The sequence below is a fragment of the Lissotriton helveticus genome, chromosome 4_1, assembly GCF_964261635.1.
Source record: "Lissotriton helveticus chromosome 4_1, aLisHel1.1, whole genome shotgun sequence".
Taxonomy (NCBI): Eukaryota; Metazoa; Chordata; class Amphibia; order Caudata; family Salamandridae; genus Lissotriton; species Lissotriton helveticus.
Window position 1 is genome coordinate 264,806,598 of NC_136063.1, and position 72,089 is coordinate 264,878,686.

The window sequence follows — 72,089 nt, forward strand, 5'->3', positions numbered from 1 at the left end:
CAAATGACATCACTGATGACATCACTGTTGACATCTCAAATGACATCACTGATGACATTACTGAGCACATCACTGATGACATTATTCATGTGATAATATGATGAACCTCTTCAGACTCTAATATAACCTTAGATACACTCAGTGTAAACAGACACTCACAGACTGTCACTCATCCATGGAGTTATACTCACACACCTATTCAGTTATGCAAAGAATCAATCACACCTCCATTTTCTCAACTATACAGTTATACACACCTTACTTATTCAAACATATACTAACACATATTTACTCTCTTATACAATCCCTGATACAAGTTCACAATGATCCATACAGCCACTCACACATTCACTAGCTCTTATGCACAGTTATTTATATATGTCAACTCTCACATGTACTGTGTTTTACATATGTATTTACTTTGACATGTAGCACTGAGATATCCATTCACTCACCAATACACTCATGCACACAGTCAACTGCCAATACAGCTGTTTCCACATGCACTTTTGAACCCATACATCTAGTGAATCAACTGCTCACACATCTATGCACAGAGTCATACACCTCCCAGCCACCCACACACACACTCAGTCTCCCATACAAATACTTGGGCAACTAATCAATAACCCATATAGTTACTCATATAGCTACTGATCAACACATGCAGCATTTTATAGAACAGACATAATGATGCACAAATTAAGACACTTTAGTCACAAACCCATTGTTAGACCTGTCTGCTTCTGGGAAGACTCTAACCATCGTGATTTATTTTTGTCCCCCTTAGCCTCCCAGAGTTTCTATTTTTATTTTTACATATGTCCATCAGGAATTTTTTAATGCTGTCAGGGGGCTAGGTGTTCCTTGGCGATGACGCCATTTTTCCCTCATAACCTGTGAGGCCTAGTCAGCCCCCTTGAAAATCTAGGGATCTCCAGAAACCTAAGATGGTGTCCTCCAACTGCCATAACGGACACTACTGGAGGACAGGTCCATAGGATAACATTAGGGAACTTTCTAGAATTGACTAGAGACTTCTGCAGGTCTCAGGCCACCCTATATAAGGCCAGTGACCAGCAGCCATTTTGTGCTGACCCCAGAGTAGAGGAGTGAGGCAGTGGTGAGAGGAGGTGGACACACTGAGAGCAGCTAGTTTGTCACTGAGGCTGACAGTTACTTCAGAGGATTGTTCCCCCTTCAGCCTTTGACCGATCCCTCTCTCAAAACATCAACTATTGGAAAAGAAATCGAGCTACTTGAGGAAGCAGCCACTCACATATTGGAATCCCATTAAATCCATTCAGGATACCCCTAACTGAAGATATTCCTGGCTACCCCTAATCAGCGCTGAGCTTACCAGGGGACGTGGAGTAGCTGAAGTGAGTGCGGGGGTCTGGGGCACCCTGGCGACCTGTGGAGCGAGGGCGCCGTGTGTGGACATCCTTCCTGTGAAGCCCCAGTGAGAGACGACTGGAGGGAAGCAGCGACGTTGCTCTGATCGGCATCGGGACCCCGGGGGCACCGGCCGCGTCTGAAACGAAGAGATCAGCGCTTCCGCGCATGACCGGCAACTAGACGCTTTTCGTGAGGCAGGAGGGGCCTATGTTCGGGCAGGCCCGGGAGAGCAGCGTCACCAGAAGACCAGCGTCCTCCCTGTGAAGTGAGTGCAGAGGCGGGAGAAGAGCGAGCGCTTCCGCGCATGCCCAACGGAGTAGCGCGACTGAGGAGAAGCCGAGCGCGACGGAGCACCGGTAGCTGTTTCCCCAGCCTGAGGAGGCAGAAGCGCCACTACAATTGACCCAGTAAAGAGCCGGTGGGCCAAGAGAAGCTCCCTCGATCCCTCCCGACCGCCGACTGCTGCCAGGCTTCAACGCGAGTGAGAAGAGCCCTCGCAGCACTTCCAGGAAGCTTACAAGTAAGCCGGGTAGAGTGGGGACGGGAGGCAGCAGCACCAGGGAAAAGGATTGAGACAGTGGGACTGCAATTGAGAGACACACTGAACTGCACACAGAGGCATAAATGAAGAGAACGGGCTAGTGCTCAGCCCAAACCCTACTAAAATAACCCCAACAAGTAACTGAACAGTGGAAAGCCTAATTGAAGGGAAAACAAGCTAGTGAACTGGCCAATAAAGAGTAAAACCGATCCAATAACGGTGCAAGTGGGAGAGAGGTGAAAGTGGTAAAGGGAGCCACAGGGTTCCTGGGCTAAAGCCCTTACAGAGCTTTTGTAGCGGAGGGAGTAGATCCTCTACCAGTTAGGTGTACCTTGCTAATATTATGGTGTCTTTCCTTCTAGTCACATTATTGGTGGGAAATGCTGTGAGGTTCTACAACCAGGTCATTCTGTTGGGCTGAACAGTGCTTAAGAGCTGTGGGGTAATGTATCTGCAAGTGTATCGTTAAAAACATATTACTCTGCCAGACTGTATATTGCCTTCCTGTAAAATTATTAGTGAAGTGTCTTGTGTCCTAAATAACTACAGAACCTAAATGTACCTTTGATTCTCAAATTCTGAGCAGGAGAAATATTGAAGAGTGATTTAAATTTCATGTAGATGTGTAATTAGATTGTCTTTTATCCCTGACTAAAAAGCATAACAAGAAGAGCATATTATTTTTATAAAAGGTATCGGTATTTTTCCAAACAGAGGTGTTGTGTCTTTATTTTAGTGGTTCATCACTGAGTTACTGTGGGTAAGATTTGTAAGTACTTAGCCAACGCTTGGAGTTAGCTGTAGACCACTACTGTGCCAGGCTACTATATGTAGGCTTGGGTAATCTAGGTCCAACATAATTGGTGTTTCAGCGGTGGGATAACGGATTTGTACTTACACTCACTTATTAGTAACGCAGTGCTAACCACAAGACCTCACCTGGAGTTTTCTCCCTGCGGCCCTCCTAATTTATATTTTTGATTTTTCTAAATTTACTTCTGGTGGTGGGTGGAGGTTAACCTCAAGTCACTTCGTGGTTTTCTCCTGTGAGTAATTTTATACCATGGCAAAGCTGGAGGTGAATCTTAAAGAGTTGGAAGCCAATACTGTGGCCCAACTCAGGGATTGGTGTCAGCAAAACGGGGTATTTTTCAATAAAGGTGCCAAGAAAGGAGAGTTGCTGACAAGCATAAGGGCATGGTTAGAAGCTCGCCTAAGGGAGGAACCAGAAACGGAAATGGGTGATGGGGACACTGTTACTGAGGCTGCATTGCTGAACCAAATGGGGAGAGGGAATCTTCTGACAGGTCCCAGGCTACCTTCAAGGGCAAGCAGCAGTGTTTCAGACAGGGGCTTAACCGAAGCCGAGCTGGAAGATCGGAGGGAGGAGAGGAGGTTGAAAATAGAACTAGCCAGGATGGACATGGAAAGGGAGGATAGGAGGTTGGCACATGAGCGAACCATCAAAGAGATGGATTTACAAGCCCTAAACCGAGGATCCCCCAAATCAGAGAATGGTGGCAGCGATACCCAGACCAACATCAAAGAACCTAGACCGTACCTACCAAAAGATATTATGGCTTGTTATGTACCCAGTGACGACATTGCTAAGTGGCTAGCCGCCTACGAGGTCTCGCTAAGGGCCCATGGGATTCTGGAAGTCCACTGGGGAGGTGGGTTATACAAATACATGCCCCCCACTGGCAGGGATACTTTGTTGGCTCTTGACCAGAGTGAACAGACCTACTATCCGGCTATGAAATCAGCGCTGCTCAAGAAGTTTGGGTTGACCCCTGAGAAATATAGGCAAAAGTTCCGGGGTAGCTACAAGCTGGGCACGCAAAACTGGGTAGATTTCTTGGACTACGCCAGGAAGGCCCTGGAGGGTTGGGTAAGAGGCAGCGAAGTAGGAGACTATGAGGGACTATATGACCTCATACTCAAGGAACACCTACTCGAGAAGTGTCTTCCCGAACTAAGACAGCATCTGGTGGACAGCAAGCTGACCAGCCCCAGGAAGCTTGCTGAGGAGGCGGACATCTGGGTTAGTACCCGGGTGTCGACTAAGGGGACTGGAGGGAATTCCCAGAAGCAAGGACAGGGCGCCCCCCAGAGGAAAGAGGGAGGGGAAACTAAGAGGGAGTTCTCAAAAGGGCCACAAAATACTTCGCAAGGAAGGGGCAGAGGATTCATCCCCAAGAGTAACCCCCCTCGCAACCCTACCCCTGGCCAAAGCCAGCAGCCAAGGGTTGTTCATTGTTTTGAGTGTGGTGGTGTGGGACACTATAAAGGAGATGTGAGGTGCCCAAAAAGACCACCCCCTCCCACTGGAGGAAAAGCCCCGGGAATCACTAGTGTAGTGCTCGGGGAGGAGATACCTTTGGTTAATGGAGGGGAGCGGGCGGGTGTCACCTTAGTGTCCCTGGGAGATAAAGAGATGGTTCCCAAGACCCAGCTGCCCTCTAATACTACTAAGTATGAGCAGTGGGTCACCATCAATGGCCGAAGAGGGGAGGCTCTGAGAGACACAGGAGCCAGCATGACTATGGTAAGGAGTCAGCTGGTGTCTCCAGAGCAGGTCATCCCAGATGTACTCCATCCCGCCGTAATGGCTGACGGCAGATTGGGCCACTATCCTGTGGCTGAGGTTCCCTTTGAGTGGGGAGGGGTTGCAGGTCCACTTCGAGTTGCCGTAAGCCCTGCCGTGCCTGTTGACTGCCTGTTAGGGAATGATATGGAGCACAATGCTTGGAGGAGGGTGGAGTACCAGACTCACTCTGAGATGCTGGGACCCCCTGACTGGACTTGTGTCAGCACAAGGTCCGCGACTGCCCGAAGGGGGAGTTCATTGACGCTGGAGCCTGGAACAATGGCCCAGCCGGCTGCCAGAGAGGAGAAGGACAGGAGGCCGGAGGACCCTGCCTCGACATCTCCACCTCGTGAGACAACTGGACCACCTGCGGAGGTGGATCTGGAGTCCACCGGGGAGAATGTTGCTTCCCTGGAAAACCTACCCATCCCAACTGAATGGCATGTGGAGGGAGGTCCTTCCCGGGAAGAGTTCTGCAAAGCTCAGAAAGAGTGTCCTACTCTCGAGGGGCTGCGGCAACAGGCCAACGCCCAGGCAGCGGGAAACATTGAAGGGAGCTACCAGATTTACTGGGAGGATGGACTCCTCTACAGTGAGCCCAAGACACCTGGCCACGGTTCAGCCAGAGCCTTGGTGGTCCCTCAATGCTTTAGAGCCTTTCTACTGGAACTGGCTCATGAGATACCATTGGCAGGACACCTAGGACAGGACAAGACCTTTGCCCGGCTTGTCCCCCATTTCTACTGGCCTCGAATGAAAGTGGCGTCGGATACATATTGTCGGACGTGTGTGTCTTGCCAAGCCAGTGGGAAAACGGGGGTGAAGCTAAAAGCTCCCCTGGAACCACTACCCGTCGTTAGCACCCCCTTTGAGAGGGTGGGCATCGACATTGTAGGGCCATTGGATCCACCAACTTCAGCTGGACATCGGTTCATACTGGTTTTGGTGGATCATGCCACCCGGTACCCAGAGGCAATACCTCTGAGGACCATCACTGCACCTGCAGTGGCAAGGGCCCTGATGGGGATTTTCACCAGAGTGGGTTTCCCCAAGGAGGTCATTTCCGACAGGGGGACTAACTTCCTTTCAGCATACATGCGGGCCATGTGGAAGGAGTGCGGCGTTACCTATCGGTTTACTACTCCCTATCACCCACAAACCAATGGTCTTGTGGAAAGGTTTAACAAAACCTTGAAAGGTATGATACGGAGTCTTCCTGAGAGCCTACGGAAGAAATGGGACATCCTCCTACCCTGTCTCTTGTTTTCCTACAGGGAAGTGCCACAGAAGGGAGTGGGCTTCAGCCCCTTCGAACTTTTGTATGGGCACCCTGTAAGGGGACCTCTCAGCCTGGTGAAAGACGGATGGGAACAGACTCCCAGGAAGCTTCCCCAGGACGTGGTGAGCTACATGCTGGCCTTCCGGAGCCAAATGGCTAAGTTGTGGAAGCAGGCTTCAGACAACTTGGAGGCCAGCCAAGCAGTTATGAAAGAGTGGTATGACCACAACGCTCACCCAGTGGAACTGGAGCCTGGACAGAAAGTGTGGGTAATGGAACCTGGAGAGCTAAATGCCCTCCAGGACCGTTGGACAGGCCCCTTTGAGGTTTTGGAGAAAAAGGGGAAGTCTACCTATTTGGTGGATCTTAAGACCCCGAGGCAGCCCCTCAGGGTGCTGCATGCCAATCGTCTCAAGCCACATCATGAGAGGCCCGAGGTTGTCTTAATGCTGGTGACCGATGGAGCAGAGGAAGAAGAAAGTGAACCTCTCCCTGATCTTCTCTCGTACAAAGAAAAAGATGGATCAGTGGAGGGAGTGATTCTCTCGCCATCCCTGACTTCTGAACAGCAAAGTGATTGCCGCCAGATCCTGGAGCAATTTTCTCCCCAGTTCTCCCTTGTCCCAGGCAGGACCCACCTGTGTACCCATGACGTGGACACAGGAGACAGCCCACCTGTGAAATCTAAAATCTACCGGCTGTCAGACAAGGTGAAGGCCAACATCAAAAGTGAAGTCGCCAAGATGCTGGAGCTAGGGGTGATTGAACCTTCTGGTAGCCCTTGGTCTAGCCCGGTGGTTTTGGTACCAAAAGCTGCCCCACCAGGCACCACACCTGAATTGAGATTCTGTGTGGACTACCGAGGCTTGAACTCAGTGACTAAAACTGATGCACATCCTATCCCACGGGCGGATGAGCTTATTGACCGGCTGGGAGCTGCCCAATACTTAAGTACCTTTGACCTAACTTCAGGGTACTGGCAGATTTCCCTTACCGAGGAGGCGAAGGAAAGGTCAGCCTTCTCTACACCTGAGGGACACTACCAATTTCGTGTGATGCCCTTTGGGCTCAAGAATGCCCCTGCCACTTTTCAGCGGCTGGTGAACAGGGTCCTTTCGGGAATGGAAGCTTTTTCTGCTGCATACCTGGACGACATTGCTGTCTTCAGCAGCAGCTGGGAGGACCATTTGCAGCACCTGCAAGCTGTTCTTCATGCCCTACAACAGGCTGGCTTGACCATCAAGGCCAGCAAGTGTCAGATCGGACAAGGGTCGGTGGTGTACCTAGGTCACTTGGTGGGCAGGGGGACGGTGCAGCCCCTCCAGGCAAAGATTGAGACCATCATCGCCTGGGAGCCCCCCAAGACTCAAACCGAGGTCCGAGCCTTCCTGGGCCTCACTGGATACTACCGTCGCTTCGTGAAGGGGTATGGCACTATCGTGGCCCCCCTCACTGAACTTACTTCCAAGAAGCAACCCCGACGGGTAGTCTGGACAGAGGCTTGCCAGCGAGCCTTCATGACCTTGAAACAAGCATTGTGTTCCGCTCCCATTCTCAAGGCCCCTAATTTTGCTAGAGAATTCATTGTCCAAACAGATGCGTCAGAACATGGCATTGGGGCAGTGTTATCGCAGCTAAATGATGAGGGCTTGGATCAACCCGTGGTCTTCCTGTCCAGAAGGCTACTCCCCAGGGAAAGGAGATGGAGTACAATTGAGAGAGAAGCCTTTGCGGTGGTTTGGGCTCTGAAGAAGCTGCGACCATACCTGTTTGGTTCGCACTTCCTAGTTCAGACTGACCATCGCCCCCTTCGTTGGCTGATGCAAATGAAGGGGGAGAATCCCAAGTTGTTAAGGTGGTCCATCTCCCTACAGGGAATGGACTTTAGGGTGGAACACCGACCTGGGGCAGACCATGCCAACGCAGACGGTCTATCCAGATATTTCCGCCTTAGTGATGAGGACTCCCAAGGGGTTGGGTAGTTCTCCCCACTTTCAGCTGGGGGGGACGCGTGTTAGACCTGTCTGCTTCTGGGAAGACTCTAACCATCGTGATTTATTTTTGTCCCCCTTAGCCTCCCAGAGTTTCTATTTTTATTTTTACATATGTCCATCAGGAATTTTTTAATGCTGTCAGGGGGCTAGGTGTTCCTTGGCGATGACGCCATTTTTCCCTCATAACCTGTGAGGCCTAGTCAGCCCCCTTGAAAATCTAGGGATCTCCAGAAACCTAAGATGGTGTCCTCCAACTGCCATAACGGACACTACTGGAGGACAGGTCCATAGGATAACATTAGGGAACTTTCTAGAATTGACTAGAGACTTCTGCAGGTCTCAGGCCACCCTATATAAGGCCAGTGACCAGCAGCCATTTTGTGCTGACCCCAGAGTAGAGGAGTGAGGCAGTGGTGAGAGGAGGTGGACACACTGAGAGCAGCTAGTTTGTCACTGAGGCTGACAGTTACTTCAGAGGATTGTTCCCCCTTCAGCCTTTGACCGATCCCTCTCTCAAAACATCAACTATTGGAAAAGAAATCGAGCTACTTGAGGAAGCAGCCACTCACATATTGGAATCCCATTAAATCCATTCAGGATACCCCTAACTGAAGATATTCCTGGCTACCCCTAATCAGCGCTGAGCTTACCAGGGGACGTGGAGTAGCTGAAGTGAGTGCGGGGGTCTGGGGCACCCTGGCGACCTGTGGAGCGAGGGCGCCGTGTGTGGACATCCTTCCTGTGAAGCCCCAGTGAGAGACGACTGGAGGGAAGCAGCGACGTTGCTCTGATCGGCATCGGGACCCCGGGGGCACCGGCCGCGTCTGAAACGAAGAGATCAGCGCTTCCGCGCATGACCGGCAACTAGACGCTTTTCGTGAGGCAGGAGGGGCCTATGTTCGGGCAGGCCCGGGAGAGCAGCGTCACCAGAAGACCAGCGTCCTCCCTGTGAAGTGAGTGCAGAGGCGGGAGAAGAGCGAGCGCTTCCGCGCATGCCCAACGGAGTAGCGCGACTGAGGAGAAGCCGAGCGCGACGGAGCACCGGTAGCTGTTTCCCCAGCCTGAGGAGGCAGAAGCGCCACTACAATTGACCCAGTAAAGAGCCGGTGGGCCAAGAGAAGCTCCCTCGATCCCTCCCGACCGCCGACTGCTGCCAGGCTTCAACGCGAGTGAGAAGAGCCCTCGCAGCACTTCCAGGAAGCTTACAAGTAAGCCGGGTAGAGTGGGGACGGGAGGCAGCAGCACCAGGGAAAAGGATTGAGACAGTGGGACTGCAATTGAGAGACACACTGAACTGCACACAGAGGCATAAATGAAGAGAACGGGCTAGTGCTCAGCCCAAACCCTACTAAAATAACCCCAACAAGTAACTGAACAGTGGAAAGCCTAATTGAAGGGAAAACAAGCTAGTGAACTGGCCAATAAAGAGTAAAACCGATCCAATAACGGTGCAAGTGGGAGAGAGGTGAAAGTGGTAAAGGGAGCCACAGGGTTCCTGGGCTAAAGCCCTTACAGAGCTTTTGTAGCGGAGGGAGTAGATCCTCTACCAGTTAGGTGTACCTTGCTAATATTATGGTGTCTTTCCTTCTAGTCACATTATTGGTGGGAAATGCTGTGAGGTTCTACAACCAGGTCATTCTGTTGGGCTGAACAGTGCTTAAGAGCTGTGGGGTAATGTATCTGCAAGTGTATCGTTAAAAACATATTACTCTGCCAGACTGTATATTGCCTTCCTGTAAAATTATTAGTGAAGTGTCTTGTGTCCTAAATAACTACAGAACCTAAATGTACCTTTGATTCTCAAATTCTGAGCAGGAGAAATATTGAAGAGTGATTTAAATTTCATGTAGATGTGTAATTAGATTGTCTTTTATCCCTGACTAAAAAGCATAACAAGAAGAGCATATTATTTTTATAAAAGGTATCGGTATTTTTCCAAACAGAGGTGTTGTGTCTTTATTTTAGTGGTTCATCACTGAGTTACTGTGGGTAAGATTTGTAAGTACTTAGCCAACGCTTGGAGTTAGCTGTAGACCACTACTGTGCCAGGCTACTATATGTAGGCTTGGGTAATCTAGGTCCAACACCCATGCACTCAGTGAGACACATTTAATCACTCACTCATACAGTCAGTCATGCACCTACTAAATCCTTCATCCAGACACTTATACATCCACTCATTCTTCAATATGTAAGACATATTTTAACTTTACAGAAATACACAGTCACTGGATGTTGTCATCAGTGATGTCATTTGAGATGTCATCAGTGATGTCATCAGTGATGTCATTTGAGATGTCATCAGTGATGTCACTGACCATGTCATGAATGATGTAATATGTGACATGATAAGCAGTGGATTGCGGGTGCGCGATATATAGTTAGTGCAACTAACTATATATGCAAATTTCAATGGTTTTGTGTGAGTAAAATAAGGTTTTGTAAATGCTAATTCCTAACTATATATGGTCTATAACCTATGGTTTTTTCAGTGAATTTTCAAGGTTTTGTAAATGCTAATTCCTAACTATATATGGTCCATAACCTATGGTTTTTTCAGTGAATATATATATATATATATATATATATATATATATATATATATATATATATATATATATATATATATATATATATATATATATATATATATATATATATATATATATGTATTACCTACTGGCGATAGCCAGTAGGTATATTACCTACTGGCTATAGTTAGGATTGTTTTCCATAGGGAAATCGCAACATTCTATTGGGAATAACTTTGGCGCCGGTTGAGGAATCTTCCTGAAATTTTCCTTAACTTTGCCTCGCGGTGCTCGGCTCCTTCCCTGAAAGTTTGGGGGGGATTCGTCAAGTGGGGGCAGAGATAAAAGGGGGTCCCAAAACGTGTTTTCCCCATGTTAATTTCCATAGGGCGGTTGGACTCACTTTTAGCCCGAACGGCTGAATGGTTTTCCACCAAACTTGGCAAAATTGTAGGGACTGGTAGCCCGATGTGCCTTTGCTATGTCTCAAGATATGTGCTCCAGTGGTTTTTACGAAACTTAACTTTGAAAAAATATATATTGGGCTACATTGGGCAATATATATGTTAGAGCCCAAATGTAGCCCAATGTAGCCCAACGTAGCCCAATGTAGCCCAAAGATGGCCACCAGAGACAAAAAAAAACAAATGTAGCCCAAATATCAGCCAGATGTATCCCAACTATAGCCCAATGACAGAATGTCCCAGAGTGTTCTAAAGAACAACTAGAGCGCTAACAGTCTTACTTATGACAAAAGTATGGCACACCTGAAGTCATCTTGATTGTAATAAAGTGTTAACACTTAAAATATTTAATTTGCAAAGCAACAAAATGAGGGAGTTCATTTTGCCATAGAAATTATGATTAGTGCTGAAGAAAGAAAAATTAGGGCACATTTTGAGTGACTTCTCAAATCCTCTTATATTTCATAAAAAAAATTCTGATATGCAGTCTCCCAAGATGGCCTCCAGAGACAAAAGAGCCCAAATGTAGCCCAAATATCAGCCAGATGTAGCCCAACTATAGCCCAATGACAGAATGTCCCAGAGTGTTCTAAAGAACAACTAGAACGCTAACAGTCTTACTTATGACAAAAGTATGGCACACCTGAAGTCATCTGGATTGGAATAAAGTGGTAACACTTAATACATTTAATTTGAAAAGAAACAAAATGAGGGGTTTCATTTTGCCATAGAAATTTTATATATATGTATATTCACTGAAAAAACCATAGGTTACACACCAGTTATAGTTAGGAATTAGCATTTAAAAAACCTTTGAAATTCACTGAAAAAACCATAGGTTTCACACCAGTTATAGTTAGCTGGAAATTTTACTCGCATAAAACCATTGAAATTCCCACGTTATAGTTAGTTGGACTCACTATAACTTGCACGTCTGCAATGCACTGCTGATGACGTCACATATTACATCACTCATGCATATATTTAAATATTTAAACATTACTCGCTAATATATGTATTCACTAAGATACACTTAATAAGCCAGTTAACCAATCAATTTTTTTTTTTAAAAACACTGAAAAAACCATAGGTTTCAGGCCTTATATAGTTAGGAATTAGCATTTAAAAACCTTTGAAATTCACTGAAAAAACCATAGGTTTCAGGCCTTATATAGTTAGGAATTAGCATTTAAAAAACCTTTGAAATTGACTGAAAAAAACATAGGTTTCAGGCCTTATATAGTTAGGAATCAGCATTTAAAAAACCTTTGAAATTCACTGAAAAAACCATAGGTTTCAGGCCTTATATAGTTAGGAATTAGCATTTAAAAAAACCTTTGAAATTCACTGAAAAAACCATAGGTTTCAGGAGTTATATAGTTAGGAATTAGTTTTTAAAAAACGTTTGAAATTCACTCAAAAAACTATAAGTTTTAGTGGTGTTATAGTTAGCTGGACATTTTACTCATAAAAAACCAATGAAATTGCTCCTATATAGTTAGTTGTACTAAATATATTTCGCGCACCCGCAATCCACTGCTGATGATGGCACATATTAGATCATTCATGACATGGTCAGTGACATCACTGATGACATCTCAAATTACATCACTGATGACATCACTGATGACATCATCCACGTGACAATCACATACACCTTTTCATACACTATTACAATTTTTCATCACTGTTTGTAAAATACAGAGTATCATATTTAAATCCAATGTCACAGCAATACAAGTATCTAAAAATCCACTCAGTGATTCATAGATGTATACACACATCTAATAACTTACCTATGGATTCACTCGTACATGCTGTCAATGAACAATAGAACACTATCAAAAATACTTATACATCTATATCGACATTAAACAACAGCACTCATCCTATTCACATATGAAGGCATCCTACTCACTTATGCAAACAATGGATCATACTTACATATTTACTTAGCAAAACACTTATACAAACACCACTTCTTCTATTCATTTAGATAGTAAGTCACACTTAGTGAATTATAAAATCATTATTACAAGTATACAGTTATCCATACAGTCACTCACACAATCATTGTGTCTTATGTATACTTATTTATATACAAAAACTGACACATACACTGCCTTTTATTTTTCTAGTTTGTTGGACCTGTACCTTTGAGAAATATATTTGCTCATCACCACACCCATTAAGAGATTCCCTCACCCAAACTGTTAGAACATGTAGTTTTAACTTCATATATCTACTGAATCAACTATTCACACATCTTTGGACAGTCACACACCCCCCACCGAACCACACACACTTTCACACTCCCATACAAATACTCAGTTAACTAATCAATAACTAATATAGACTTTCACATAGCTAGTAACCAACTGTAGAATCAGTTTACACAACAACTGACAAAGTGATACAGATATTCACACAGTTTAGTCACTATCCACTATAGCCCTGTCCCTTGCGGTGGTTCCTCGTGTGAAGAGAGCCCGCATCGGTGGCCGCTCTTTCAGACTATTAGCGCCTCAGCTTTGGAATAAACTGCCTTTGCCCCTGCGCAGCATTCCCGATCTGTTGGCCTTTAGGAAAGGACTCAAAACCTGGCTTTTTATCTCTTAGTTCTGGCCCCTAGTTAGGTTTTTTTCTTCCTCTCTGGTTTCTTCTTATGTTATCTCCCTGTTGTGTTAGTGTGCAATTCAAAGCGTCGGGACACTCTTCTGAGTAGCCGTACGCTATACAAAACTTTTATAACATAACATAACATTTAGTGAGACATTATAAATTGGTCAAGTAAACAGTCAATTACACTGCTACTAAATCCTCCATCCAAATATTTATTTATATATATCCACTCATTCTTCAATGTAAATTGCTATATATATAATGCATATTTAAATAATGAAGCAAACCACATTCACTGGATGATGTCATCAGTGATGTCATCAGTGATGTCATTTGAGATGTCATCAGTGATGTCACTGACCATGTCATGAATGATCTAACATGTGACATCATCAGCAGTGGATTGCGGGTGCGCGAAATATAGTTAGTACAACTAACTATATAGGAGCAATTTCATTGGTTTTGTATGAGTAAAATGTCCAGCTAACTATAACACCACTAAAACTTATAGTTTTTTGAGTGAATTTCAAAGGTTTTTTAAAAACTAATTCCTAACTATATAACTCCTGAAACCTATGTTTTTTTTAGTGAATATATATATATAGATATACACATATATATATATATATATATTTCCTACTGGCGGTCGCCAGTAGGTAGTTATAGTTAGGATTGTTTTCCATAGGAAATCTGCAACATTCTATTGGGAATAACTTTGGCGCCGGTGGACGAATTTTCGCGAATTTCTCAAAGAAGATGGCCCGCTTCGCTCCGCTCCTTCCCTGATAATTTGGGGGGGATTCGTGAAGTGGGGGACGAGATAAAAGGGGGGTCCCAAAACGTGTTTTCTCCATGTTAATTTCCATAGGGCGGTTGGACTCACTTTTAGCCCGAATGGCTGAATGGATTTCCACAAAACTTGGCAAAATTGTAGGGACTGATAGCCCGATGTGCCTTTGCTATGTCTCAAGATATGTGCTCCAGTGGATTTTGAGTAATTTAGGTTAAAAAAAATATATATATCTATGTGCGCGCCCCGGTACGCGCACCGGGGAGCGCACCCGGCGCGTAACGCGAGTTCGCGAGCGGAAAGCTGATTGGCTCTCGGGTGTTTGTCAACATTCTAAACAGTCCGGAGCGGCCACCATCTTGTGCGTCGGTAGGATCGAGACACAAGAGGTGGCAAAAACAAAGGGGGAAATGACTAAAAGGGGGCAGGGTAGACCCCCCCTAACCCCATAGGTTTGATGTGGGGGCCATAAAAGTGCTACGCGTACCGGGGAGCGTACCATGGAGAAAAAAGAATGACAGAGTTTCCAAAAAATTTAGCATTTTTTTAAAAATTAGAGGTAGTTCTAAAACGAACTGTTTTTTTTAATTCTTTTTGTTGTTTTATATTTTTTTATTGGTTTTTTGAACATTTTTTACTTTTTTTGGCTTTTCTGAACAGTTTTATATTTTTTTGTATTTTTTATGGGGAGAAACAAAAAACTGGGAATTGTAAATGGCTCAACTGGAGCAAAAAAAAACAAGAAAAAATTAATGTTTCTTCGGGCACTTGTGGTGATCCCAAGCACGGGTGATAAGTGTAATGCTTTGCTCACCATAGCATATTGTCCCTCCACAAAGTATGCAAACGATTTTAAAATTGGAAAACTTGGATTGAATGCATGGGATCATCTCCATTGCCTCTGGACCCGATGGGGTGGGTTGTTTACTTTGGGAGGTGCTGGCAGAAGATTGGGCAGGGTTTCTGGCCAGTTCCCTGACCTCTGCCCTAGCATAGTTATTAGGGTGCCGGCGTTGCATGTGCCGAATCATGGTGTTGTTGCCAAAAGAGTATTTTTTGTTAGGGTTCCCCCTTGAAAGTTGAAAGCCACAGATTAAACAAGTCGCCTTTGGCGCATTAACTTTCTTCTTGTCCTTTGGGATGGAAAAAAACTACCAGATAAAGTGCTCCTTTGGCTTATATGGGGTAGTATCTTCTGGTAGGAACCTGCCCCCTCCTCCTCCTCCTCCTCCTCTTCTTGTTCTCCACCACTGTGGTGTTGTGGTGGTCCTTGTGGTGGTGGTGGTGGTGGTGCAGATGCTCCTGCAGCTGCTGCTACTGTAGCCATTTTTCAGACAAATAGGTACAGAGAGGTCTTTCAACAGGTCTTCCTCACTCAAAGTACAAAGTGAGAATGAGGAAAATAGGTGGGGGCTTTCATCATTTGGAAAACAAAACTGTCCTGAACCAATGAAAAGTGTTACTTTCAGGTCACATGACTCGGGCCTTCATCATTTGGGAACCAAAACTGATCTGAACCAATGATAAGTGTTATTTTCAGGTCACATGACCCGACGCGCTTACGCTACGCGCCCCGGGGCGAGCCCGGGGGCGCGTAGCATAAGCGCATCGGGACGCGCCCGGCAGCGCTTACGTTGCGCGATCGTATACGTTCGGGCGCTTCCGGGTGCGTTTACGCCGTGCGTCATAAGACGCATCACGTGGCTACGCGATACGTAACGATGATGTTTTCGTTAGCAGCAATAGCACTAACGGGACGCTCACCGGTACGCGCACCGGGGCGCGCCGTAACACTGCGCTCACCGGTGAGCTCATCGGTACGCGCCCCGGGAGCGCTCCGGGGCAAAAAAATTAAAATAAATGAATAAATAAACATAAAAAAATAGTATTACATAATTATACAATATAAAATTCATTATAAAAAATATTACATTTCATACCTATTGAGATTTGCTATTAAAAAACCTATGAAATTCACTTAAAAAACCATAGGTTTCACACCAGTTATAGTTAGGAATTAGCATTTAAAAAACCTATTAAATTCACTGAAAAAACCATAGGTTTCACACCAGTTATAGTTAGCTGGAAATTTTACTCGCATAAAACCATTGAAATTCCCACGTTATAGTTAGTTGGACTCACTATAACTTGCGCGTGCAATGCACTGCTGATGACGTCACATATTACATCACTCATGACATGGTCAGTGACATTACTCATGACATCACTGATGACACCATCCTTGTGACAGAGTGACAGACCTCCTTTCACTGTAATGTAACCCTTGAAACACATATTCAATAATAGAAACTAAAATTTTCAAAAAAATGGAGATACCCATACCAGTTACAACAACCAATTCAATAATTGCACCATCTATATACACATCCACTCATTCACCAACAGTTCTATATAGTCACTCATACATATACTCACTCATCATATGTAGTGATACACCTATACATCCTGTTACACACCGACAGTCATCTAAAAGATACTCTGACACATACTCACACATGCAAATAAACTATTAAACATCCATTTATTTGCATATACAGCTATACACACACTACCACTTTACTTCTAAAGAAACTTACACATACTTACTCTCTTAAACAATCACTTATAGAAACACATACTAATTTAAACAGGAACTCTTACAATCTCTTACTCTCACATATACTCACTTATATACATCAATATTCACATATACTAGATTAAAACATATGTAGTTACTGATAAAGACACTAGTGAGACAGTCATTCACTCACTAACACACACATATACACACTCATCCACCCATACAGTCCTGCACAAATTTATATAGTTTTCAGGGGTTTTATAGTTCAGCTAACTATAACTCGCGCTCCCGCAATGCACTGCTGATGACGTCACATATTACATCACTCATGACATGGTCAGTGACATCACTGATGACATCTCAAATGACATCACTGATGACATCACTGATGACATCATCCTTGCGATAGAGTGGCAGACCTCCTCTCACCCTAATATAACCTTTGATACACACATTTAAAAATAGAAACTAACATTTTCAAATAAATTGACATACCAATACCAGTTACAACAAACTATTCAGTAATTCCAAGATCTACACACACATCCACTCATTCACCAACAGTCCTAAATAGTCACTCATACATGTACTCACTCATTATTTGTACTCATACGCCTATACATCCTGTTACACACCGCCACTCATTCATAGTTACTCACACACAGTCACTCCTGCTAATAAAGAATCAAACATCCATTTAGTTGCATATACAATTATACACACACCACTACACTTACTTCTATAGAAAGGTACACATTCTTACTCTCTCAAACAATCATTTATAGTAACACATACTTATTTATAAAGGAACTCTTCCAATCTCTCACATATACTCACTTATATACACCAATACTCACATATACTAGATTAAAACATATGTAGTCACTCATAAAGCAACTATTGAGATAGTCAATCACTCACTAACACACCCATACACACACTCATCCACCCATACAGTCCTGCACACATGCTGTCTTCAAAACATACAAACAGTTAGTCACTCATTCATGCATCTATGCACTATGTAATAACCCCCACCGAACCATACTAATACTCAGATACTCATACCGATACTCAAAAAACCAACTAAGAACCTATATAGACACTCATGTAGCTACTCACCAACCCATGCAGGCACTCATACACAAAGTGAGAGACTAATACAGATATTTATATATTTAAACATTACTCACTAACCCATGTATACACTAAGATACACTTAATCAGTCAGTTATACAATCACTGTCACAAAAAAATCATCCATTTAGACACTTATATACCCATTTATTCTTCCATCGACCTTGAGATATACATACATAAAACATATTTATTTTTTAGAAAAACACAATTCACTGGATGATCAGTGATGTCATCAGTGATGTCATTTGAGATGTCATCAGTGATGTCATAAGTGATGTCACTAACCATGTTATGAGTGATGTAATATGTGACATCATCAGCAGTGCATTGCGGGCGTGCGAGTTATAGTTAGCTGAACTATAACGGGGGAATTTCAATGGTTTTGTATGAGTGAAATGTCTTGCTAACAATAACACCCCTGAAATCTTTGGTTTTTCCTGTGAATTTCTAAGGCATTTTAAATGCTAATTCCTAACTATAAAGTGCCTGAAACCTATGTTTTTTTCAGTGAATATATATATATATTTATATATAAATTTGCTCCAAGGCACCATGTGGAGCACTCTCGGATGGGTGCTTTATCTGTGGGGGTGCACCCACGTAATAGCTCCGGCTCCTTTTCTTCCCAACTGAAGAGAGAAAACTTTACTCGCGGGGTTAGTTGCTTTTCAATTTATTTAGCAACTCAACAAGCGCAATAAGCGTGTTCCTGTGGATGCCTTCGTCTGTGTTGTGTGACAATATTTTCGCATGGCTGCCCCAGCCGTGGAGAGGTTGCACCTTTCCAGAAAAGCAGGAAGGCTGAGGTATGGAACGAGTCTGCACTGAGTCAACGCGACGACCCCGACTTATTAACAGCCCGCTTTTAAAGTTGTCAGTTCTACTATTACTGGTGGGCGTAGTGGGGCTTCCTGAAGCTACGCGAAGTGGGCGAGAAACTACGCCCACCTACGCACTTCGCGTAGCCCCACTAAAAGCATTTATTAAGGTATGCGAAGCTTCATTCCTCAGGCGGCAGACGTACGCTGGAAATAACTGAGGAATGAAGCTTCGCATACCTTAATAAATGGTTTTACTGGGGAAAAGCGTGTCGTGCCCGTGTGCAGCTCATTTTTGGTCACCCCAACGAGCCTTGATGTTAAAAGCGGCAGGCCAGCCGCTGAGCATGCACCACCCCAGCAGATGGGGACCACAAGCTCCGATCATGAGGAGCTTGATGTGAAGCGCGACGCATGGATTAAGCGCAACTTCACTCCTTGGGGCTCATTGCGAGCTGAGAACTGGGCAACTATTTAAGGGAGCAAACAATCATGAACATGGACTACATCTCCCATACATCATTGCGCATTGTCTCATTCAGAGCAGCTGCATATCAGCATGTGACCAGATGAAAAGGCGGGTGTGGCCCGGCTTGCTCCTTTCGACTGCCATGCCTCCGAGGAAGTTAAATACGAAACGCAACAGGCGGCAGACGTACGCTGGAAATAACTGAGGAAGGAAGCTTCCCATACCTTAATAAATGCTTTTACTGGGGAAAAGTGTGTCGTGCTCGTGTGCAGCTCATTTTTGGTCACCCTAACGAGCCTTGATGTTAAAAGCGGCAGGCCAGCCGCTGAGCATGCACCACCTCAGCAGATGGGGGCCACTATCTCCGATCATGAGGGTCTTGATGTGGAGCATGACGCATGGATTAAGCGCAGCTTCACTCCTTGGCGCTCATTGCGAGCTGAGAACTGGGCAACTATTTAAGGGAGCAAACAATCATGAACATGGACTACATTGCCCATACATCATTGTGCATTGTCTCATTCAGAGCAGCTGCATATCAGCATGTGACCAGATGAAAAGGCGGGTGTGGCCCGGCTTGCTCCCTTCGACTGCCATGCCTCCGAGGAAGTTAAATACGAAACGCGTCAGGCGGCAGACGTACGCTGGAAATAACTGAGGAATGAAGCTTCGCATACCTTAATAAATGCTTTTACTGGGGAAAAGCGTGTCGTGCTCGTGTGCAGCTCATTTTTGGTCACTCCAACAAGCCTTGATATATATATATATATATATATATATATATATATACACATATATATATATATATATATATATATATATATATATATATATATATATATATATATATATATATATATATATATATATATATATATATATATATATATATATATATATACTAGAATGCACAAAGAGCCATTCACCATACTTCACTTACATTTTAAGTAATGCAATACCAAATAAGTAAATGTTACTTGGGTGCCATGTTTGCAAGTTTATTGAATACATTGATTTAAACCTCAACAGAGATCGTATATTTTCTTTAAATATCCAAAGAAAGTTCCTAAGAATTGTAAACATCATAGAACATACTTGTTCATTCAGAGTCTGGGTAATAAGTTGTATCAGCTCTGAATATGTAGTAATATTATATGGGTCAATTTAGGGAAGTTAAATCGGTTTCTCCAGTGTCTTCGAACAGGTGAAATATATTATACTAGCAGCCCGTCCCGACGTTGTCCGGGAGCAACAGGCTTCCCGACCCCCGCCCACCCCAACATTGTCCAGCAGCCCGGCCCGTCCCCCGCCTGCCCCGACCCCCCCTGCCCCGACATAGGTCCCCTCTGCCCCAACATGGGTCCCCTTACCTCAGCCGCCGCTCCTCCCGCCTGTCCGCTGCTCGCACCACTGCTGGCCTGTCCGCTGCTCCTCACGTCAGCGCTCCTCCCCCACGCCATGTCTGCCGCTCCCTTACCTCAGCCGCCGCTCCTCCAGCCTGTCCGCTGCTCGCACCGCCGCTGGCCTGTCCGCTGCTCCTCACGTCACTGCTCCTCCCCGGTGCCATGTCCGCTGCTCCTCGTCGCGCTCCTGGATGCCGCTCCTCCCCACGCTCCTGACGTGAGCACGCACGTCGCGGCCGGCGCTACTTCAGAGAGACTACTTTTTTTTTTACTGTCAATTTTTTAAATAACGTTTGTTTTTTATTTATATAGCCTATAACCATCTACACACCCTGACGATTCCAGCGGTGTATCGGGTGTGTGGATTGGCGCTGTGGTTCCTGAGTTTACCCGCCTCAAAGGCTGAAAGTTCTTCCTTTATCATAGTAGTATAGATATACACATACATATATGATATTATTGTACTTTCCACTGTAAGTATAGGGACGCAATATTTTGGTAGAAAATATTTTTGACACAATATTTGTGGCAGACAATATTTTTTACCTCAATATTGTGTCAGTGATACACCCCCGAAGAAGAGCACTGAGTATACAATACACAGATTAGCTCAACTGGCATCTGCTCAAGAGATAAATAATAATGTATTCAGCCAAAGGAAGATCCAAAGAACTAATAATGCACACATCCGGTATGATCAGACAATACTACCCCAAGTGGGATTTAATAAATACAGCAACCAAGTGCTAGAACATTAGAGTGACAGTTTTTCATGCCTGTTTGTTAAAGTCCATGGACATTTGAAAAATGTCTGAAAATTAATATATGCTAATGTGAATCCTCAGCAGAACAATACTCTGGCCTTGAGTATACTATTTTTGGAAAATTACAAAGCTGTTTAGCAGAGTAGAATGGCTTTGAAGAAAAATATATAACTAAGAGTGTGGTTGTTAATCTGGGAAAAGTTTGTCCAGGTGGGATCTGCAAGGTAATGGCATCCAGTTGGAAGCTGGATGCTTCTGTTATGCTGTTTCTTCTAGCAGGAGCAAGTAAAGGGGTGTCCAAAGAAGGTGCACAATTTCCATGCAGGCAGGGTAATTGTTTGTGGGTTATTTGGATGTGCTGTAAATAGTTGATTTAGCTCGAGAAGGCATCCTGGTCAATTTGTAAATACTTACATAGTTACAGTAACATAATTATTTAGCTCTCGAGTCTAGGCATTGGACATGTAATGGTGGCTTTTAACACTCAGAACTGTTTTTAGGAGTCAGTAAGATACATTAGCTGGTCCACATTCACAATGCAGGTGTATTGGAGCAGTGGCCACCCAGCTTCCAGGTTGGATTCTGTAAGCAAAATGAGAAAATCTGGACTTGGAGCTTGTACTAAGCAAGTATGGGTAACACCTTGTCATACTCCTCTCAGCTTTCTACTCAGCAGCCCAGACTGTTGACATTAAGGCTTCAATATGATGCAGAAAAGATCAAACAGGAATATAGGACTATCGCAACACATAGGTTGAAATAATTCTGACAACCTACTCCGAAAAGAAAATGGATGTGTATTATATATAAAGGTATATAAGTGGACACATGGCATCTTTTGATGCTTATACCTAATGCTGGAAAAGCTGTTGCAGACAAAGAAACATGCCCACAACATTACACCAAATTTTTGGTCCTCAAAACTTGCAAACCTACATGTATTAAAGCATAGGCCTGCTAGTGATCATGGAAATCTTGGGAGACTGGTGTCCAAAATTGGCTGTTGCTTCACTTGGGTGTGAGCCCTGGTCATGCAGCAACCACAATCCTGGTCAGGGTGAGGCACAAGCCAACCCCAAATGCTCAACCCTTTAATAGTTTGGCACAGAGCAGTCAGGCTTAACTTAGAGGCAATGAGTAGAGTATTTGTGCAAAGCTTCAAACTGTAATAAAGTGAAAACACCAAGTTAGAAGAATAGAAATTTCTTTAATAAATGAAACAAGAGCAAAAAGGCAAAACTCCAATCTGTACAACCAGACATATGCAATTTTAAATATTTTTGTGAAAATAGAAAGAAAAAGCCCAAAGCGCCAACTGTGGATATCTGGTCGCGAAGGACCGGAACTAAGTTACAAGTTGAGGCCAACCATGATGGCATGTCGCCAGCTGAAGGGACCCAGTTAGACCCGCTGAACAAAGTACCTTAAATCCTGGTATACAACCCGTTGCAAGGATTCGCATCGAAGAGGCGTCGTGCACCCAAAGCCATGCGTCAGTTCTAAGATGGGGCAAGGCTGTGATGCACGAGCCACCATCGCTGTCAAGGATCCTTCAACAGTGCTTGAGGTGCGAAGTCGGGAGTCGAAAATGGGGCATACAGTCAGCGCAATGTGTCAGTTCTGAGGAGTTGCATGGCTGCTATGTGGAGTCTGGTGTCATTGTTGAGGCTGCTGTCAATGAGGGATGCGAGGGCCTGTGCCAAAGATGCTTTGTGCAGTCAGGCGATGCATCAGTACAGCAGAGTGGCAGTGCTTTCAGCAGCCCAGCAGTCCTACTTCCTGGCAGAGTATGCACAGGTCCAGAATTGTACTGAAGTGGTGGTGTCTGAGGTCCAGTATGTATGTCCAGTTATGCCTTTGAAGTGGGGAAAAGATTCTAGAGGCATGGCTTTGAAGTGCCCAGTTGCACTTCCTTCCTGGCCCTAGCTCCAGAGTAGCTACAGGAATACACAGCCCTATGTGTAGAGACAGGACACAGCCTATTGAAGTGTAAATGGGGGTAGATCCAGCTCCTCCCTCCTATCCTGCCAGTGATGGCTCATCCAGTCACACCTAAGTTCCCCACTGTGTGTGGCTGTCTAGGAGGAACACACAAAGTCCAATTGTAACACAAACCCAGTCATGTGACCCAGAGTCCAAAGGTCAGCAAAAATAGGAGGTCTGAAGGAAAAAGGTTAGGGGGACCCACGTCAAGGATGCAAAATATAACACCTGGATATTAAAAAAGAATTCCCAAGTAATGTCTCCCACCTTTTTATAGGTTTTGCTATTTATCTTTCCAGCTGAGTGTTTAGGTGGTAATGTAGAGGAGATTGGGTTTGTGGCAGTGGCAGCTTCTCCGATAAGGCGGAGGGGCATTGCCCCACTCACTGCTTTGCAGCAGTGAAAGAAAGGAAATAAAATTATATTAACCTAATGTTATTATAATTTTATTTGTTACTGCTGTGGCAGTATGGTGGCGGGTGAGGCTGCTCTGCTCACTGAAGTGCGCATGACGCTTTGGCCGGCCGTCTTGGGCCAGCCAAATAGTCATGCTCATATAGCATGTTCTCCACCCAGGCTGCATTACAGCTTGGGTGGAGAACACACCCAGGCCCCCAGTTCCTGCCTGAACACCGAACTATGGTACTCAGACCAATCCCATTGCAGCGTAGTAATTGGCTCAGGGGGGACTGGCTGCTTCCTGTTCGTGGGACGCGGCAGAGAGACGATGCAGGAGAGAATGACGAGGAGGTAGGTGGTTTTTTTTTACAGACCCTTACCTCCTCTCCACCTGCCACTCCATATCCGTATCAGCCGCCACTGGTTTGTAGTGTCTCCAATTTCTGTTTGCGACTCAGTGGAGACCAAGTAACCCTCACCTTTGTAGAGATCATTGATAGACCATTAAGACTTGGGTCTGACAAATAGTACAGATGGGCCTGGGATGGCATGTGGCTTCTAAATAAAATATTGCTTTGAAAAGAAAAGGAGCTCTTCAACTGGGATCTATATCCTTCATTTCACTTGCATTTGAAGCAATCAGCTGATAACCAAACTAAAATATGTTTTGCCATGGCATATATTATAAACAAAGCTAGCTTCTGCAAATGTATTAAAATACTTTCAAATCTTAATAATTAGTGACTAAACGTTTCGTTAAAATGTAATTTGCAGGCTTGTTCTCTACATAACACCATTTTAGAAATGAAAACCATGTGTGTAGACACTGCCCAAAACAGAGAAGGTTTGGAAAATGTCTAAAAGATTGGAGGAGAAAGGCTGCTTCAGGGATTGCCACTGAGATTCATGTTTTAATGGTAGTTGGGGAAAGACAGACAATTGCTAACAGAGGGATGATTCAAGTAGGCAGCACTGGGTAAACACACATTACAACGCATTTTTTACAACGCACTACCATTACAACGGAACTTTTACAACGCAAATACCATTACAACGCATTTATTTACAACGCATGTTTTTACAACGCAGGTACTTTTACAACGCATACCATTACAACGTAAGTATTGGTAAGTATATAATTATATTTAAAATGATATATATTAGATTTTTTTTAAAGGGGTATTTTTAGGGTTCAGGGTCAGTTTTGGGTTTTTGGGTAAAGGGGTATTTTTAGGGTTGGGTCAGTTTTGGGTTTTTGGGTAAAAGGGTATTTTTAGGGTTCAGGGTCAGTTTGGGGTTTTTGGGTAAAGGGGTATTTTTAGGGTTCAGGGTCAGTTTTCAGTTTTTGGGTAAAGGGGTATTTTTAAGGTTTAGGGTCAGTTTTCAGTTTTTGGGTAAAGGGGTATTTTTAGGGTTCAGGGTCAGTTTTCAGTTTTTGGGTAAAGGGGTATTTTTAGGGTTTAGGGTCAGTTTTCAGTTTTTGGGTAAAGGGGTATTTTTAGGGTTCAGGGTCAGTTTTCAGTTTTTGGGTAAAGGAGTATTTTTAGGGTTTAGGGTCAGTTTTCAGTTTTTGGGTAAAGGGGTATTTTTAGGGTTCAGGGTCAGTTTTCAGTTTTTGGGTAAAGGGGTATTTTTAGGGTTCAGGGTCAGTTTTCAGTTTTTGGGTAAAGGGGTATTTTTAGGGTTCAGGGTCAGTTTTGGGTTTTTGGGTAAAGGGGTATTTTTAGGGTTCAGGGTCAGTTTTGGGTTTTTGGGTAAAGAGGTATTTTTTGGGTTCAGGGTCAGTTTTGGGTTTTTGGGTAAAAGGGTATTTTTAGGGTTCAGGGTCAGTTTTGGGAATTTTAGATAAAAGGGTACAAGAAAAAAATAAAATAAAATAAATATAAATTAATTTAATTAAATAAAATTAAATTAAATTAAATTAAATTAAATACAATTACATTAAATAAAAATAATTTTAAATAATATACAATAAAAAAAATTATATATACTTACCAATACTTACGTTGTAATGGTATGCGTTGTAAAGGTACCTGCGTTGTAAAAAAATGCGTTGTAAATACATGCGTGGTAATAGTATTTGCGTTGTAAAAGTCCCGTTGTAACGGTATGCGTTGTAAAAATATGCGTTTTAACGTCATATATCCGCAGCACTGTGATGGCCAAAGAAACACACATCTAGCTGCCTAAGAGCTACTGCTAGAACAGAGGCTTGTAAGTCCTGTGCACAATAGCAGGTAAGTCCAGCTCTTGTGCGCCTGAGTGCTTCACAAGACTTCAGACAATGTTGAAAGCTGATCGTTGGGGTGAAAAACAGCTGCAAGTTGGTGGTACCCAGAATGGGGGCAGCGGTTTCCAAATCCAGACCGAGAATCCGACCCTTAGTGACTTGAGGTATTGATGTTTGCCAGACTGCGGGGGAGCCAGGAAGAACAGACTTTTTTTCTCTTAATGTTTCTTTCTTAGCACTGGTGAGATTAAAAGTTATTCTCGGCAATGTACATTCTGTGCGGAGGAAACCAGAAAGGGAAATAATATTGTATCATGGCAAATTTATAGCCTAGTTCTTCTAATAAAAATACTGATGTACTGGTGTGATAGGGACATTGGTGAAATAAATTCAAGCAGTTAAATAATGCGATACAATAAAAAAATCTAGTTGTTTTCTTCAGGCGCTCAATGTTACAGACTTTGTTCCCCGACAGGTGGATGGGCCGTGATATATGATGCAGAGCCGTAGACTGACGCTTCCTTCATCAGTAGCTTGGAATTGCACCTGTGCCTAGAAACGCTGCGGTAATTAAAAACAGAAGTGATATATTGATTAGGTGCACCATTAGTGGAGTGAAGATGCGCGTTATTAGATCAGAAGCAGTTCTAATTAAACCAACTTCTCTAGGTGACTAGGTCACTAAAAATTGCACTAATTAATATGCCAGACACTCTGTTCGGCGAAGAGGGACTTATTATACTGGTGTCTTTGTTGGAAGGTCACGAGTTGTCATTCAGTGTGTTTGAATCATTGGGGGGTTGGGGGTCACATTATCATTACAACGTTCTAAACCCTGTCATTCATCATAAGAACAGGTATTCACAATACAAGGGCAAGAAGAGTTCTAACAGATGGCATGTCCGGCACTTTATGAATTGCAAATATTAAACAGCCTAAAGCACAGTAAAAGGATATTGCCAGATAGAGAAGTTACATGACCATTGCAGCACCCTTTCACTGTACAGCAGAGAGTATTTTACTCCTTCTAATACATGGCCATATCATCATCCTTCCCACAAACTGCCTAAATCATTGATGTATTATTCTTTCATATTGATCACAGACCAGAAGAATCAAGCAGAACCTGTACTACTAAAAAATGACACACACCAAAAACAAGCATTTGCAGTGCAATAGGTCTCGCATTAGGAAAGTTTGAGCTATTGGTATTGTAAATGACACATTTTGTATTTATGTGTTGGTTTTGAAAATAGCTAAATTAATAGCTTTGTCATTTACAATGCCAATAGTTTTAACTTTCGCAAATGTGACACTTGTAATGCAATACGTGTTGTATTTACGTGACTTAGATGTATTGATATTACAAATAACAATGTCTTATTTGTTTTAAATAATTAATACTTACATACAAGTTATTGTAATTTATAATGGCAATAGCTTAAACTTTTGTAAATAACTTTTGTGAAGATTATGTTCAGTGAATTTTATTGTGACGAAAATCCAAGAACAGAAGGGGTGTAGAGAGAGAGGGGTTTGTAGAGAGAGAGAGAGAGAGAGAGGTGTAGAGAGAGAGGGGTGTGTAGAAAGAGAGAGAGAGGGGTGTAGAGAGAGAGGGGTGTAGAGAGAGAGAGGGGTGTGTAGAGAGAGAGAGGGGTGTGTAGGGAGAGAGAGAGGGGTGTGTAGAGAGAGAGAGGGGTGTAGAGAGAGAGGGGTGTAAAGAGAGGGGGTGTAGAGAGAGCGGGGTGTAGAGAGAGGGGTGTAGAGAGAGAGAGGGGTGTGTAGAGAGAGAGGGGTGTGTAGGGAGAGAGAGAGTGGTGTAGAGAGAGAGGGGTGTAAAGAGAGGGGGTGTAGAGAGAGAGGGGTGTGTAGGGAGAGAGAGAGGGTGTGTAGAGAGAGAGGGGTGTGTAGAGAGAGAGGGGTGTGTAGAGAGAGAGAGAGAGAGGGGTGTAGAGAGAGAGGTTTATTTTATTTGAATCATGTTTCCTTATTGCTATGATTTATGCTCGTGTTCTTGTGTCCTGCTGGTTCCCTGGTGTTTGTTGTGATTCTTACAGATACAGTATGGATTCTTTAACCATATATAGGTGCACTGCTCTAGGCTGGTAACATTGTGAGCTCTGCAGCACCCAACTAGAAGTCAAGCAAGTGCGGATAGGTCCGATAACTTAAGGATGTAGTTAGTCAAAATGAATCAACACACACAACCAACCACTTTACGTGCAGTGTAGCCTACAATGCTTGTTGCACTTGACGTAAGGCGTTGTTAACAAGGAAGAACTTGAGCACCCTCTCTTGACAATATCTACAGAATATGTACATATTTCCCGACCCCAAGGAAAAAAAACAGCTATAGGGATGAAAATCATTAAGGCAAAGGTGGGAGTGAGTTTTTAAGGACAGTAGTGTTGCACCAAAATGCACAGCAGTGGCAGGGGCCAGCGTGAAATTGATTTGTTTTTGTTGGAGGGTGGGTTGGGGTGACCAGAAGGTGAACCTCACTGCCAGACACTGCTCAGCACCTTTACAGGGCAGTAGTTTAAAACCACCAACCGCACTGTTGCGACTTGCAGGACAAACGTGTCCACCTAGAACAATAAACCCCCCAAGAGGTTTTTACATTTGTGACAGACATGTCCTAGCTGTGGCTGCAAGTTTTGGGGACCCACAAAAGGTTAAGTGGTCAAACAACCCTCCTGGTGAGTTTCAGTAGGCTTGTGGTACCCCCTCCACACACTGCAGTGTATGCACAGTCCAATGCCCCACTCCATTCACCACGTGCACTGAAAGCTGGTACAGTCCACATGGTGTGGGAGCGAAACTAGTGTTTCACTAGTGCCTCCTATCAACGATCAATTGCAAAATATGCCCCCAGAAGTCCACTCTGAAATTAATGAAGTGTATTAAAAAAAAGCACACAAATACCCATTTGGGCATGCGTGTTTGCCCACGTACATGCATGTGTCTTCACTAATTATTATGGCCTCCACAACTGAAGCTTATATGCTTAGAAAAGGACGACAAACTAGACACTCAGGGGTCGATTCCGATCCGTTAAAAATCTCAGTCCGTACGACTCGCATCCGGAGCCGTTTCCGTACGACTCGTACGGACGCCGTACGACCGGACGATTCCGATCCCGATCGGGCGACCCGGACGCGATTCGTACGGTCCACGTCGATTCGTACGGAAAAGCGCACGATCACCTACACACCATACGGCGCGTACCCCCCATGATCGCAGGGGTACGCGCCGTACCCCTGCGATCATGGGGGTACCTGTCATACACCTAGCGTACATGGGGGGTACGTGCCGTACACCCAGCGTACATGGGGTACGGCACATACCCCATGTACGCTGGGTGTACGGCACGGACCCCCATGATCGCAGGGGTACGGCGTGCAGCCCTGCGATCATGGGGGGTATGCGCCGTACCCGGGGGAAGCCGTTCCGTACCTGTTTCGGGGTGAACTCTGACTGTACGACAGTTTCCAGCTCCCGTAGAAAAAGGGTCGTACGGAGCGTACACAACACGGATCGTACTTTCCGGGTCGTAAAAAGCAGCCGCGAAACGTATGAACGTCGGGTACAGCGGCTTCCGAGAGCAATTCGTACGGGGATTTAATTCGTACGGTCCCTGGTACGATTCGGACGGATAGCTGCATCGGGTGTGGATCGTACTACGCCGTTCGTACGGAGACGGTTACGGCTACGATTCGTACTGAAAAAAATGCTCCGTACGACCATTCGGAGCGCTTTTTACGGGATCGGAATCGACCCCTCAATGTACACAGAATGCAGTAAAACTCAGCAGGGCTTTCAGATGCAATCACAACCAAATGGGAAAAGCAGGCAAAAAACTCTATATAATTGAAAATGAGGTTGGTGTGTACAGTTGGCAAACCAAGCACTGCAGTCAACTTCTCAAAGGAAAGGGGGGGGGCCAGAGACCATCCCAACGACTTATCTTGCAACTTAAAATAGCCAGACAATAGTCCACCATGAGAGATGTTGCCATCCTTATGTGTAATAAATACTTTTGCAGGGGGCTGCGTTGGCACCGGCGATCTGCTATCGGAGTGAATGGAGTTCCAATGGTTCGATGAAGTTAAAAAAACACAATTAACTAGTCAGAGAGGGTTCACCGTAATTATTTTTTTCCTCCTTGTTTCTGCAAACGCGCCGTGTAAAAAAGCTATGGCAAAGGCAAATCAAAACTTCCAGTGAGCCATGTTTAAGTAGAGTTCTCTGCAGTATAAAACGATAGGTCTACAATGGAAGCAATACTTCAACTATAACATCAACAGCCCATGTATAAACTCCGGACTTTCCCCTAATGAAAAAGTGCCTAAACATTCTAAAATAACCAGGGAGCAGCTTTATGGCACAAATTTCCGATATATAAAAAAAGGAAATGATTTCATACTTTCACCAGGGGAAGAAAATACATTTCCTGCTCTTCTTTCGAAAGAGTTTCCAAATCCCTTGCCAGATTAATCTTTTGCTATAGTTTAAGGAGTTTCAAGAAACAAAGTTGCTAAACACCGTGTCAAATCTTTTCAGATTAGGGCAGCAGGCACCCACTGGGCCTCGTGCTGAATACCAAGGCAACATCTGTGCAGAGGCCAAGCGGAGGCAGTTTAACTCGGGCATCTGGCCAAAGCACCACGCATGCCCCGACCCTCCCTCACAACGCTTTGTACTGGGTCAAGAAATGTGGATAGGTCTAAAAAAGGAATAACATTTTTTTTTTACACCAATGGGTTGTTTGCTACACCCTAGCCACGTTTTAAATGACTTTCAAAATTGGGTTGACGTCAGGTTTGACTGACATAAGTACTGCTTCTACATTCCAATTATTAAAAAATTTAGCCAAGTACAACATTAACGAAGATACAGCCCCCTGTGCGTGATTATGATGCGGAAATGGGAGGGGGGGAAACTTTAGAGTACAACTAAAAAGCGCATGGGAATCAATACCTAATCTACCAATTCACTCATGCACACTGTTTACCAATATCTACCCATCAATTATTGTTAACACGGCATGGAAAAAGCGAAATGCGACAAGCGCGCCCAAGTATTCAGACCTGTGCGGTAATACGCGGTGTAAGACAATAACAATGCTTACAGGCACGATTGTCCATTTCCTATAACTCTGTTGCTGCCTATACGTTGCAATATCCGGTGGGACAGAGCATTACCGATACTAGGGTCATGTATAAGGCTACTTCAGAGTGCGCGCTGCCATTTACACGTCAGAGGCATCCACAGCAAAATGGAAATGTCACCTAGCAGTGAGCTACACAGACTAATATATAGACAATATGATATTTAACCACTAGGAAACAAAATACTAATCCTAATTTTTATAGCAACAATGTTTGACTTTCATTCACTAATTATCATTAAATATGAATTAATAATGAATTATAATTAATGTACTTCCCACAATATATCCTTATAAAACACAAACCATCAAAAAATGTAACAAAAAATGATTGACAAAATTAACCTGGGGGGAACACCAGGAGCAGACACACTTGCCTGGGACGCCAACGAGCGGTGCCGTGAAGTGAACGGCGGTACTTTGAGTGGCAGGCGGGGACACCGGGAGACTCCCTGAACTACAGCCCCCAGCAGCCTCAGGGGCGGCGCGCCCGTGACGCGCCTGGAGCGCCCGGAGGCACCAGAAAAACGCTGACCTCCCGTGAGCCCAGGGGGGAACACCAGGAGCAGACACACTAGCCTGGGACGCCAACGGGCGGTGCCGTGAAGTGTACGGCGGTACTTTGAGTGGCAGGCGGGGACGCCGGGAGACTCCACGAACTACAGCCCCCAGCAGCCTCAGGGGCGGCGCGCCTGTGACGCGCCTGGAGCACCCGGAGGCGCTAGAAAAATGCTGACCTCCCGTGAACCCAGGGGGGAACACCAGGAGCAGACACACTTGCCTGGGACGCCAACGAGCGGTGCCGTGAAGTGAACGGCGGTACTTTGAGTGGCAGGCGGGGACACCGGGAGACTCCCTGAACTACAGCCCCCAGCAGCCTCAGGGGCGGCGCGCCCGTGACGCGCCTGGAGCGCCCGGAGGCACCAGAAAAACGCTGACCTCCCGTGAGCCCAGGGGGGAACACCAGGAGCAGACACACTAGCCTGGGACGCCAACGGGCGGTGCCGTGAAGTGTACGGCGGTACTTTGAGTGGCAGGCGGGGACGCCGGGAGACTCCACGAACTACAGCCCTCAGCAGCCTCAGGGGCGGCGCGCCTGTGACGCGCCTGGAGCACCCGGAGGCGCTAGAAAAATGCTGACCTCCCGTGAACCCAGGGGGGAACACCAGGAGCAGACACACTTGCCTGGGACGCCAACGCGCGGTGCCGTGAAGTGAACAGCGGTACTTTGAGTGGCAGGCGGGGATGCCGGGAGACTCCACGAACTACAGCCCCCAGCAGCCTCAGGGGCGGCGCGCCCGTGACACGCCTGGAGCACCCGGAGGCGCTGGAAAAACGCTGACCTCCCGTGAGCCCAGGGGGGAACACCAGGAGCAGACACACTAGCCTGGGACGCCAACGGGCGGTGCCGTGAAGTGAACGGCGGTACTTTGAGTGGCAGGCGGGGACGCCGGGAGACTCCACGAACTACAGCCCCCAGCAGTCTCAGGGGCGGCGCGCCCGTGGCGCGCCTGGAGCGCCCGGAGGCGCTAGAAAAACGCTGACCTCCCGTGAGCCCAGGGGGGAACACCAGGAGCAGACACACTTGCCTGGGACGCCAACGAGCGTGCCGTGAAGTGAACGGCGGTACTTTGAGTGGCAGGCGGGGACGCCGGGAGACTCCACGAACTACAGCCCCCAGCAGCCTCAGGGGCGGCGTGCCCGTGACGCGCCTGGAGCGCCCGGAGGCGCTAGAAAAACGCTGACCTCCCGTGAGCCCAGGGGGGGACACCAGGAGCAGACACACTTGCCTGGGACGCCAACGGTCGGTGCCGTGAAGTGAACGGCGGTACTTTGAGTGGCAGGCGGGGACGCCAGGAGACTCCACGAACTACAGCCCCCAGCAGCCTCAGGGGCGGCGCGCCCGTGACGCGCCTGGAGCGCCCGGAGGCGCTAGAAAAATGCTGACCTCCCGTGAGCCCAGGGGGGAACACCAGGAGCAGACACACTTGCCTGGGACGCCAACGGGCGGTGCCGTGAAGTGAACGGCGGTACTTTGAGTGGCAGGCGGGGACGCCAGGAGACTCCACGAACTACAGCCCCCAGCAGCCTCAGGGGCGGCGCGCCCGTGACGCGCCTGGAGCGTCCGGAGGCGCTAGAAAAACGCTGACCTCCCTCTTGCCCCGCGAGTCGCGCGCGGGAGCGACCGGGAGAAGCCCGGGACAAGGGCGGGACAGTCTTTGGCAGTCGTTGGCAGGAGGAGGCAGGGCAGGGCCACAGACCCTTCTCCTCGCAATGGGGAAACGCAAGCATACAGTGAACGGCGGCGAAGGTAAGAAGGCCAAGGTTCCTAGAAAATCAGAGACCATTATATCTTACCTGACATCTGCTGTGGGGGCTCTTAATGACGAAATTGCAAATGCCGAAAAAGAATTGGGACTCGGCCAGCCCGTTCCAGAGCCCGGGGCCTAATCGATCTAGCTGTCCCCGAGTTAGCATCTCATATACCATTGGAACCCAATGTTGTTGTTGGGGCACCTACCATTCTTCCCGCACCCAGGATTAACACCTCACCTCCTCAACCAAGTAGGGAAATTGTAAATTCTGAACTGGTTAATAACACACCATCTAAAGCCAAACACAAACGAGGCAAGACAATCCATAAGGGTGACTTAGGCAGTGCGGACAAACTGATTCCCAAGGATGTCCAGGCCAACCTGGCTGAATTGATCGAGGGCTTATTTGAATCACGATTGGAACCACTGTTGGGAAATATAGCGAAAGACATCGTGGACACCCTAAAATTATGTGTGAATAACATTATGAGTAAATGCGACAAGATTGATAAATATTTACATGAGCACAAAGCATACAGCGAGTCGCACCCTAAAAATAACTCAACACCTGAGCAACAAGGGAGTGCCCTAATAACAACAAATGAGCCAGTTAGCTCGCGGTTGCAATCGCATAGCACTAGCAGTGCCCCCATGGTCATAGCACATGATGACAGGATTGCATCTTTGCGGGGGGCACAAAAAGTTGATGGTGTGGGGGCTGGGGCACCAAGTGTGGCAGCGACACCAACAGCCCAGGGGCACCAACCGAATGAACCTCGTAAAAGACCGACCCGGGCAGTGGATCTTCCACCAGATGCTGCCCGTTTAGTCGTTTTCTTGACCGGGATACCGTGCCTTAAACCACACCAGAGTGAATCTGAGTCTGAGCTGCTAAATAGAACTAGAAATTGGTGTTCACAGTTTAGTAGTGGGAGTCTGGATGTGGGTAAACACATTATAGCTGCTCGAAGGGTGGACTGGGTGGGAAGGAAGGCCAAATGTATCCCTGGAGACTGTGTAATTGTTAACTTCAACAGAACTAATTTAGCTGACACTCTTCTGTGGGATGGTTCTGATCTAGTCGGTGCTGGCATTAGACAATTCCCACTAGGGTTTTTTATCCCCCCCCCACACACCCTCAGCCAAGATTTTCTCACCCGCCCATCCCACACCTGATAGGAAAAGCTGGATGGAGAGGGGCTCCGTCACACATATCCTACCAAACCCACCAGGCCCTACTGCGGGTGAGTCCAAATCCCGCAGTAGCTCCACACACCCAGGAGCATTACAATGGTAGTCTAGGGACAGGTGTCTTACTTAGTAATAGGTTCTCCCTCCTTTCTACTGACTCTCCCCTAGATTCCAACGATTGACAACCATCCTCCTTGCCCTCTATCACGAGGTCACCCCTGCACATAGGTATCGCCACATACCAGTGGTAAGCTGGAACATCGCAGGGTTAGGGAAGAAAGCTAGAGATGTTAGATGGTTAAACTTTGTGTCCCAATATGAGATTCTGGGTTTCCAGGAAACATGGGACGCCAGTGATAACTTTTTCATGGACGGGTTTCGGAGTTTTTCAGTCAAGGCAACCCCCGGGGAGGGTGGCAGGCACAAAGGAGGAATGTACATACTTTTTTCTTTAAAATTGGCGGGTGTCACTAATAAGATTGATTGTACCTCTGATAACATCTTATGCATTGAGTGGGCCAGGCCAAATTCTCCGCTAACTCTGATAGTTAATCACTACAATGCCCCTACAAGGGATAGAAACTGCTCGCACCTGAAGTCCCTATTTCTGTTTTTATCATCATATAAGTCAAAGCAACAGGCTTCATTCGATATCCTGTTAATGGGAGATTTTAACGTTCACCTATGTGGCTGGGGTTGTTTGGACAAAGAGGTATTGGGTCCCCCGGGAGCTGTTAGTACTCATTTTGAGCACACCGCACAGGGGGCGGACTTGGAAGATTTACTCGCAAATCTAAATTTATATGAGGCTGAAGGATCATGGGGTGATGTGAGGGCACCGCCTTTTGTAGGCAGGGATGCCAGTACGATTATCGATTATATTTTTATTACTCCCGGGCTAATCGATATGGTGGTATCCTATGAAGTGTGTACTTCCCCCTTCAGTGACCATAATCCTGTAGTCTTGACCCTGGACATGGGTAGCAATATTGTCACCCAGGTTGAGCGTCTGGGCGACCGTGGAGATACCCTCGTCCCTAGGGAGCAGGGCCGCAGATTAACTTGGGCAAAGGTTGTCCCGGATAGCTTTATGGACAACCTTTTGCATAATAGACAAGCTGACATCACACTTTGTATGGACAGCACATCTGAAGGTACCGCTATCATTAGTTCTTTCACCTCTATATGTACACAAATCAGCCATGACCTGACGACCATAAAGAAACGAGCGGATTCATCTAGCCCTGGATGGTTTGACGGGGAGTGCTCGAAAAAACATAATGCTCTCCTTCAGGCTCTAAAACAGCAACCAAGAGATAGGGAGTTGGTGGGCCGGCTTAGAAAAGAATATAGGCAGGCCACTGAGACACGTAACAAAACAATAAAAAGTGAGGCCTGGGACAGTTTAACAACGGTCAGTGTACTGAGAGATAGTTCCCAATTTTGGATGATTTTAAATCACCCTTATTTTGCCATCTCAAATAATACCGTCCTGGATTGTGTGATTCCCGAGGATGCCTGGGTGAATCATTTTAGCAAAATATATAACATTGAAGAGGGGCCAGCTACACCCCATCCCCAACAGCCCCTGAATGAAGCATCTCCTCTGTCTTTTTCTGAATTTGAGGTTATCAGGGCAATAGATGAAATGACCAAACATAAGGCCCCGGGTCCAGACGGTGTCCCTGCAGACCTATACAGTTCCCAGACACCACTATGGGCCAAAATTCTTACTAACGTTTTTAATTCAACTGTTAATGTGGGATTCCCAAAAACCTGGTCCACCTCAACTATTATTCCTATATTTAAGAAGGGCTCCAGATCGGATCCGGCCTGTTACAGGCCGATTTCGCTAATTGATTCTGCCGTAAAGATTCTTGGCAGAGTCATTCTACACAGACTAGGCGAAATCATTAAGGAGAAGGGGGTGCTCTCTGACCTACAATACGGTTTCAGAGAGAAACGAGGTACAATAGAGCAGTGTTTGAACCTCCACATGCTGGTCAGTAAATACACTATGGCAAAGGAGGGCCATTTATATCTGGCCTTTATGGACCTCTCCTTGGCCTTTGACCTGGCCAATAGGGCCAAGTTATGGGCCATATTGGCTGGCATTGGGATTGACCCCCCTCTGGTAGACTTTTTGGCCGCACTTCACGCAGACCTGTCAGCCACCATTAGAACTAACCGTGAAGGCAGTACCACCAGACCTTTTAGTTCTAGAAGAGGTGTGAGACAGGGCTGTATTTTAGCTCCACTTTTGTTCACCCTTTATATTAACTCTCTAGATAAAGCCTTGGATGGGTCAACACCCGACATACCCTACGTGGGGGGTCCGCAGTACCCGTACTCCTCTACGCGGACGATGCGGTGCTCTTAGCCCGCACAGGGGTGGGGTTACAGAGGCTTCTCGACGCATTTGGCCACTTTATGACCTCGTTAGACCTCTTGGTCAATAACAAAAAATCACATATCATGCTGGCAGGGAAGCGACCTAGGCCAAAAAAGTTGAAATCGTTTAGCTGCTGCAAAGAGGGGATTTCGAGGGTACAAGTGTTTACCTATTTGGGTGTGATATTTGAAGAGAAGGGCTCGTGGACCCCACAGGTGGATGCGAAATCTCTAGCTGTTACTAGATCCACCTCCGCACTTTTGAGTTTCACTAAGCGTCTTGGGTCTCGACAGATGGAAGCATTATTGAAGGTCTACAAAACCAAATGCTTATCTATAGCCTCCTATGGAGCCCCATTGTGGGGTTACTCTCACTGTGGTAAATTACAGACAGTAGAAAATCACTTCCTTAGGTCTTTATTGGGTGTTCCACAATCTACACCAGTCCTATCAATACACACTGAGTTAGGGCTGGGATATATCACTGACTTGCTCCAACTAGCGCCCCTAGTATGTTGGACCAAAACCTGGTTGAACAAGGACATTACACTAAACCATACTATTCTTAGGGACTGTATGTTCTTGGATAACGCCTCAAAGATCCCGTGGCTGGAATACGTAAAGGGGGAGATGGGCAGACTTGGCAGGCCTGACCTTTTTAGTCACCCAAATACTATACTTAGGGAAGATCTGAAATGGATTAAAGAAAACTTTATGAGGAGGGCAACCCAAACACGGGAGGAGAAAGAACTTACCAAACCTAGAGTCAGAGCCAACTGCCTCCTTCTGACCACGCCCCAAATTGAACCTTATCTAAAAATCGTGAGCAGACCATTCCATCGTCATCTGCTCATTAGATTTAGGTTCAATATAATCCAATATTCCCTGGGTGACTTTCCTGTGTGGGGTGTTCCTGATGAGTCTACCCCGTGTAGCTGCGATAATTTCTCTGAGCAGACCCTCATGCATTTTGTTATGTTTTGTAGCCACTTCAAAGAGAGTAGAATGAGGTTTTTGGCACCCATCTTAAGAGACGCAGGTTTTGTCCAGGTACGCCCTGCTTTACTTTACCTGCAGTTATTAGGTAGTACCAGGACAATCCTCGGGGTTGCTAGCTTCCTGGTCGCAGCCATGCGTACGAGGACCAGGATGCTATCCCCGAGGCAACTGGAAGGGTGACCCCACTATTTTTTACTTGCTGCTATTGTTTTTAACTATATTTAACCTTTTTATACTGTGTATGAATTATAGTGGTGTGAACTTTTAGATTTTTGTACATTGGACAATGTCACAGATTTTGACCCTTGTATGTTTTTTAACCTCTTGAACTTTGTTTCATTGTAATCAACTTTTAAATTTATGCTGTCTTGTTGCTTTTATGATTTTAAATGTAATCGAATAAAGCTTGTTTTGACTTGACTTGACTTGAACCTAATTAATTATTAAACTAATATTTAACATTAATTAAAAGAATATTTATTAGTTACTTAAAACAAATTTACTTACCACCCCATTCCCCTACAAAACACATAGCAGACATCTAAAAAAAATCAAACCATTTCATTGCACAATTAACAAATGAATTAACAATTAAACAAAGATTATTTATTAAAAACTAAGGGCCTGTATTGGATGTTGGTCAGTGAGCTTCATACTGCTCTTCGGAGGCCGACCAATTGACATCCTTGGTTTGAACTTTGACCTCCGCATTTCAATGAGAGTGGTTGGAGTTCAAACCGGCCAGTTAATCCGACTGCCTTCTTACGGGCTCAAGTTTATCGGCCAGTTGGAAGCCACACTTAATCCTATTAGTACGGTGTTTTTTGCCACTGGGATTATGATGCCGGTTTCCGACAAGCTTTCCATGTCGGGCTTTCCGACATGGAAAGCCTGTCGGAGACCAACTTTGGGGATCACCAGCAGTGCCCACTTCTCCCCTGGGCCTTCGATTGTGGGCAGGAGGGGTACCTATGGTCCCCCCCTTAAAATCCCTGCATCATATGGCACGCACCTCTAATTTCTCTATGGCAGCTTGTGCTGCAGCCGGTTTTCGACCACTGCACAAGCTTCCATAGAGAAATGGGAGTTTGCAACAACACCATTGTATAGTCGCATCCTAATTGCAGTTTTGGGACGGCTAATCAGAGGTCATTCGGTTCCGCAACCACAGAGATGTCAGTTGGAGGGAACTCGTACCAACATCATAATGAGGCCCAAAATATGAATTCCTTTAAATTAATTTACTCCCCACCCTTTACACTTATTAACCCCACAACCTGCACCTAAAAAAGATGTAATTAAACAATTAACATCATTAATTACCAATTTGGCCGCAACAAAATGGACATGCAAGCAAAATAAACCCTGACCTTCTAACCTCAGAAAGAAAGAATCAAAGTCAACTCACTACAATAAAATAGGGCCTGATTTCGAGTTTGGTGGTCCATGGACTACCGGACTGGCAATGGCGGTGGTCAGACTGTCGGATTACGAAAGTCTGAGTCGTTTCACTGCCCGCTGTGCCAGGGAACTGCCATTGCCTGGAGTTGGCACGGCAGGGGGACAATATGATATACTGAATGGGACTGCTGAAATCCCGCTGAGCATATTTTGAGTTCCTCCACCCCCAGCCTATTCATGTCGGTGAGCCCCCATTGTAAAGGCAGGCAGTGGGGAAACAAAGGGGGCCCTACAGGGCCCCTGTTGCCCCTCACCATGGGGATGCATCCATAGAGGCACAACATGTGACCCCCTTTCTGCTTCCACCCCCAGTTCCAGCACAGCATGAACTTGACAGTCCATGCTGTGCTGGAACATTTTTGCGTTTCCCATTGCGGTGCCCTTTTTCAGAGAACTGCAGTGGGAATGGCAAAAAGGACCATCCGCCTGCATGAGTTCAACTCGTAATCAGGCGAGCGGTCTTTGAGTAGCTTTGGCGGTGCTGTGCCAGCGCAGAGCCAGTGCATCACTACCAAAGTCAAAATCAGGCCCTTAGTATTTTTGCAGCACTGTCACTCACAATAAGGTAGATTTACGACCAGCAGTAATTCACAGCCAATAAGCGAGTTTACTTCTATGCAAACAAAATGAACAAACACTAATCTAGACAGTATTGGAACAAATTGAAAAGAAGTCCTTTGTTAATTCAGGTAATCACTATCGTGGTGTGCATTTACAGCTCACAAAACACACAACCAAATGCAGACAAGTTTTACAATATCGCGAAATCTTGGATTTTTATTAAGCTGTTTACCTAAACCAGCAATAAAGTGCCACAATCATTCACACTGCATTCTGCCCTACTAATACTCACACTTCTTTGCTCGATAGGAGCTCTTGAACACTGCAAATAATCCAATATGACCAGATTATAAAATGTAGGGAATGCAGACAGACTGCAGACAGGAACAAAGCAAATCTTGGGGTAAATCTTTTTTCTTTTCTTTAATCTTCTCCGTAGAGGCCATAAAAAATGTGGACGCTATCTCTCACATAATCTGTGAGGAGTACACCTTACAGGGTTCGGGATGGTGTTGTCCTCAAGAATAGATGAGGGAATGTGTCCCTAAAGACAAGATCCAAAACAGCATTTCAAAATGCAGTCAATAAATAAGACTGGCTCAAAAAGAATTTAGAGACTGGTAATTATGGGAAAATTCTGAACCTTTATGAAAATATTAAAGTGCTATACAAAATACACAAATATAGCTTGTCTCAATAATCAATTCGAGAACATACATATTAATTGCCATAAAGACTCTTGAGTATTTTACATAGATGCAACAATAAACACATTCACCATTATATAATCTCATCATCCTAGGACTATCCCCCTAAATGAATAATGATTAACTCCTCTCATCTAGGGGTCGATTCCGATTAGGGAAAAAAACGTCCGTACGATTTGTATCCGGAGCCCTCTCCGTACGAATCGTACCCGTCCGTCCGAGTGGCGTAGTACGATCCGTATTCCTTGAATCTGTCCGAATCGTCGCGATCCGTACGTATTGCAAGGCAGAAACCGTGAACCGTACGACTCGTACACATGCCGTACGACTCGTACATATGCCATACGACCCGACGAGTACGATTCGGACCGGGGTATGAGGACGCGATTTGTACGGTCCATGTCAGGTAAGGGAGAGTCGTACGGAAAAGCACACAAACACATACACACCGTAGAGCCCGTACCCCCCATGATCGCAGGGGTACGCACCGTATCCCTGCGATCATGGGGTGTACGAGCCGTACCCCATGTACGATAGGTGTACGAGCCGTCCCCCATGTACGATAGGTGTATGAGCCGTACCCATGTACGATGGGTGTACGAGCCGTACACCCATCGTACATGGGGTACGGCTCGTACACCCTATGATCGCAGGGGTACAGTGCGTACCCCTGCGATCATGGGGGTACGCACCGTACACGGGGGGTTCCATACCTGTTTCGGCGCGAACTCTGCTTTTACGGCTGTTTTCAGCTCCCGTAGAAAAAGGGTCGTACGGTGCGTACCCGACACGTATCATACTTGCTGGGTCATAAAAACCAGCCACGAACCGTAAAGATGTCGCGTACAGCGGGTTCCGAGGGAGAATCATACGGAGATTAGAGTCGTACGGTCTCTGTACGACTCGTACGGAATACGGCTCCTGGTACGAATCGTACTTCGTCGTACGTACGGGGGACGTTGCAGGGTACGATTCGTATGGGAAAAACACTCCGAACGGCTATTCGGAGCGTTTTTTTCCGAATCGGAATCGGCCCCCTAATGTTATTGGAAGTGTCAAAACAAATCTGGTAATACAAACAACCGAAAGACTCCTAAAGGAAGTCCTAAAGGGAGCGACCAGGAAGATCCTTCAAAGTATTTAAAGGCTTCTGTAAAAAATACGACGTCAAGGAGAAATATAAACACATAATGAACCTTATGAAGCAGTAACAATATTAATACAAAATGCATTTGAGGCTTAGTTGAGGCCTTGTTTAGAACAACAGTACTGCACATCACAGTGTTTTCTTTTCAACTGCAATAGAGTTATGTTAATAAGCAAATACGACCTAAATCAGAAAATAGCGTTATCCACAGCTAAAAAACAGACCCACAGTAAAATGCCACACAATGAATATGCACAAACATTTTTGTCACACATTACCACCTCCAGAAACCTGCTTTCATAAACTACTGGTAAAAGGTGTTTGCACTGAGTACTGCCTTAACATGCACAAGAACATGAAATAGCAACAGTAAAAAATGTTTTGAGATTCAGCACCTTGTCTTACATTAGAACTTGCACTGCTCACTTTATGGGATAAGGCTTCTATGACTGTATCATGACCCGTGTTTTGGGCTGTTGCAGAAGGTGCCTGTGCCTTTCTGTTTCATTTGTATGCACAGCAAACACATTAACTCGAATAATATCTGTCTACGTGCAAGTGCTGCTGATAGCAGAGCTTAAAAACACAGCAAGACAATTACTTATCTGTGTTTCTGAGCTCTGCTGGATGCAACCCATGCAGTAACTCATCTGAGTACGGACGGAAAAAACAAACGTACCCGTTCTGGGTGCAATGTGCACTGCACAGAAAGGTATATGATGTAGCCACGGGGCCTGTAGCATGAAAACGTACGTTCGCGCACGTCACAGCTTTGCACCTGTTTTTATGTGCTTGTACTTTCTAAAATGCATATATTTAACATTAAATTCTGCAAGTAATTGCATGAAGGAAGATATTATGATACATCTTCTATTACCTTTCGGAGTTCAGCTGTTTGCAGGGCATTTATTACCTCGGAGGTATTCCAAGTTACTTGCATGCCCTTTAGAAAGTGCCGTTGCGCAAACACGCGCAGAGTTGTGCCATGCACGAAGGCGCACCTTCATCGTATGGCTTCTCGGAGGGATGTTTTAATTAGATTCGAGATCAATATGTTAATCAAGGGAGAAGTGACCAAACTGTGAACATATTACAAAGAAACTAGGTCTGGGTGACGTTAGCACATGGTCAAACTTGAACAGGAAGTGTCGCCAGGAGCTGGAGAGATATATGCACCGAAATCACTTTGTAGTCAAGGGATCTAACAAAAGAGAGCATCGCCACGGCGAACAAAGTGCGCTCTAAAAACCGAGGTCCTAAAACAGCATGATGTCAGGGTGCGTTTGACGGCTGAAAGAGTGATCTACGTGGAATGCGTCGGGGGTGTCTCCAAGCTCGGTTGACTCGCACCACAGGAATGTGTCCCTTTGCAGAGAACATGGTGAGTGGCCGTGTAAAGCAGGAAACATATAAAACGTGTGACACATAAACTTACAGGATTTATGGGTCCGTATATTAAATGCCTTGTTTGTGAGTGCATGTGTTGATACTGTAAACATTTTTAATCAGACCTTTGTCCTGTGCGGTTGTGTTTCTCTGCAGCCTTTAGAAAAATAGAAAAAAAGCCAGTACTACTCTATTTTATCCCCTTTTGTCTAAACATGGATTACACCTGCCGTATTATGTGACATTTAGGGCCTGATTATCAGTGGGTCTTTATTTTCCAACCTCTGACGAAATCCCTGTTTGAGCAAAGGTTGGAATTACCAGTTGTGTGTTATTTAACGTATATGATAATTATTGGATGTGTTAAATAACTCAGCCTTAGTTAAATTTTGGCTGGTCAAACCTGATGAAATGTAACAGGGCAAAAGCATTTGGTGTTTACTATATCATGCATATTTTGGTGTGCTAACCACAAAAATCCACGTTATTCCTTAGAAACTTGCAATAGGTGCTATTTGTTGCACCCTATAAACAATTTACTCCGTGGTATCGTTATTTATCAGGTGTGATATGTAGCACCTATACTAGAAATCAGGCCCCCATAAAACAAATTTGTTTTGACTCTCTATTTGCATGAGCCGGTTCAAACATCTATTGTTGTTTTTCCATTTTTAGTTGTCTGATTAGTCTCCACTATTTCTGGTGATTCTAGATAGTGCTGTGTCAACCATATGTAGGCATGTTTTGTATATTTATAACTGGTCCCCATAAATACTGGTCTAGGGCAATTAACATGGCAATATTCAAAAAGGGGGATTGGAGTGACCCCCAATGCTGTTGCCCTATATCTTTAATCACTCCGCAGCCCAGGTGCTGGGTAGAGTCTTGTTGAATCAGCTTGAAACATGGGCAAATGAGAAGTGCATTCTAACAAATGCACAGTATGGATTCAAGCGGGCCTAGGGATCAATGCTTGAATTTGCATTTAATCTTTTGTAAATATGTGGCTGCCAAAGAAGGATGCCTTTTTTGGCAAATTATGGACTTAAGTGCAGCTTTCGAGACTGTCTCTAGGGAGACATTATGGAATATGCTAACAGCTAAAGGTGCCAATCTAAAAATTGTTCACCTACTTTCTCAGCTGCATACAGATGTAGAAGGCAGCATCAGGTTTGGGCCAAATGGAGAGTGTATAATGTATATTACTATTGGAAAATGGGTTAGGCAAGGGTGTGTGCTGGCCCCTTCCTTTTAAGCTTTTAAATTAATGATTTAGAAAGAGCACTGATTGATGCAACTACTGATCCTCCCAGGATGGGGTCTTAGCATTTACGTGTACTCATGGACCCAGATGACTGTGTGCTCATGGCAAGAATGGGGAGGAGTCTCTAGTAGCTTGTAGATGCATTTCTAGCTTTTATGTCTAATATTGTCTCTCCACTAATAAAACAAAATAGTTTGCCATGATCTGAGATCACATCAGGAGGCGGATAATTCCATTCCATAATGGTGGCACTATCCTCAACTGCGTATCTGCATTTACCTACTTGGGGGTTCCATTTGATAGCTCGAGCATGTGGGAGCATCTGAGGAAAGTGAAGGAAACTCAGTTTAAACAAGATGTATCCTCTTAGTTCACATTTTCTGCCAAGTTGAGCTCCATGCGGCCACTACTATTTATAAAGCCAGACCTGTTTCAATTGTTGCCTATGGCGCATGGGTGTGGGGATACACTGATTACTCCCACCTTCAAATTAGTGAAAATAATTTATTGCACAGATTGATATCAATCCTATGTAGTGTAACTTCTATAATTGCAGTATTTGGGGGATCCTATAAAAGTAGCACCCACCATGCTGTGGCTGTCAGTATGTTCTACACCTGAAGCCGCGCTGACTCGAGTAATCGTCACTGATTGCATGAAGCTGGCAGAAGCACATAACATTAAATGGCTGTTATATATTTAAAATGAGCTTAGAGCAACCAATAGAATGGAACTGTTTGAAAACCCGCCCTTATTACACTGTCGGTGAGGTTACTGGTAAAGAATGAACTCTTAAGGTCTGTAGTTGCACTGAGACAGGAGAATGAATTAAGGAAGAGGTTAATAGCATCATATCCCCCATAATTCACAACACCTGGTATCGAGCCATATTTGCCAAAGATTCTATCTTCTAAGATTTCGGCTTAGTTTGGCTTATTTTCTGGTCTCCTATCCCTCTAATGTGTACACTGAAAAATATGTAATACCATGTCCTTGAAACTCAATAGTACTTCAATCTTAAATTCATATGATGTTTTTGTGACCTGCATAGAACTCAAAGAATATTAAAACCCCTATTCAGGTTTCGTCATGTAGGAAGATGTGAGAAGGCTATGGACTATTTGCAATTGCTTCAAACGGGATATGTATGTGTCACAGTTTAGAGATTGATTGTCTCTGCTGTAAAACTTAGGTGTTATCGGCAAACAGATACAACTAAGTGGACGCTCTGCTGCATGTATAATTATTTTGATTTGGTACTAATGAACTGGGTAAGACTGTTTTTTAAATGTATGCATTTTGCACTTTATCTTAATGACATGGAATTCGCCCACCTGACTGTGTTTATCAGGTGGATTTTAATTGTTTTATTTTAAATTGTTTCACTGTGAATGTATTAAAATGTGCTTTTATGGTTTGTTTCAAAAAGAGTAAAGTTCGTAGCTATCTATCTTATAACTGGTCTATATTCAGATTGGGTCTATCTGAATGGGTAGTGTCGTGTTCTGGTTGGGCCTACTGCTGATACAGACGGAGACCACACAGTGTTACAGTAGTGGTCAGTACAATGCCTGCCACGCCCAGGGTCCTGGGCTTTTTATTAACTCTGGAACGTGCCCTCCGTCTCCACGTCGGGCGGAGCCACTACACTTACGCCTGGGGGGAGATAGCAAATACAGTAACGCTGCTTGTGGGCCAAAGTGGTTGCGCCCACTTAGCACAACACTACATTCCTCCTTTACCCTAAAGGAAAAACAAAACAACCAACATGACATCATATCTTAACTTTGCTGCTTACAGTCTCTGAGGTTTTTTCCAAAAATGCAAAAAGGAACAGTCTTACTTATGCGATGGTTGCTGTGCAACTCGGACTCTCTCAACGTCTGCAACAGGCCACGAAGTCCCGGTACCTCTGGGATGGCTTTGGGCAGGGACGCAGGTTGTACCTGATCAGGCTGCGCTCGCCCGACTGGGTGGGAATCAGTTCTTCCGAGTCTTTGGCTACAGCAGTTCCAAGGTGGCTTTGTGCCACCTGCGGCTCTTGTTCATCCTTGACTGGTGTGGTTGGGTCTGCTTGCGGGGTCTCTTCTTCGCTGGGAGCGTCCTCTCCTTCTGTTTCTCGTGGGTCTTGGGTCGGCCTTGGGTATTGCTCGGTCGAGTCCGGGAACATGTCGTCTTCTCCATTTGAGATTCTTTTGAAAAATGATACATTTCTGGTGACTGTCTCTCTCCCTCTCATTGCAGTGATCATGGTGCCGTTGACATTGGTGACAGTCCACGGGTGCAACTCGAACGGGAGGCGGAACTTCCCTCCCGGGTGGCGATCTCTCACCAGCACCCGATCGCTGACTTGAATGGGGCTGTCAGCAGCTCTCCTCCGCTTTGACGCGTCTCTGTTGGACTTTGTTCGCTGTTCCATGGACCGGTTGTTCGGAGTGGGAGCAGAGGCCCACATGGGATGGTGTGGGAGAGTGTCTACCACTGCTCTGTTGAAACATAGGCGGCTTGGAGGGATCCCGGTGGTGCAGTGGGGTGTTAGTCTGTACTCCCTCAAAAACTGGAAGAGGGCTAGCTCTAGGTTTTGGCCTTCTGCCATGGCAATTTGGATAGTCTTATTTAGAGTTCTCATCAATCTCTCGACCTCGCCATTGGCTTGAGGCCACCTTGGGGTTATCTTCCGGTGCTTGATGCAGTGTGATTGTAGATATTCTGCCAGTTCACCGCCGTTGAAGGGGGGTCCGTTATCAGTGCGTAGTTCTCCTATGAGGCCATGGGTCGCTATGATTTTCTCCAGCTTTGGGACTACTTCGGAGGCTGCGGTGGAGGGCAGGATTTCAATTTCGGGGTACCTTGAGAAGTCGTCTACCACAACAACCATGTACTTCCCCCCCGGGAGGCTGCCAAAGTCTGCGCTGGCTCGGGCCCACGGGGTGGTCGGTCCTTCCTCTGTGATTACAGGTGCTGGGGGGTTGGGCAGGCTGGTCGCTAGGCACACTGGACATCGTTGGATGACTTCTTCGACTTTCTTGTCGAGCCCTGGGAACCAGAGTTTGGTCGGGATGCGATTCTTCGATTTCACTATGCCCTGGTGAGCACCATGGGCTAGGAGGACCGCTTGCTGGGTGAGGCTGTCCGGCAGTACCAGGCAGGGGCCTCTCAGGAGGCATCCTTCTGGCGAGATGGATAGCTCGCTCTGGACTTGGTAGAGTGCTTTTAGTGTGGCCTGGGCTTCTAGGCTGCGGAATGACGCCGGACTCTGTAGTGGTTTCCAGTTTCCTGACTGGATGGCCTGGATGGCAATTTGCAGGCAGTCATCGTCTTTGGTGGCTCGTGTCACGTCTTCAAGGGAGATTGGCAACGGCCTCGAGTGCTCTACAATCATTCTGACATACTCTTCAGTGGCGTCAGCCTCCGCTGCTTCTGCTTCAGTGACTGGGCGGGCATGTCTCGACAGGTAGTCGGCGGGGTTTTTGGAGCCTGGCCGATACTCCACTGTGAATTGGTATTCTTGGAGCTGGAGCACCCATTTCTCGATGCGAGGGGGGGCGTGAGGAGGACCCTTGGAACAGTGGAAGAAGTGGCTTGTGGTCAGTGATCACTACGAATGGGTGTCCGTACAAGTAGATATGGAAGTGACGGCACCCCCATAGGATGGCGATGGCCTCTCTCTCAATTTGTGAATATCTTTGTTCTGTCGCAGTGAGAGTCCTGCTTGCGTACGTGACGGGTGCCCACTCTCCGCATGGCTGTTGTTGGGTCAGGACAGCGCCGATGCCGGTCGGACTGGCATCCACCACCAGTTGGGACTCATATCGAGGGTTGAAGTAGGCCAGGGTCGTCTCTGCTGAGAGTGCCGCTTTGGTCTTCTGGAAAGCTTCTTGCTGGTCCCGTCCCCACTCCCAGGCGGTTGTGGATTTTGTGAGGTCACGAAGAGGGCCGGTGAGGTCGGACAAGTCTTTAATGAAACGCCCACAGTATGTCACCATCCCAAGAAAACTGCGGACAGCGGTCACGGATGTCGGGGCGGAAGCATCATGGATGTCTTTGACTTTGTCCGGGTCCGGCCCGACGCCCTGGTCGGAGAATCTGTACCTGAAGAAGCTGATGTCTTTTCGGAGGATATCACACTTCTCCCTGTGAAGGGTCAGACCCCTCTCTTGCAACCTGGCAAAGACAGCTTGGATGCGTCGGATGTGTTCGTCCTGCGTCGCCGCGTGGACCAAGATGTCTTCGCTCACGTTTAGTACGCCGTCTAGACCTTGCAGGACGTTTTGAATGATGTTCTGAAATACTTCGGCTGCACTGGAGATCCCGAAGTTGAGTCTGGTGTATCTCCACAGGCCTGCGTGGGTGGAGAAGGTCGTTATCGGGCGGGAGTTTGGGTGCAGAGGGATCTGGTGGTATCCGGACCTCAGATCCATTTTCGAAAACCATTTTGAACCTGACAGCTCACCAATGATGTCGTCTATGGTTGGTGTCAGGTGGTGTTCCCTTTTGATCGTGAGGTTGGGAATGCGCATGTCCACGCAGATCCGCACGGCGTCTGGTTGCTTCGGTTTCTTGGCCACCACGATGGGCGACACCCATGGAGTGGGCCCGCTGACTCTTTCTATGATTCCGGCTCTCTCGAGTACACGTAGTTCCGCTTCCACTTTGGGCCGCAGGTGGAACGCTATGCGCTGGTGTCTGAGGGCCACTGGAGCGACAGAATGATCTATGTGAAGGCAAACGGCGGGTCCTCTCAAACAGCCGATCCCGTCGAACAGTGAGGTGTGTTGCAACACGAGATGGTCGAGGCTGTGGGCTTGGACTGTGAGGGCGAAGTGGATCAGCCCTAGGTCTTGGGCGGTCCGGCAGCCGAGCAAGAACCCGGACCCTTCTTGCGACACATAGATCTTGGTGTGTACGTGATGGGAGTCGTGTGATACTGTTGTCCGGAACACTCCGCACAGGCGGAGGGGTCGACTGGTTCCGTAGGCATACACCTGTACCCTCGTGGGATGGAGCCCCGGTGGCGTGTCCAAAGTCCGGTATACGCTGACGGCCATTAGATTGATCGTTGCCCCGGTGTCGATGAGGGCTGCCACTGCTTGATCCTGTACATTCACTGTGCACATTGGTTCTGCGGATGGTGTTGCGGCTAACGTGTTGAGCATTCGCACTACGTGGACGGACGCTGTGTCCGCTTCGTCATCGTCCATGTCGCTGTTGTTGGCGGTATCTGCCAGCGGTTCTATTTGTCTCACTCTTCGGGGCGGGCCGTTGGACTTTTTCCTCTGTGAAGATAAGCACACGCTCGCGAAGTGGTTGGCCTTACCACAGGCGCTGCAGATTTTTCCATGTGCAGGGCATGTTCCGTTGTGGGGGTTGCTCCTCCGCACCACATGCATGGGCGGTCGTGAGGTGACTGAGCTGGGCTTGGCCGAGGTCTTCGGGGTGGTTTCGTGCGCATGTCTGCAGTGTTCGTCTTGATGGTGCACACGGGTTCAACTTTGACTGTGACCGTTGGTTTGGGCTCCATATGTGCTGCTCGAGCTTTCGATAGTTCTTTAGATCGTCCGAGCGCTAGGATGTCGTGCATGGGCATATTGTCTGTTTCTAGGACTCTTTCTCGCAATTTCGAGGAGGCGCAGCCTTGTATAAATTGAGCGCGAATCTCGTCGTCCACATCCGGAAGGGTGCATGTGCTGGCTAACTTTTTGAGTCTCGCATAGAAGACGTCGACGGACTCTTCTGGTAGCTGCGGGCTTGGCGAAGTAAGAACCTTTCGTAATCCGCGCTGGCGAAGGGCTCGAAGTATGTGGTTATGGCGTCGCGTAGCGTGGCGTAGTTCCGGGGCGGGCCTCCTTCCACCACGTCCTTCGAGATGTCGTGTATGGCTTCCCCTCCCAGGTGCAGAAGCATGGCTCGCCGCCGCTCGACTGCAATGTCCGCAGCAATAAAGTAGTTCTCTAGGCGTTCCACCCAGTTCCTCCATCGAGCAGCTTGAGAAGGCGGCGTGCCCGTGACCGCAAAAGGTTCCAGAGGTGGCACAGCGGCCATGGCCATGAGGGGGGCGGGAGAACAGGTAGCGGAAGGGGTGCCCCATCACCAGTGGGCCTAGAGGCCAGGAACACGCTCTAAGCGCTTTGCAGGCAAAGTGAGGCAGCAGCCAAGGATCCAGCAACGTTGCACGCGAGATGCGTGATAAACGGCAGGACTTCCTCACGCGAGATGTGTGGGAAACGGTAGGGCCGCCGCGGTGCACGCGCGATGGGTGGTGAATGGCACGCCGGCGTAGCGCGGCAGGCCTGCCGGGCTGGCGTGACGCTGGAGGTCGGGAGCAGGCGGGTGCGAGAGTGCGGCAGGGCGCCGGGAGGAGGGGACGCACCTGAGGCTTCAAGCCGCCTCTGCAGGACGAGAGCAGCGGGTCGCCTGTAGGCCAGGTCCGGGTGGCGGACCGACACCGTCCGGGAGCCAGGAGCCAGCGGTGAGTCCGGAGGCAGAGCGGTGGGGGCCGCGAGGCTCGGGCCGCCGCCTGGCGGGTCAGGAGCAGCAGGGCGGCTGGGTATGCACCGCCGGCGGGCGGGAGGCCAGGAGGCTAGCGGAGCGGACCCACTGCGGGGGCTGCAGGGGCAGGTCCACCGGAGCAGGGGGGCGGAGCGTGGCACGCCATGGGGTGCCGAGACCACCTCGTCGCCAGTGTCGTGTTCTGGTTGGGCCTACTGCTGATACAGACGGAGACCACACAGTGTTACGGTAGTGGTCAGTACAATGCCTGCCACGTCCAGGGTCCTGGGCTTTTTATTAACTCTGGAACGTGCCCTCCATCTCCACGTCGGGCGGAGCCACTACACTTACGCCTGGGGGGAGATAGCAAATACAGTAACGCTGCTTGTGGGACAAAGTGGTTGCGCCCATTTAGCACAACACTACAGGTAGGTTATACCTCCCTTGTTGCGTGACAGATCGAGGTTAAATGAAAGTGCACTCAAATAACTTACTAATGTTACCTCTCCATTTACATAGCCCTGTCCGAACAATAGTTGTTTGTTTTTCAAGGTTAATTATAATTACTGAGCTTATTCTTGGTTGGCTCCCCACTATTCTCAGTTATGCTTCTATGCTTTACTGTGTCGGCCATTTTGAACATATTTTACATATTTTTAATTAATCTCTATTGTGATTAATTTCGAGTGTTCCCTTACATTTTAAAATTGTTTTTAATATATTCCAACAGAATTTTATCATATTGATCAAAGTGGCACTCTTGTATGCATATTAATGGACAGTTACGTCTCATCTATTACATTTTTATTATTTGAGGCCAGTTCTCATTTATGTTAATTTAGTCTGATATTGCTTATTGTAGATTGGATTTACTTTTTAAGTTTTTGCTTTAGACATATGCTTCAACGAATGATAAATATGAGTTTCCATATTGCATTTTCCAAAGAGATTTTCCCAAGAGAATTTCTTATTGAGTCCTTGGGTAACTGGGTTTAAAGTTTTGCATCAGTACTGAATTATTTGCCGTTGGTGGAAAACTATGCACCCTTTGGATTTACTGATCCCATTTGCAGTCATTCAAATCAATAAATGACACATTGAACAGTCATATGAAAAGGTCTCTAGTATTGTTGTCTTCCACTCCTTGGTCAATACCCAAAATTCTAATGTTGTTTAGTCTCTGCCTGTTTTCAAAATCCTTTAGTTTCCATTGGATATCAGTGCTCCGGCCTTCTTTTTCAGAAACATTTAGTTTGTGAAATATCAGTCTGGAATACAAGAGTGTGCTGTTCATTTGGGAGATGCTGTATTATTTGTGTATATTTTCCCATGCCCTTTACAGCACCTTGGAGTTTTTGAGCGGTGGTGCAAACCCTCTGCATGTCCAGACTTGTCTCTTCTCAGGGGGAAATAATCACTTCATAAATCATTTTCATTGTTGTTGGGCATCCACATTCATTGAACTTCTCTTGAACACCAACTCCTGGCATTGAGACTTGTATTAGCTATAAAGTCCCATTGCAAAGCTATAGCATCACAATATTCAAGATGTTCTGCCGTGTTCTTATGAACAGTCTACTCAGGATTATCAAGATACCCAGATAAATGAAGATCACTGTCCCGATCCTCCGAGCCACTTCTTTCGGAGGACTCAAAGGAAAAAGCAGAGAGTCATAGTTTGTAAAAAAAAAAAAAAGGTTTTCCCACCTTGTGTGGCTGGACTAACTTCTACTTGCAGCTTTGCTGGAAGAATACTTTACCCAGGGTTCCCAAATTCCAAGCACTATACAGATTAGGTAAGTGCTCAACTAATGAAAAATCTGGTGCCATGCTCTGGATAATGGTAGAGGGTGAGAGCATATTACTTCAACACGCTGTTATGTTCTTCTCTGGGAACCCAATATCTGTAGGCAATCGTATAGCAATTGGACAACATGGAGACACAGCAGGTCAGGGGACAGATTGGCGTTTCTCTGCATCACATCATGCTGGGGCTATAAAAGAGCCAGAAACTATAGTTTTATGGCAGGTCCAGTTGCCACTGTATAAATATAAATAGTCCTCAAGAACAGACATAGCTTATTCAGCCATGAATAGCCACTTGGCAATAGTAAATAGGCAGAGTATCTCAGGGCCAAGCAACACGGCCAGCATCTTGGATACTTTATTTTATCTCTGTCACTGTAGGAGCATGACAATATTATTTTTGGCCAGTCCAACTTTTAAATACCACACAGCCTTGCCTTGTGGGCTATAAGACCTACATAGGGGTAACTTACTTATATTTAAACGGAAGGTTTTTGCCCATCAAAAAGGGTTATTTTGATAGGTTGCACTGCATATTTGGACTGCAACAATTTAACTACACAGAGTAAGCATGTATCTGTGTTTCACTGCCACTGTAGTAGATAGCACAACAGGTGTCCAGGTCATCCATGCATTTTCAACACAGCATACTTGGGACTTACGGGAAAACTAAATGTACCAATCAGGAATAATTCAAATTAACAATGTTTAAAGGGGAAACAGAGACACTTTATTCCTGGATAGCAGTGGAAAGTACTCAGAATTCTAAACTCAATAATTAGGATCCAAACATAGGGAGGCCAAACAGAAAGACTGATTTCCTACAACTACTCTTAAGCATTTTATCAAGTGTTATGATATTAACATTTTGGAAATGTAAACAAGAGGAGTGACATGCAAGGTTTTGGTAACTAGCCATACCTTTTGATTCGTTATTTTGAAAGATAGACACTAGAGTGATTTTGAAGCTGGAGTGATATTAATAATAGGGGGATGTGTTATGTTATGTTATGGTATGGTATGTAATGTGATGGTGTTATGGTACATCATGTCATGTCATGTTACATACCAGTGTATAAACAAAAAGAGAGGTAGGGAGAGGTGAGTAACACTCTTATTCCCCGGTTATATCTGATCAAACAACAAAAGAGTGTTGTATGGTTATGTGAGACCACACGTAGGAGCAAAAGAGGAGGGTAACCGGCCTCATTTAGGTAGGTTAGGAAGGCCCTCACTCACCACCTAGTGGTGACATGCTTCATCATTGGGCCCCACTAAAGAGGCAGAGTGCCTCTTTAGTGTGCTGCGACGCCAGAACTACTGCGGAGCAGGATTTGTGAGTTTAGGGTGTGTAGTGAAGATAAATTAAATGGTGGTGAGGGGTATAAAAAAGTCTAAGTGTAACCAAAAAATGATTTATTATGTGGTCACTTAGAGCATAGATTTAAAAATTATGTGTTGGGAAAATCGTCCACAATTAATTGTGTGGTTATTTCCAATAGATATTGTCAGTCAACATGTTTCTGCCTATAAAACGGTGTGAGGTTACCAGGCATTCTTCAGGACGTTATAAAGGTGTTCTAGACCCTGGTGGTATGGACGCGCTAAGGCCCAACCGTACCTAGGTACGTGAAAGTGAAAAATTGGTGTAAAAAAGTGCAAAAAAGGAAGAAAATTAGTGAGATTCTTCTTCCTAGGTAATTCCTGGTTTAGGAGGCTTCTACACATTAGGTTTCTGCAACTGTAAAAGGAAAAGACGAGGACATACATGTAGGACAAAACAAACAATTAGCGGGTTGTCTTGATCATACAGGTTTTTTTTTTTTTTTTTTGGTGCTCCACGTATGGTGGGTGGGCAGTGAGCAGCGGCATAACAATACGTTTAACACCACCTCTATACCCGGGGTAATACGCACTAGTCACTGGGACGTGCGCGGTGCTAAAAGTTTAGTAAAAAAGGTGATACTGGGTATGTTAAAAAGGAAAACCATTTCCTAATAGTGATCAATGGAGTAACGTAATTTTCATGGCGATCGCTAAACACATAATTTAAAATATCTCACTTATATGGTGTAACGAGGGGCACCATGGGTCATAGGAGGGGGGTGGGATCGTATTTGGCACACCCTTTGAAGGACACAGACATTGGGCGGTACTTAGCTCAAAGAAATGGCGACACAGTAGTCACTGCCTTTTGGTTGTAGTTCACTTACATCCTTGACGCTCAGCACCCGCAGTGTACCTGCGAAAGCCCTCTGACCGGACCCCGATGATGGTGAGCGGGCCCGGAGTAGTGGAATATAACCGGTGTCTTCCGGGGTCGCGGCGTGCCGGTAGGTGGGCGGGGCCGGGAAAGATTAGCCAATCAGGGCATGTGACGTGGGTAGTCACATGACAAGCGTGGGCGGCCATTGACATTGTTTGAGTTACCATAGAAACAAAACTTGTTCCGGGCTTTTTTTAAATATTGAACGGAAAGAGGAGGCGCAGCCTTGTATAAATTGAGCGCGAATCTCGTCGTCCACATCCGGAAGGGTGCATGTGCTGGCTAACTTTTTGAGTCTCGCATAGAAGACGTCGACGGACTCTTCTGGTAGCTGCGGGCTTGGCGAAGTAAGAACCTTTCGTAATCCGCGCTGGCGAAGGGCTTGAAGTATGTGGTTATGGCGTCGCGTAGCGTGGCGTAGTTCCGGGGCGGGCCTCCTTCCACCACGTCCTTCGAGATGTCGTGTATGGCTTCCCCTCCCAGGTGCAGAAGCATGGCTCGCCGCCGCTCGACTGCAATGTCCGCAGCAATAAAGTAGTTCTCTAGGCGTTCCACCCAGTTCCTCCATCGAGCAGCTTGAGAAGGCGGCGTGCCCGTGACCGCAAAAGGTTCCAGCGGTGGCACAGCGGCCATGGCCATGAGGGGGGCGGGAGAACAGGTAGCGGAAGGGGTGCCCCATCACCAGTGGGCCTAGAGGCCAGGAACACGCTCGAAGCGCTTTGCAGGCAAAGTGAGGCAGCAGCCAAGGATCCAGCAACGTTGCACGCGAGATGCTTGATAAACGGCAGGACTTCCTCACGCGAGATGTGTGGGAAACGGTAGGGCCGCCGCGGTGCACGCGCGATGCGTGGTGAATGGCACGCCGGCGTAGCCCGGCAGGCCTGCCGGGCTGGCGTAACGCTGGAGGTCGGGAGCAGGCGGGTGCGAGAGTGCGGCAGGGCGCCGGGAGGAGGGGACGCACCTGAGGCTTCAAGGCCGCCTCTGCAGGACGAGAGCAGCGGGTCGCCTGTAGGCCAGGTCCGGGTGGCGGACCGACACCGTCCGGGAGCCAGGAGCCAGCGGTGAGTCCGGAGGCAGAGCGGTGGGGGCCGCGAGGCTCGGGCCGCCGCCTGGCGGGTCAGGAGCAGCAGGGCGGCTGGGTATGCACCGCCGGCGGGCGGGAGGCCAGGAGGCTAGCGGAGCGGACCCACTGCGGGGGCTGCAGGGGCAGGTCCACCGGAGCATGGGGGCGGAGCGTGGCACACCATGGGGTGCCGAGACCACCTCGTCGCCAGTGTCGTGTTCTGGTTGGGCCTACTGCTGATACAGACGGAGACCACACAGTGTTACGGTAGTGGTCAGTACAATGCCTGCCACGTCCAGGGTCCTGGGCTTTTTATTAACTCTGGAACGTGCCCTCCGTCTCCACGTCGGGCGGAGCCACTACACTTACGCCTGGGGGGAGATAGCAAATACAGTAACGCTGCTTGTGGGCCAAAGTGGTTGCGCCCACTTAGCACAACACTACAGGTAGGTTATACCTCCCTTGTTGCGTGACAGATCGAGGTTAAATGAAAGTGCACTCAAATAACTTACTAATGTTACCTCTCCATTTACATAGCCCTGTCCGAACAATAGTTGTTTGTTTTTCAAGGTTAATTATAATTACTGAGCTTATTCTTGGTTGGCTCCCCACTATTCACAGTTATGCTTCTATGCTTTACTGTGTCGGCCATTTTGAACATATTTTACATATTTTTAATTAATCTCTATTGTGATTAATTTCGAGTGTTCCCTTACATTTTAAAATTGTTTTTAATATATTCCAACAGAATTTTATTATATTGATCAAAGTGGCACTCTTGTATGCATATTAATGGACAGTTACGTCTCATCGATTACATTTTTATTATTTGAGGCCAGTTCTCATTTATGTTAATTTAGTCTGATATTGCTTATTGTAGATTGGATTTACTTTTTAAGTTTTTGCTTTAGACATATGCTTCAACGAATGATAAATATGAGTTTCCATATTGCATTTTCCAAAGAGATTTTCCCAAGAGAATTTCTTATTGAGTCCTTGGGTAACTGGGTTTAAAGTTTTGCATCAGTACTGAATAATTTGCCGTTGGTGGAAAACTATGCACCCTTTGGATTTACTGATCCCATTTGCAGTCATTCAAATCAATAAATGACACATTGAACAGTCATATGAAAAGGTCTCTAGTATTGTTGTCTTCCACTCCTTGGTCAATACCCAAAATTCTAATGTTGTTTAGTCTCTGCCTGTTTTCAAAATCCTTTAGTTTCCATTGGATATCAGTGCTCCGGCCTTCTTTTTCAGAAACATTTAGTTTGTGAAATATCAGTCTGGAATACAAGAGTGTGCTGTTCATTTGGGAGATGCTGTATTATTTGTGTATATTTTCCCATGCCCTTTACAGCACCTTGGAGTTTTTGAGCGGTGGTGCAAACCCTCTGCATGTCCAGACTTGTCTCTTCTCAGGGGGAAATAATCACTTCATAAATCATTTTCATTGTTGTTGGGCATCCACATTCATTGAACTTCTCTTGAACACCAACTCCTGGCATTGAGACTTGTATTAGCTATAAAGTCCCATTGCAAAGCTATAGCATCACAATATTCAAGATGTTCTGCCGTGTTCTTATGAACAGTCTACTCAGGATTATCAAGATACCCAGATAAATGAATATCACTGTCCCGATCCTCCGAGCCACTTCTTACTGAGGACTCAAAGGAAAAAGCAAAGAGTCATAGTTTGTAAAAAAAAAAAAAGGTTTTCCCACCTTGTGTGGCTGGACTAACTTCTACTTGCAGCTTTGCTGGAAGAATACTTTACCCAGGATTCCCAAATTCCAAGCACTATACAGATTAGGTAAGTGCTCAACTAATGAAAAATCTGTTGCCATGCTCTGGATAATGGTAGAGGGTGAGAGCATATTACTTCAACACGCTGTTATGTTCTTCTCTGGGAACCCAATATCTGTAGGCAATCGTATAGCAATTGGACAACATGGAGACACAGCAGGTCAGGGGACAGATTGGCGTTTCTCTGCATCACATCATGCTGGGGCTATAAAAGAGCCAGAAACTATAGTTTTATAGCAGGTCCAGTTGCCACTGCATAAATATAAATAGTCCTCAAGAACAGACATAGCTTATTCAGCCATGGATAGCCACTTGGCAATAGTAAATAGGCAGAGTATCTCAGGGCCAAGCAACACGGCCAGCATCTTGGATACTTTATTTTATCTCTGTCACTGTAGGAGCATGACGATATCATTTTTGGCCAGTCCAACTTTTAAATACCACACAGCCTTGCCTTGTGGGCTATAAGACCTACATAGGGGTAACTTACTTATATTTAAACGGAAGGTTTTTGCCCATCAAAAAGGGTTATTTTGATAGGTTGCACTGCATATTTGGACTGCAACAATTTAACTACACAGAGGAAGCATGTATCTGTGTTTCACTGCCACTGTAGTAGATGGCACAACAGGTGTCCAGGTCATCCATGCATTTTAAACACAGCATACTTGGGACTTACGGGAAAACTAAATGTACCAATCAGGAATAATTCAAATTAACAATGTTTAAAGGGGAAACAGAGACACTTTATTCCTGGATAGCAGTGGAAAGTACTCAGAATTCTAAACTCAATAATTAGGATCCAAACATAGGGAGGCCAAACAGAAAGACTGATTTCCTACAACTACTCTTAAGCATTTTATCAAGTGTTATGATATTAACATTTTGGAAATGTAAACAAGAGGAGTGACATGTAAGGTTTTGGTAACTAGCCATACCTTTTGATTCGTTCTTTTGAAAGATAGACACTAGAGTGATTTTAAAGCTGGAGTGATATTAATAATAGGGGGATGTGTTATGTTATGTTATGGTATGGTATGTAATGTGATGGTGTTATGGTACATCATGTCATGTCATGTTACATACCAGTGTATAAACAAAAAGAGAGGTAGGGAGAGGTGAGTAACACTCTTATTCCCCGGTTATATCTGATCAAACAACAAAAGAGTGTTGTATGGTTATGTGAGACCACACGTAGGAGCAAAAGAGGAGGGTAACCGGCCTCATTTAGGTAGGTTAGGAAGGCCCTCACTCACCACCTAGTGGTGACATGCTTCATCATTGGGCCCCACTAAAGAGGAAGAGTGCCTCTTTAGTGTGCTGCGACGCCAGAACTACTTGGGAAAATCGTCCACAATTAATTGTGTGGTTATTTCCAATAGATATTGTCAGTCAACATGTTTCTGCCTATAAAACGGTGTGAGGTTACCAGGCATTCTTCAGGACGTTATAAAGGTGTTCTAGACCCTGGTGGTATGGACGCGCTAAGGCCCAACCTTACCTAGGTACGTGAAAGTGAAAAATTGGTGTAAAAAAAGTGCAAAAAAGGAAGAAAATTAGTGAGATTCTTCTTCCTAGGTAATTCCTGGTTTAGGAGGCTTCTACACATTAGGTTTCTGCAACTGTAAAAGGAAAAGACGAGGACATACATGTAGGACAAAACAAACAATTAGCGGGTTGTCTTGATCATACAGGTTTTTTTGTTTTTTTTTGGTGCTCCATGTATGGTGGGTGGGCAGTGAGCAGCGGCATAACAATACGTTTAACACCACCTCTATACCCGGGGTAATACGCACTAGTCACTGGGACGTGCGCGGTGCTAAAAGTTTAGTAAAAAAGGTGATACTGGGTATGTTAAAAAGGAAAACCATTTCCTAATAGCGATCAATGGAGTAACGTAATTTTCATGGCGATCGCTAAACACATAATTTAAAATGTCTCACTTATATGGTGTAACGAGGGGCACCATGGGTCACAGGAGGGGGGTGGGATCGTATTTGGCACACCCTTTGAAGGACACAGACATTGGGCGGTACTTAGCTCAAAGAAATGGCGACACAGTAGTCACTGCCTTTTGGTTGTAGTTCACTTACATCCTTGACGCTCAGCACCCGCAGTGTACCTGCGAAAGCCCTCTGACCGGACCCCGACGATGGTGAGCGGGCCCGGAGTAGTGGAATATAACCGGTGTCTTCCGGGGTCGCGGCGTGCCGGTAGGTGGGCGGGGCCGGGAAAGATTAGCCAATCAGGGCATGTGACGTGGGTAGTCACATGACCAGCGTAGGCGGCCATTGGCATTGTTTGAGTTACCATAGAAACAAAACTTGTTCCGGGCTTTTTTTAAATATTGAACGGAAAGAACTTTATTAGAAAACCAAATTAAAATGCTGTGATGCATGTTATTTGATTTAAGTGTGTATCAGCAGGAGAGCTTCGAGGGATCACGTAAGCTTGTAAATGCGGGATGCGCATATATTTGTGCTAGACTGTTATGCATCGATTGATTTGGAACGATGACATGCAAGTAGGGGCCCTCGGGCACTGGAATACGCAGGTGGGTTATATGGGATCATTTGTTGCAGAAGGTTGGAACAATGACACTTATAAGTCAAAGGTGAAGTAGCCCCTCGTGGTGGATCCAAGGTATGCTGGGGGCTAGTAGCCAGGGTTAATCATTATTGATGTAGGTTAACGTGAGATATTGATCACTGTATAACCTTACAGGGCTATTAATGTGTCAGTTAATAGTGGATGAATTAGACATGGTCTAGTAATTTTGTTAGAAATTACTTTATTACAGAGGTCCAAGGGATATCGTCATTAGGTCCAGTTTGATGGGTCCCCAGTCTATAGATCCACCTTTGCTACTTTTCAAACAGACGACTACTTATGTTGTTGCCAATGTTCAGCTGCTCAATTACAGTCCACTGCATGTCATTGGTGGTGTGATTGTTCTCCAGAAAATGTCTACTCATTTTGGTAGTAGTTTTTTTGCACCTGATGTTTGATCTGTGCTCGCAGATCCTCTGCTTAACTTTCCTACTTGTCATGCCCACGTAACGTAGGGCACACGGGCAAGTGATGAGGTAAATGACATTTGAGGAGTTACAGTTGGTATGGTCTCTCTGTGTCCATACTTTTCCAGGTTCAAGTGCAAGGGATTTCGTTGGTGAAGTCAAGTGACAGACGCTACAATTGGAGCAGGGGTAATGTCCTGTGACTCTGGGAAGGCCCCATGTATCTGTCACTGATCTTTCTTGTACTGTTGCTGGCTCTATTGGTCGCGTATGTACCAATGCGTCTCTCAAGCTGCGTCCCTTCTTGAAGGAGAACAGAGGTTTCTCCCACGTTTTTTTAGTGCTGGTGATTATCTTCCAATTTTTGTTGATTGATTTTTTCATAATGTTTGAGAGGGTACTGTAAGTAGTTACACAGGTGAGTGGAATATCTTTTTGATGGTTATTGTTATGTTATGTTATGTTATGTTATGTTTAAGTCTCTTTTATAGCGCACGGCTACCCCAAAGGGTGTCCCGGCGCTTTAGCAAAGAGAACTGCAGGGGAGAACACAACACGGCTATTCGCGGAGGCCGAAAGAGAAATCAAGCCGAGAAGAGCCAAGTTTTCAGCTCCTTTCTAAAAGAAAGGAGATTATTTGCCTTCCTTAAGGAGACAGGTAGCTCATTCCAACAACACGGGGCCAGATGACGGAAGGAGCGCCCTCCGATCCGAGCAAGTTTGACAGGGGGAACCACAGCTTTGGCCAACAAGGCTGACCGTAGAGACCTCCTCGGCACATAGAAGGCCAGTCGCTTCCCAATATATTTAGGGCCAATCTCATGAAGGGCCTTAAAAGCCAGGGTCAAAACCTTGAAAGTGATTCTTTTTACGATCGGCAGCCAATGCAATCTCGTTAGCAGTTCCGAGGCTTTTGCCCTGCACGGAAGACCGAAGATGGCTCTTGCGGCCGAATTCTGCACACTCTGCAGACGGGCCAACAAAAATTAGGCAGCCCGAGATACAGGGCGTTAGCGTAATCTAATCGCGAGCCAATTAGAGACTGCACAATGATTTTTTTGTGTTGTAGGGACAGCAACGGAAGAAACTTCCGTAGCATTTTCAAAATGCCAAAGCATTTCCCCGTCAGTCCGATAATTTGGGGTCTGAAAGAGAGCCCGTCATCACACTGCACACCAAGGTTTTTGGCTTTCATTGAGGCCACATCAGGCGGAAACATGTCCTGGGGCCACCAGGTCTTCCAGCTGGGATCCGGCGGACAGCCAAAGAAAAGCAGCTCCGACTTATCGGAGTTGCACTTCAAACTGTGCCGCCGAAACCAGTCAAAGACGGCACCCAGGCATTCCCCGATCAAGCCACCATCAAAAGCCTCTCCCTTCTTACATGTAAAAAGGAGCTGGGTGTCATCAGCATAGGATATGATCCGGGCACCAAAGGACTCCGCAACCGCCGCCAGCGGAGCCATATAGATATTGAAAAGGGTGGAGCTCAGGATAGATCCCTGAGGAACCCCCACCTCTAGCGGCGGCATTTACGCGGAGAACGGAGGTGCCCAGACCACTTGTCGACGGCCGGTCAGAAAAGATTTAAACCAGTTCCACACCGTCCCACGAAAGCCGATCTCCCAGAGTCTAGAAAGGAGACCGACGTGGGGGACGGTGTCAAACGCCGCCGACAAGTCCAGCATAACTAAAATAGCCTTCCCTCCCAGATCAAGCGACTCTCTGATGGCATCGGTGATCCCGAGCAGAGCTGTTTCCGTGCTAAAATTAACACGGAAGCCCGATTGAGAGTCATGTAAGATGTTGTTGCTCTCTATAAAGTTGGAAATCGAGAGCTGTACATGTTTCTCAATCACCTTTGCCAGAGCAGGGAGAAGGGAGATCGGCCTATAGTTAGCATGGACAGAAGGATCCAAAGTAGGCTTTTTGAGTAGTGGCAGGATCAGAGCATGTTTCCAAGCCAAAGGGACCTCGCCCATGGACAGGGAGAGATTAAGCAGCGGATTAAGCAAGCTGTTGATAGCAGGCGCTATTCTTCCCAGACATTTCGCCGGGCAAGGATCCAGCGGCGACCCAGATTGAAGCCGGGACAGAAAATCAAGGGAGGCAGCGGCGGATAGAGGGGGGAAGTTCGCAAGGACTGGGCTCTTCTCACCTAATGGCGAGAGGAGGGTGGTCCATTGACTAACAGTTTCACGGAGGCCAGCATCAGGAAAGGAGTCCTGGATGGACTTAATTTTATTGATAAAGAAATCCCCGAGCTGGCTAATCCAAACTTCGGAATGAGAATGAGAGGGCGAACTTGAGGAGGGGGAGACGAACTCCTTTACAATCCTGAAGAGTTCTTTGCTCCTGTTTTCCGCCTCATCAATTCTACGCTCCAGATAAACTTTTTTTCCATCAGCGATGTGCTTATGATAAAGCCTAATTGCAACCCGATATTTAATTTTGTCCTCCGAGTCGCACTTGCGCCGCCACATTCTTTCTGCTTTCTTGCAATCTTGCCGCATTTTCCAGAGCGAAGGAGTAAACCAAGGGGCCATTGTTGTCCTCAAGAAGAGCCTCCCGTGGTTGGTTGCGTGCTTCTTTGTAACCCTTACTTAGAGTAGTCTGGGGGTAACCTCTCGATTCCAGTTTCTTTGTAAGATCTAGAGATTGTGCTTTGAAGTCTTGCATCTTTGAGCAATTACGTCTGATCCGTAGGTATTGCTCATACGGCAGATTTTCTTTTAAGGGGCGAGGGTGAAAACTGGTAAACTCCAATAGATTGTTTTTGCCGGTTGGCTTGTAATGTGTTTTCGTTGTGAAGCCAGTGCCAGTAACCGTGATTGTTATATCAAGAAATACCGCCTCAGTTCTACTCGTTGTGTAAGTGAACTTAAGGTTGTGGTCTAGGGTGTTGATCCAGGTTAGAAAAGCTGTTAGTTGTTCGTCACTGCCGGTCCAGATCAAAAGGACGTCATCGATATAACGTTTCCAGCACTGTATGGATGAAGTAAAAAGACCATTGGGTGGTGGGATATGTTTGGCCTCAAAATCTGCGACATACAGACCTGCCACGCTTGGGGCAAAAGTACTACCCATAGAGGTACCGGTACATTGTAGGAACAGTTGGCCCTTGTACTGAAAGAAATTCTCTTTTAGTGCCAGTGTGGCACATTCGATGATAAATTCCTTTGGGGTTCGGTAGTTCCAAACCACTGTATTCAAAGCTTCGCCGAGGAACCTGATGGTGTCATCCTGGGGGATGCTCATGTAGAGACTTTGGATGTCTAATGTGACAAGTGTCACAGTATTTTCGGCAAAGTTAAAATCTTTTAAGAGCTGAAGTAGGCTTTTTGTGTCTTTTAAGTAGGTGGGAGTATTTTGCACAATCGGTTTTAGGTAATGGTCACAAAATTGTGACAATGGCTCTAATAGTGAACCGATGCCGGAGACGATTGGACGTCCTGGTGGTGGCATCTTATTTTTGTGCGTTTTGGGCAGTGTATAAAAGTAAGGTGTAACACTATTGTTAGTGCACAGGAAATCTGCCTCATTTTTGGAGAGAAAGCCGTTGTCTTTGGCTCTTCTTACAAGGTTAGAGATTCGTGTCCCCAGGTCCTCGGTGGGGTCCTTGTTTAAGGGGATATAGTTCTTTCTTTCATCAAGGAGGACTTCACAAGCCCTTTCGTAATCCCTGGTGTTTTGGATCACTAGGCCACCACCTTTGTCCGCAGGTTTTATTGTTATATCTGGGTCATTCTGGAGACCCTGTAGAGCATGATATTCTGCTGTACTGAAGTTGCCAAAGGTAGTGGGATCGTGGCAGTATTCCAGGTCAAGAAAGACAGCTTGTTCAAAGGCAATGATGGATGCAGGTACTGTATGAGGTGGGGGGATGAACGTAGAGGCCAATCTAAGTCCTGTATCACCTTTACAAGAAGTTTCGTTTGGGTCTTCCTTTCCTTCAAAGAAAGCTTTCAACTTTAGTTTCCTGAAGAAGGTCGATAGCTCACAATGGAGCTTGAATTTGTCGGGACGGGAGGTTGGGACGAAGCCTAAGCCTTTTTCAAGGACCCTGGTCTCTGTCTCTGTTAGGCTTTTGTCAGATAAGTTTGTGATGAGGCTTACAGTCCGCTCGTTCCTGGTTGGGGGTTCTTGCTGCGTGTGTGATTGCCTACAGCATCTTCGTCTTCCCAGGATACCTGGTTGGAACCTCTCCTCTTCCCTCTTCCTCTCCGAAGACCAGGGCACGTAGCCTGTCACTTGCCTGTGGTCTCCAGTTCCTGCTTGTTTCAATCTGATAAATTGACACCGCTGCTGCCTGGGTTTTCTGGCCTGGCTTTTCCCGTGCACTGCTCTTCCTGCCAACAGAAGCCCTGTCCACTCCAGGTCCTACTTAAAGCATACTTTCTCCCAATCTGGGTTCCACTACAACCACAGCTCTGAGACAACACTCATCACAGTTTCAATGACATCCAAGACCTACTGGACCGAGGAGAGACTGTGGCTCTGATCCTCCTAGACCCAGAAACAGGCATTAGACCGTAAGGACCCTAACAACTATAGACCTATCTCTAGGTTCCCACTGCCAGCGAAACTGCTAGAAAAAGAAATGAATAGACAACTCAGCGATTTCCTGCTGATCAATAACATCTTAGACCCATCACAATATGGGTTCAGAGCTTTTCATAGCACTGAGCTGGCTTTATTGAAATCAACAGAGGAAATCAGAGAGGCCGTAGATAAAGGAGGAAATGCCATACTAATCCTATTGGACCTATCTGCGGTCTTTGATACCGTGCACCGTTAAGGTCCTACTGAACCGGCTATCGGATATAGGAGTAAAGGGTTCGGCATGGGAATTTTTGCGATCATTCCTATCAGATAGGTCTCAAACAGTTGACATTGACAGGAACATCTCAGAACCTTTTACCCTTCCATGTGGGGTGCCACAAGGCTCGGCACTCAGCCCGACACTTTTTAATATCTATGTGGGACCTTTGGCAGGTATCATCAGATCCTTCAGCTTCCAGCTCACCTCCTATGCTGACAACACTCCTCAAATTGTGCTGTCGCTGATGGAGGGAGCGGAGAAGAAGGCGGGTGAGCGTTTCCATGAGGGTATGGGTTCTATTTCAGGCTGGATGTCCTCCAACTGCTTAAAATTAAACTCGGGTAAGACCGAGGTTTTGAAATTTGTTAACAACCCTTTGGTCTGGACACCAGATTGGTGGCCAGAGGATTTGGGTTTGTGTCCTGAATCATCTAGGAAAGCCAAGAATCCGGGGATCATCGTGGATAATCAACTCACCATGGCAGATCAAGTTAACATGGTGACCTCAGCATGTTTTATGGTCCTCAGAATTTTTAAGAAAATAAAGGTCTTCCTGACCAAAGATAATCTCAGGACTGTGGTGACAAAACTCATAATGTCGCCTCTCGGCTATTGCAACAGTTTATATCTTAATGTTCAAAAACAACATATGAACAGGTTGCAATTGGTCCAGAACGCGACAGCTAGAGTGCTGACCGGAACTTCAAGGTTTACCTCGGTCAAGGGAGATCTTAAAAAACTTCACTGGCTTCCTATTCCGTTAAGATCACGCTTTAAAGCACTGTCTATTGTCTTTAAGGCGTTCAACGGTATTGGTCCAGATTTCATGCAGAAGAAATTTTCTTGGTATACTCCAGGGAGGACATTGAGATCCTCTGGATCTAAACTCGTTCAGACCCCGCCCTTTTTAAAAAAAAGCTAATTGGGGAGGGAGAAGTTTTGTTCATTGTGCAGCTAAAGCCTGGAATGAACTCCCGTTCCAACTTAGAAATGCCCCAGATCTAACTCATTTTCGCAGGGGCCTTAAGACATGGCTTTTCTCTTACTGTTAGGCTTATGTTATGTTTCCCAGGCAATCAGTACTTAGCGCCAGGACACCCTAGGGTAATCGCGCGCTCTATAAGTATTAATAACATAACCTCTCAGTAGCCTTTGATACGGTCTCCCACCACACACTCATCACAAGGCTGCACAACATAGGCCCCCAAGGGGCCACTCTCAGATGGATTGCTTCTTTCCTCATCGGAAGAATGTAACAAGTCTGGCTTTCCCCCTTTACCTCCGAACCCAAGGAAACTGTCTGTGGAGTACCTCAAAGGGCCTAGCTCAGCTCCACCTACTTCAGCACTTATATGGCACCTCTGGACAGCATTGTCAAAATCCATGGACTCAGTATCATATCCTATTCCAATGAAACAAAAACTCATCCTCTCCCTTTCTGAAGACACCACAAACACCTAGATCAATTTCCAAAACTGCATTACAGACATTGCCAACTGAATGAAGGACAATTTCCGGATAATACAGAGGTACTGATTTTCAGAAACAAAAGCTCCCCATGGGACATATCCTGGTGGCCCTCAGAGCCCGGACCTACTCCTATCACCTCTGACCAGGCTAGGAACCTAAGCATCATTCTTGACAACAAGCTAACCATGAAGACTCTGGTCAACTCAGTCTCCTGCTTCTCTATCCTCCACATGCTTCACAAGATATTGAATTGGCTGCCCTAAGCTCAAGATGCACCATCACCAAGGCCTTCATCTGCAGCCGACTGGACTATGGCAACGTTCTTTGCTCAAAAGATACTGTAGCAGCGATACTCCTACCTCCTCCTGGATCTTTCCAGATGAACCCATATCACCCCTACCTCAGAGAACTCCACTGTCTCCCTGTACAGAAAATATGCCAGTTAATGCCCCTGACCCATGCATACAAGGCTCTACACAACTGTGGACCTGCCTACCTGGACCCACCTACTTGAACCACCGCCTGAACTTCCATCAGCCCACCAGACACCTCCACTACACATCCTTTTTGATAACCTTCACCCCCCATCTGACCTTGTCAGATGTGGAGGACACTCCTTCCAGCAACCTAGCCGCGAAGACATGGAACAAGCTACCCTTTCATGTATGGACCTACTCATCTCTTCCATAGTTCTGAAAGTCTGTGAATACCTGGCTTTTCGGCAAATCATATGGGCCCTGTCAGTGCCTGGATACCCTCATTGCTGATAGGAAGCACCCTACACATCCACTGATTGAATACAATCTACTGATTGATTGATGTTATGCTAAACACTCTTTTTTAAGGTGCTCATTACCAGGTCCTGCTTTGTAATACAGGGAGAGAACATGTGTTTTAAAAGAAAGAAACTAAGGGAGAGAAACTGGTAGCAAATCCCAAAAAAGTTGAGGCAGAAGGTTGCAAAGGTCAAGTACTTTGACATTTTCACTAACACTTCCTTGATCCTAACTGCTAAAAACAAAGACTTTGAATCTCTGACACCTCCAATTTTCTCCGGAACCAAAAAATAAAATATCTATGCTTACTTCCTGAAATATATAGCATAATAATGGAAAACAGAACAGAAGGCTAACTGTAGGAAATAGCTTTGTTGTAATGTGTGAAAGCTGTTGATCTATATTCTCAAGGACATTTAACTCTGCACAACTTATGGCTAATTTGGGAGGGTGACACAAAATATAAGGTTGAATTTGTCCTCTGTCTGCAAGTAAACTGGAATGTCACATTTTCTGGTGGGATGGCTCTATGGTCATGTCTAAGTCCTAAATACAAAAGACACTCACAAGGACACTAAGGTACTGCACCTGACAAATTGTATAGTATAAGCCTGGGTCATCAGGTCAGCAAACAAAGATTTAAACGTATTCAAAATCAGGTGTATGTGCCAAACTGACTAATTACTAATTAGTAATTGGGTGGATTGTAGTCCATCACAAGTAATAAAGTCACTAATTAGTGCAGTCACAGGTTTCAGTAATTTAAAAATTATGTCACAGCGCAGACAGACTTAACTTACAGAATGTATTAAGCATGAAGAAGTACAAAACTAGTGAAACACTCAAGAACACAACAAAATAAAATCTCACTCGAATTTATGAAAAGATGAACAATATTAAGAAAATTACATTAAAATGGAAAAAATCTAATAAGGGGATTTTAAAGATATAATTGAAAATAGAGCCAAAAACGACAACGTGCCAATGGCACTCATTGGTTGCAGTAGACCAGAACCTATGCACAATTTGAGACCGACAGTGATGGATTGCAACACAGATACACCAATTAGATTAGCCTCACTAGGGTCTTGAATTAGGAAAGTTCAAAAAGTTCATATGTCCTGATCTGAAATGAGACTTGGTCATTTTTCTGAACAGCTTAGTGGTTAGTCTCCTTATAGCTCTGGAGTAAAGGTTTTGAAATAGCACCCACAAAATCACAGTAGTACACTGCCAACTCCCCCAGAACTTAAGCGGAAGTACTGAGAGACTCACAGGGAATCAGGCAGAGGGCAGCAGCAAAGCCCAGACCTGTTCCAGTTGCAACTGGTCAGCACAGATACTTCACAGCAATGTCCTTTCCAGCATTTTTATGTTCTTGAAGCCACCCAGTGGATCAGCCTTATGGTCCTTGGAGATTTGTCTGTGTATGGTTTTCAGGTAGAAGGGAGTTCAGCCTTTTGAGGTACTTCTCACAGATCACAGATGCCAATTGCAGCAGGTTCTGTCCACCTAATCTCATTTTACAAGTTCACCACCTATGGTGGTGGACACCCAAGACACTCTTAGTCCCTCTCTGGCCCGAGGATTAATCAGGTTATCAGACCCTTATCCTTCCTAGTTTTGCAGTAGTCTCTGTTTGCTTTAATGGAATAGGTCCAAAGTGTCAGGGAATTTTAAAGATGATGAAAGTCTTCAACCACACTAAACTTGGGATCTGAGGACCCGGGGTGTGTGTGGGGGGGGAGTGTACTATGGTTATTCTAGTGTCCTCCCACATTTAATACTAAGATACAGTTTGAAGAAGGCACTGCACCTACAACAAACACAGAGCCAGAAGTCGGGTAGGACAAGTGCAAGGTAATTCAGCAACCAAACAAGCGATACACAAGAATTGTTCTAGCATCCTGTTTGCTCCCTTTGAAGGGTGCAGAACATTTACATGCATTTCACACAGACGTGTGATGCAGGATTTGTCACTGCATGGCAGCAAGAGAGGCACAGCTCCCACCCTGTATATTCAGTTGAGTTCACAAGATTCATCTCTGCCTATTGAGGTCAGCTTCTGGGTGGAATTTCATACCTTAATCACTCCTCTTAAAGTCTGAGCACTGACTGGGACGAACTGGAGAGCTACTGCAAATTATCCTCCTACATGCTCAGGCAGGGTAAGAGTAGGCCTGGGTGGAACTTGCAGAATTTCACTCCGTGGGATTCCGTGGTGTTACATAAAAACTCTACGAGATTCCACTGTGTTTGGAGAAAAGTCGGAAAATGCATGTCACGCAGCTCGCTCTACAATTTACAGCTGATTGTGAGTTCAGCGCTGAATAATCAGTGCAAACTGCACCTCGCGGTGTGCAAGCCTATAGCTATTTTGTTTTAGCTAGCCTGCTCCTGCAATTTTTTCTCTTGACTCTGAATTGCTTCATTGCCATCCAATCCACCCCATCTGATCACTTCTCTTAATCATTCATACCTTTTATTTATTTTATTACTTTCTAATTTTCTTTGTGTTCATATACATTTCTGTGTGTGTTTTCTGTGACGTTTATGTACTTTTTTGTTTTCCTTTCCTGACTTGTCTCTGTCCTCCTGTTTCCTTTCCTTTCCCATCTCAATCCAACTCTCTTCTAGTTCTAAGAGGCAGAGGCTGTGGGTGACACTGATGGATGGGAGTGCAGCCCTGTCTTATTTTTGGCAAGGCAGAGATGGTCAGGCAAATTTTTTTGGATGCAGCACCACTTTCCCTGCATGTTGGCACCAGGCAGCAAGCCAGGGAAGGGTTACTCCTTGCATCGAGTGCTCTGAAAGCAAGTGTACCTCTGCGTACGCTGCACTACATGTGTCCTTTGCACACAGCAGCAGCTGATGCACTGGTGGGCACACATCCTGTGTGTGTGCTTGTGTGTGTGTGTGTGTGTCTGAATATGTGTATGTATCTTCACTGAAGAAACCAAAGGTAACAGAGACGTTATAGTTAGGCTGACATTTCACTCGTATAAACAAGAGAAATCACTGATGACATCACCAATGACACCTCAAATTACATCACTGATGACATCATCCACAGAATATCTGAGGCACCCACTCACACCCTACTATAACTTTCCAAACTTAAAAAAACACAGGTTACAGGGATGTTATAGTAAGTCGATTTTTAATTTTTAAATGTTATTTTATTGCTCCACAGTATCAAAAACAAACATTGCTGCAAAATTGTTCCATTCGTTCATATAATCACAAAATGCCCCCAAATACACAAATCAATCTTCCGTTTCCTTGCCCCCTTTGCCGAATACAAACTAAATTCTAAGCTAAATAAATTATACATTTTGGCGCGCCAGCGCGCAAACGAAGGGGACTCGGGTTGGAGCCAATCGGAAGCAATTCATAATCGAGCGACAGTCATAGCGATAAAAATCAAAAAACAATGTTTAAACATAGGGGTCCCCTTTTCTAGATCTTGCCCAATCCCTAGTAATAATTTTAATCGGGAACCCAGCAATCAAAAACATTTTTTTTTCGATATCTATCCTATACCTAGACAATTTACTACAACTAAAAAAAATATGTAGACTGTCCGCATTATCCCCCTTGCATCGAAAACATTTGCCATCATACCCGCCCCCCCATTTGAGCATACGTGCAGTAGTGTAATACAAGTTAAAAACAGTTTTAAAAAATGGTGCTTTAAAATGAGCAGATAGGAGAGTTTCCCTAGATTTAACAATGGCATTCTCTATAAATATATTGTGTTCCCCCAAAATATTAGACCATTGGGCATTACGTTTCGCCACGTCATCCTTTTCAGAAGATAATATCACTTTATAAAGCACCCCAATTTTCTTCTGCCGCCTTAGAGCCTCAACCAATAGATTTGAAATTTAAAAAATTGGGATTTAGGCAGGTTATATTGTCTTGATAGATCTTCGTCTGTCGGTACCAATCCCCCAGCTCCAAAAAAATCTCCTATCTGGAAAATAC